The sequence below is a fragment of the Phascolarctos cinereus genome, unplaced genomic scaffold, assembly GCF_003287225.1.
Source record: "Phascolarctos cinereus isolate Bilbo 61053 unplaced genomic scaffold, phaCin_HiC Scaffold_4;HRSCAF=312, whole genome shotgun sequence".
Taxonomy (NCBI): Eukaryota; Metazoa; Chordata; class Mammalia; order Diprotodontia; family Phascolarctidae; genus Phascolarctos; species Phascolarctos cinereus.
In genome coordinates, this window is record NW_027555847.1 from 696,745,632 (window position 1) to 696,801,695 (window position 56,064).

Sequence of the window (56,064 nt, forward strand, 5' to 3'; positions counted from 1 at the left end):
ACAACTCCATCGTCGAGAAAAACATTAAATGTTTCGGAATGAGGATCAACAAGTAATAACCCAAGCGTCCAAATGAATGCCGAAACAACACTCATCTCCCGACAGGGAGTGGACTTAAAACGCAGACGTATCTCCGGGTATGGCCGACGTGGACATTTATTTTCTAGACCTATGCAGCTGTGATTTAAGAACTCTGTTTCTTGTATTTTTAAATTGGCTCAACAAGAGGGAGAGAGGAAGGAAAGTGAAAGGTCCAGATCAATGTTTTCAAAGGATATTTATACTGTGATACACACGTTTCAAGGTAATTGATGTACCATAGTGATGGACTGAATTAAATCTCAGGCACTGAACCACACAGATTTACTCTACACTCCGAGTCATTCACCTGTCAGGAGATGGGTAGCACAATCTCAGGTCCTTTAGAATCATAGCTGGTCATTGTGTTGATCAAAGTTCCTAATTCTAAGTTCTCTGTCTTTACCGTACTGTTGTCACTGTATAAATATTCCCTTACTTTTTTTTCACTTCACTTTGCATCAATTCATATGCCTTTCCATGATTCTCTGAAACCTCCACCATTTCTTGCAGCACAATATTACTCCATCACCTTTACATACCATAACTTGTCCAGCCATTCTCCAACTGATACTCCATCAGATGTCCTGTTCTTTGCCACCTCAAAAAGAGCTATATTTTTGTGCATCTTTATTTTGTTTAGGTCAGGACTAATCCCTCCTTTAATCTACCAACCTGCTACTTGTGCCTTCTCCCTTTCCATCCTATTTCCCTGATGAGATGTATTTTAGTATCCCATTGGGTGTATTCTTCAAGTGTCAGCTACTCTCCCCTACACTATCCCCCTCAAGGTGTCAACTTGCGTGCCCTAATTATGTGAGATAATTTTCCTTAACCTTCCTTTCCCTTCCCTCCCTGTGTATTTTTCTTCCCCTCTTTCCATTTTTTTTCCTTATGAAGATAAAGACATAATAGAAGCACTTCCAGGCTTCCTAATTATATTCCTTCTATGACCCCTGATGCTGATAAGATTCAGTAAGAGCACATGTATCTCCATAGTAGAAGGCGATTTATCCTTCAATTCTGTATCATTGTCCACGTTTACTCACCTTTCTTATATTTCTCTTAACTCTTGTATCTGAATCTCAGGATTTCTACACAGCTCAGATCTTTTCATCAGGAATACTTGAAAGTCTTCTATTTCATTAAAGATCCATTTCCCCCCCCCCCCGCAGGATTATATTCACCTCTGCTGGGTATATTATTCTTGCTTGTGAATCTATGTGCTTTGCCTTCTGGAATATGGTATTACAAGTCTCTATTCTTTTCAGGAGATGGCTGCTATATCATGTGTGATGTTGCTTGCCTCTTTTGTACTTGACTTTTTTTTTTCTGGCTGCTTACACCTTTTCTTTGACCTGGAAGACCTGAATTTTGGCTATGATGTGCCTCAAAGTTTTCATTTGTGGGTTTCTTTCAGAAAGTGATCAGTGGATCGTATTTTCACTTTGTCCCCTGAGTCTAAGAGTTCTGGCCAGATTTAAGAATTCCCGAAATGTGATATCTAGTCTCATTTTTTATCACAGCATGAAGGTAATCTGATCTTAATTTTTTTCTCCTCAGTCAACTTTCCAGATTAGTTGTTTATGCTGTGAAGATACCTCACATTTTCTTCTATTTTTTTTCTCAGTCTTTTGACTGTTTTATTCTTTCTTATTTTGTCATGGAGTCATTGGCTTCCATATGGTTCATTCGAATTTTCATGGAGTTTGTTGCTTGAGCAAGGTTTTATATCTCTTGTGCTAAACTGCTGATTCTTTTTCCAGTTCTTCCTTCCATAGTTCTCATTTCTTTTCCAATTTTTTTCCTCTTGTGATGTCACTGCATTGACAAAAGCTTTGAACTTTAAAAAAAAATTCTTATTCATCTAAGCATGTTAGTTGGATTTGTGCCTATGTTGTATTTTTCTTTGAGGCTTTGCTTGTATATGTTTCAGTCATTCCTGCTGGGTTTGTGTCTTGAGAATCCCTGTCACCATAATGCCTTTTGATTATGGGATCCTTTGTTTGCTCACTCTTCCAGCTTACTTCTTAACTTCAGACTTGATATTAGGACCAGGCTCTGTGTGTTTCCGTAGGAAAGATCTGAACTAGTCCTTTTGTTCCTTTTTTGGTTTACAAAATGTTATGTTGTTCCAGGAACTCAAAGAAAAATTGCTCAGGATGGGGACCTACAAGATTCTAATGATCTAGGGTAAAGTCTGATTGCTATCGCTCTAATTAGAGCTCTGCAAGTTCTTGACTGGGATTGGGTCTAACCTACAATAGAAGGATGCTGGAGTCTGTCACCATCAACCAGCTGGGTAGCTCTACTAGTTAGTGACAGAACTGCACTCTCCCCCTTGTTCAGGAATTCCCACCTTGTTATTTACAATCCAGGACCTGTGCTAGGGAGTAGTGGGTGTGGGACACATTCCCCATCTAAGTCTCACCTAGATCCGTGTCGTGACCCAGAGTTCTGGGCAACCAAGCTGCTATGTTGGTATCTGTCCCTGTTGTCCCCATGAAGACTATGAGACTCCCTCTTCCTCCTTTGCATGGCCACTCAAGCTGGAATACTCCCTACAGTAGTGGGTTCTATGAAGACCTTATCCCCAGAGTGCACAGACCTATTTTCCTATGTAAGCCTGGGTTGGAAAAATGACTTCTTGACTTTTGCCTGGGATTTCCCCAACAGTATTCTGTCTGGTGTGTTTTCTAGAACTCTTTGGAGGAGTTGAGGAGGGGTGGAGCTCACTATGCTGCTTCCTGCTCTTCCTAAGATGGCTTTCAACACCTCTCTCTTCTATGGGTGTGGAACCCATATATGCTATTTGACTGAGTTACTGCGTTTTGCTCCTCTTTTTTTCTTCATTCTTTTTAATAAGGTATGGTTCTCTGGAAGAGTAAGGGGGGGATGTATTGGTATATAAAGGTGATATAAAAACTAAACACAATAAAATTTTAAAATAAGCGTTTGTGTCCATCTCAAACAAAAAACAACAATAGGAATAAATACTGAACACGTAAACTTGCTTAACATATATTTACATTTAAATCGGGGGTTCTTAACTTGATTTGTGTCCCGAACCCTTCTGGCAGTCTCCTGAAGCCTATAAAATAAAATTAAATAAAATACATAGGACCACAAAGGAAATCAATTACATTTAAATGCAGCTATTAAAATGCTTTAAAAACAATTTTACCGTGCCCGATTTAAGAACCACCCCAACTTAAATTAATTGTTTAACCACTCCCTCCCCCAATGCCATTCCCTCTTAAGCCCTCCTGCAGCTCTACGCTCCAGTTCCGGGCGTTCAGAACTTTCTCCTTTTACATCACATTCCGTGAAGACTTCGCCTCCCAACTCGCGCCTGCGCACACCGCCTAGACTCCGAAATTTCCGAGCCACCAGAACCAATCCCGGTATGCAATGCGAACAATGGGCGCCCGGATTCCTTCCCACCTCGCCCTACCCCCCTGCATTGTATTAAACCACAAGTCCCGGCATGCCTGACGCCCGAACCGTCTCCGCTCTCGCATTCGGCAGACTGTTGCCTTCTGGGAATTGTAGTCCAGTCGGCTAGTTTAGACAGGCCGTCTCGAAGCTGGCCGTTCCGAGAAACCGTCTGCTCTTCCCCGTCGCCCCGCCCCTTCTCCTGTCTCTCCTAGAGCGCCAAGATGGCGGCCGAGGTGGACTTCGGCGACCGGGAGCTGTTCGAGGCTTTCGGCGGGGACGACGAGGCGCCTGGGGAGCCCGTTCACATCCGATTCGAGGCGGAGGAGGGCACGGCGGAGATGGCGGCGGATGAGGGGGAGGAGGACGAGACGCAGCAAGAGGAGGCGGCGGCGAACGGCGTCGAGGACGAGGAGCTGCGCGAGCGGCTGCGGCGGTCTGAGGAGACCATCGAGCAGCTCCGCGCCGAGAATATCCTTCCGTCCGCTCGTCCGTCCCGCCGAGCGGCTGGGCCCGGAATCGCGGCCCCGCGGGGGGCCGGGGAGCCCGCCTGGGGAGAGCTGGGGGACCCGGTGACGTCAGGCCCGCTTGCCCTTCCCGCCCGGGCGTCGGGGCTGGAGCCCGAGGGGCCCCGCCTGCCCTCCTCCTCGGGGGCCGGCCGCGGCGCGCGAGGGAGGTGCCCGGGAACGCCCCCGTGGGGTGCCAGCCCTTCTGCCTGCAAACCTTGATTAGGCGCCTGCTCCGTGCGCGCCCCGATACCGTTCCTGGCGCTCTAGCCCCTTAAGTTGTGCCTGCAGGGGAGACCACGTGAACGCGGATGAGTTATCAATTAATCAGCAGGCCTTTATTAAGCTCCTGCTGGGTTCCCGGCATTGGGGCTGCCCCTCCTGCCCCCCAGCTGCTCAAGTTGTGCCCGGAGGGGAGACCATGGGTAAGCAGATGAGTGATCATAATCAGCATGCCTCTGTCGAGCGCCTTCTGGGTGCCCCTCCTGCGCTGCAGCTGCTCAAGTCAGTTTCTAGAGAGAGAAAAGGAGTTAGCGGACAAGTATCAGTAGATCTTTTAGCAATTTATTTGGTGCCTACTCTGGGACCCCACAATGCTTCCCTCTCTTCTGCGCCCCTCCCCCGGCCGTCTAGCTAATTAAAAAAGTGGGAGGGAGAGAAAGAGAAAGTAAAAGAATTGAGTGCCCCGTAATCAGAGATTTATGAAGCCCTCTTGATTATTTCCAACTTGTCCCATCTGTAGTTTTTACCTACATAGCTGTCTGCGTGTTATCTGCTGGACCCCCCGCCCCCAATTCGATTGAGCTTCTGAAGGGCAGGAACTGTCTCTTGCCTTTCTTTGTATCCTCGGGGTTAGCCCGGTGCCTGGCACATAATGAATGTTTATTGACCGACTTAAGATGCCCTTGCCCAGGAACCTTGAGGGGAAGGGGAAGAGGAAGAAGGAGAAAATATTTAAGCAGATGAGTATTAGTTAATCAGCAATTTATTAAGCCCTGCTGTGTGCCAGCGCTGGAATATAGAGACAGTATCACCCCTTCCTTTCCAGTTCTACTGATGGGGAAACCATCTGTAGGTGTGAAGATGAGTAGATAATCAGTTATCAAGAATTTATTAAATCCTGGGGATACAGAGACCAGAATAGTCCCTGCCTTTCAGGAGCTTAATGTGCTTCTGGAGGATGGAAGGGGAGGAAAAAAAAGTGTATTGAAGTGGGTAAATAATGCCCCTGGTTCCCATGAACAAGACGCTCCCATTTCTCCAGGCATTTTCTCTGGCTATCTCCCATACTGGGAATTCTTTCCCTCCTCATCTCTGCCTACTGACTTCCTTGGGTTCCTTTAAGTCCTAGCTAAAATACTATCTTCTACAGGAAGCCTTTTCCAACTCTTCCCCTTAATTCTAGTGCCTTCTTTCTGATTATTTCCTATTTATCCTGTGTGTAGCTTGATTTGTGTATGTTTGCTTGCTGTCTCCCTGTTAGACTGTGAGCTTCCTTGAGGGTAGGGAATATCTTTTGCCTTTCTTCGTAACCCCAGTGCTTAGCGCAGTGACTGGCACGTAGTAGGTGCTTCATTTAATCAACAGACATTTAAGTGCCTGCCGCTGGGAATGCACAGACTGAAAAGAAACACTAGGTACACAAACGTAGATGCTAAAAATAGACATTATTTGTATGCTTGTTTTCATATTGTCTCCTCTCTCAATAGACTGTCTAGTTATTTGTGTGGGGTCACATGGTGGTTTTTCGCCCAGGCTGTAAGGTGCAGAAGGGCGGCACTGTGTCTGACAGAATCCAAGTGATAAGATAGTTTGGGGGGTTTTGTTTTTGTGTCCCCAGTGACTGGTATTTGATAGGCACCACAGTGTTCTGAACACACTGAGGTACATTTGGTTTTTTACTTGACTAGAAGCTTAATGAGGGCAGATAAGAGTCTATCTGAATATTATATTTTCTCTTGTAAGTAGTCAATTCAGTTCTGCATATGTATGTTTATTTAGTGCTTTCTATGTCGAGGATTATAAATACCAAACAGCATTTTATATTTGATCCTGGAAGTAATAGGGAACTGGAGGAGTTTATTAAATAGGCAGGGATCACATGGTTAGATCTGGGCTGTAAGAAAACCACTCTGGCAGCTTAGTGGGAGAATGGATTGAAGTGGGGGGAGACGAGGCAGGAGATCAATTGGAAGAGTTTTTGTCCTAGTACTGGTATGAAGTGATGAGGGTGTAAACTAGGGTGGTGGCTTTAGGAGTGTAGAGGAGAGGACGTGAGCAGGAAATGTTATGAAAGTAGGTATGAGAAGGTTTGGACATGATTGGCTGCATGGGAAGAGTGAGAGTGAGGAACCGAGATAACTAGGAGGGTAACGATGCCCCGGGTTTGAGGGGAAAAGATGAGTTCTGTTTTGGATATTCTGAGTTTCTGAGTTTTACAGCCAAAAGGTAAGTGGGTGATGTGGAATTGGAGCTTAGAACAAGAACCTTGGACTCTGGGAATCATCTTCATAGAGATGATACTTAAAGAGATCACCAAGGATGATAATATAGAAGAGTACTGGGACCAGGACAGAGTCTGTTGGGACACCTGTTGTTGCTGGGGTTGACTTGAATGAAATTCCAGCAAACAGTCCTGAGAAGGAGCAGTCAGGCTGGAGGAGAACCAGGAGAGAACGGAGAGGACAGTACACAAGAAAAGAGGGTCTGAGGCTGCAGAGAGGTCAACAAGGATGAGAGCTGAGAAATCAGTTGAGTGGTAAGGCAGGAAACCAGATTGTAGAGGGTCTAAAATGGAGAGGAGAACAGAGGAGATGAAGGCCCAGATTGCAGAAGGCCTTGGGCTTAGCTATAAAGAGGAGGGGAAATATGGGATGCTAAATAGTGGAGATGCACAGATGGAAGGAGGGTTTTTTCAGGTTGAGGGAGATATGAGTGTGTCTTGTTAGCCCTGCAAGCAGCCAGTAGAGAGGAAAAGATAGAAGAGTAAAGAAGGTAGGAAAGATAACAAGGGCAGTCTCCTGGAGAAGATGGGAAGGGGTGGTGTCAAGGTTGCATGTAGAAGGATTTGCCTTGACAAGGAGAAGGGCCACCTCTTCGTGTGAGACAGCAAATATGTCTGAATGGTGTGGAATAAGGGAGAAGGGAGATTCTCAACAAATGGTCTCAGTTTTTCCAGTTAAGTATGACATAAGGCCCTCAGCTGAGAGCATAGGGGAAAAGGGTTGTAACAGCTTCTGGTTAGTGGGATAGCAAATCCAATAGGGAAGGGTAGAAAGACAGCCTTGCTGTGGTGAGGGCCCAAGTGAAGTTAGGTAACAAATTTATAGTGGACCCAGTCAGCAGCTCCGTGATTTTCTCCAGCTGTGGTCAACAGTATGTGAATAGGAGTGAAGGTGGACTGTGGGTGGGAGTGATCCCAGGCTACAGTTAGGAGCTGACCCTGAGGGCTCAGGGAGTGGGCAGTGAGGAAGATGAGTCAGCCTTTATTAAGCTTCTGCTGTGGACTAGGTACCTGGACTAACCTCTAGGAAGATGGACGGGAAGGGTCTTCAAAGTTACCACCAACTTCCTCCTCCTTTTTGGCACCATGAAATACTTGATAAATCGGTGAATGATAAAACATTTTAAAAACACCATGTGTCAGGCACTGTGCTAGGCTTTGCGGATGCTAGTGCCAGACGGCAAGATGCCATCTGTGCCCTCAGTTTCTGAATGAAACACAAAAGGAGGCAGGGGCGGTTAGTACGGTGGACTTGGAAATGGCCAGGAAAAGCTCATTTATCGGAACCCTTGGCCGCAGAGAACAGTCAGGGGTTTGAGGAAGATGAGCAGAGTGGCAGGTGATACAGTCTGGAAATGACTTACTAGCCAGGGCATGGTGACCTCCTGCTTAATCACTGCACCAGCATGGGCTGACGAGCTGTCCCTGAGCAGAGATCACCTGTTACCTCTGCTGGCCTGGAGCTCACTGGGTGTCCGGCATTCCCACTAAGTGTGCCATTGTGTGGTGAGCCCCTGGGAGCAGGGGCCTGAGGAGGGGGGAAGCTGCCCAGGCTAAGCTGCCACTGCAATCAGAATGAGATCAGGCCCTTCCTCTTGTGGCCCCTGCACTTCCAGCCCTGGTGAGGTAGGAAGTCTAAAGAACCAGACTCCCCTCCCACCCTCTTCAGTCTTGTTACTAGGACATTCCTGTCTGGTCATCGTGTCCCTTCTCTTTTCCTCCGAGGCTTGGCTCAAGCTCTGCTCCTCTGGAAGTATTGTGAATCTTTCCTAGCCGCCAAGTTGACCTTGTGTTTACTTTGTATACCTTTTGGATCTACTTCTATGGATACGTTTCCCTCAGTAGCTTGTCATTTCCTTTTGGTCTTTGTTTCCCTGGTGCCCTTGCTCTTGCCCTTAATCAGCCCTTGTTGGTGCAGTGATTAAGTATGGAGCCAAGCTGGTGGTGATTTAGCAAACATGAGCTCACCTGCTGCTGAGTGCGCACTGTACCAAAAAAAAAAAAGCAGAAAGATAACTGGCCCTGTCCTCCAGGACCTTGTGCTCTGCGAGGACATTTGACAGTTGCACAGACTTAATGATAATATTCTTATGTTCCAAGGTCAAGTGTAGTAAAGCAAAGGGAGAGGTGCAAGGTGCTCTAGGACAATTCATGAGGAGAAGAACATTGTTTTTCATGAATGAGTTGGCCCCTACTCCTGAGCCTGGAAGGGAGAGTGAGATCATGACAGGCAGAGGTGAAGGACAGTACAGTTCGGGTCTGCTTCGTTTAAGGCACAGCCCCAAGAATGCACTTTACAACAGTTTGCGCAGAAGACAAAGGTAAGTTAGAGGCGTGGCCCAGGCAGACACTGAGCACCTGGAGGGATGGCATCTCAGGGACAGAGGGCAGGGGAGTTTGATGTTGAAGGGAGGGAAGGACTTCAAGAGACCTCAGTTTGCTCTGCAGTCTTTTAATTGACGTTCCTTTGTCTTTTTTTTTCTTTGCTGACAAGTTGTGAGAGTTTACCTGACCTGGAAGTAAACAGTGACCATAGGAAAATAACTTTGAGAGGCATCTTCCTAACCCATATCACCCCATGCTGCCTTTTCCATTCCCTCTTACATGTTGTCTGTCCTTTTTAGATGGTAAATTCTTCGAAGGCAGGGACGCTTTTGTTCACTTGTTTACTTTACCCCTTGAACTAGCCCTGTTCCTGATACAGAGTAGTAGCGGAAGGAAAGCTCACTCTTGCTGTCCATTTAAACTCTGATCAATGCAGTGATCAGCCTTGACTTGAGAGGCCTTATTGCGAAATCTCTCTCCTTTTAGCGGAGCAGTGGTGGTCTCCGGGTCCTGAATGAGGTATGTGTCATCACATCTGGCCAGTGTGTTGGTTTGTTTTGCTTTTTACAAGGGAGGGTTCTTAGAAGCAAAAGCTCATTGGTAAGTGACAGTGATGTAAAAAAAAAGAAAAGCATCAGTAAAAGTTTTTTTAAAAAAGAAATAATATAGAGTGAAGCATTCTTGCTGTGTTTTTATGTTTGTATGGGGAAGATGCCCAGTGTTTTTCACCTAAGGCCTTAATAAATCTTTATTGGAAGGCGATCATGGTCTCCTGAAATATTTTTAAGAGGACTGGGGGTTTCATTGTGACAAATTACAAAAAATAAACTCTTCGGATATATATGTGTGTGTATGTGTCTGTGTGTGTGTGTGTGTGTGTGTGTATGCACACATATATCACCTAAATAAGAGTAGAGATCAATTTTAAGGAGTTCTTATTTGGAAAAGATTGCTTACTCATGAAAGTGCATCTCCTGATTTCAGAAAATGCTGAAGTGAATGGAATTTTTCCTCCAGACTCTAATAAGATATTTCTTATTCCTCATGTGGTAGCTCTGTCTTCCTGGTCTGTGCCATCATTCTTTTGCAGCCGTTGTAAGGGCTGTGCTCTCTAAAGCGATTGATTTGGACTTGATTTCTGTTGAAAATAACCAGAGCTCTCCCATAGCACTCCAGGCTGTGCTTTACGTGTGACATCTCCCTCCCCAAACCTTGACCAAGCCCTTTCTGGGTGTGTGGGTGCACGCTTTCAGCCCATCGTCACCTCTTTGTGCCACTTGGTTCTGATTAGAGGTGTGACCTAGTGTATGGTGGAGGGGAATGTGTGTTTCTTAACCGTTCTGTCCAAGAAGTCAGTAGAGGGGAAGATGCCCAGGAGTGGTTTTTGACGAAGGGTTTTTGGGTTTAGTTTAACAGAATTCTTAGAGCGCTTTGCCCTTGCTATCTCCCATAGATTTTGATCCCTCCTTGAGGGCAGGGATCATTTTTCATCTTTTGCCCCAGTGCTTCGTGAAGTGACTGACTCGCTCTTAGTGTGTGCAGTTTGGTGGGGCAGGGAGGAGTGCCTGCTGTGTCAGACAGCTTCTGGTGCTCTGGCTAACGTGTGTGGATTTATGCTCCTGCTAGTCCTGTGGACTGCAAAGATTTCATTTATATTCCTTAACAAATAATTAACATCAAGAACTGAAAAGAAAACTCAGCGTTCTGTCTCGACCAAGGTACGGAAATCATGGACTCAACCTTAGTTTAATACGCTAACAAGAATGACTTCATAGAAATCAGCTTCTTTATTTTGTGCCTTTTTTTCCCAAACTTCCTAGAGTTGTAGGAGAATCAGTACAGTCTGAATTTGCCAGGTTTTTTAATTCTTTTACCTTTATGTGTATTCTTATTAATCTGTTGTAAGTGACTTTGGGAAGCAGTTGTTAAATCATGTCAAGAAAAAATGTGGCTAGGACAGACACGTTGTCAGGCAGCTTGTTGAGCAAAACTTGTTATCTGAGCTTCACATGTCACCCAGCACCTCCTCAGTCCTCAGCACTCAGGAAGTGCTTATTGATCTTCATTGCATTAAGTAGCCCACTATTTGGCTAATTTTAATTTACCTAACATATGTGCCCACCCCTTCTGAAAGGCATTCAAAGGCACACAGATGGAAACAGCTCAGGATAGCCATAGCACTGTGTAATAGAAAGTAAAGAAGCCATCTTGGGCAAATCACTTGAGCTCTGGGCCTCAGTTTCCTCATTCATAAAAGAGGATAATATGCACACTTAACCTACCTTCAAAGATTTGTAAAGGTTCACGAGATTTAGTGTAAAAGACTCCCAGCTACATGATTTAACTTACAGTGGCCTTCTTAATGAAATCTTATACTTAAAAGTAAAAACAAAAAACAACCCAACTTAAATTCTCAGAAGCATTTTATTTGATTCTGGTGTGGGATTTTTTTCTGTACAACTGTTGCATAGTTTTTCTAAGTTATTTTAAGAGACTAAAGGCCTAATTATAGTATGAATGCCAGATCTTAAACATTTTATCCTTCCCAAGAAGTTTAATAATAATACTTTTTTTTGTAATTTAAAAATAATTCAAGTTATAAGAGAGAGTGGTTGGTGAGGACTGATGTAGAAGAGTGGTGTGGCCTAATTTCCTTTCCCTCAGTTCTACCCCATTCCCAAGATAGGCCATATTTACTGGCTGCCAGTGATAAAGGATTTTGCCAAATTCAAAATAAACATTTTTGCTAGGTTTACAATTCCTACCAAGGAAACTACTAGTCTACGAGCAAATAACTATTGAATTGGGAGGTGAAAAGTTAATGGAATTTGGTTTGTTGATAGTTGTCTTGCCACTCAAAAGGTAATTGAAATAGTCATACTCTCTTGAATATTTTGGTTAACTCTGGTGAAACATTTTTTTTTTCAAACAGATAATATGAAATTATTTTCTGTGTTTTAAGCCAGTTTTATAATATCCTGGGGCTCAATTTTTCCCCAGTGTAATATACCTCTTATTTTATTTTGGAATTCAGTAGAAAAATTAGATTCATGTTACAACTAAATTTTCTAGCAGTTATTTGGTTTAAGCAAGGATGCCTCTATGCTAGCGAGATTTTTGCCAAAATGTAGGTTGTTGTTTCTTTAGGTATGTGGAGCTTGTTTGTATAAAATGAGGCCTTGAGACCTATAGTATTAAACTATGGTGAATTATATAAATACATTTTTATTATATATGTTAATAAATGGTACAGTATCAACTATAAAAGTGTGTTTTAACTTTTCTTTTAGTGGGATTTTGGTGAACAATTCTAAATTAGATGGACCCTTGCTACAAATTTTATTTATGAACAATGTTATTTCAAAGTAAGTAACTTTTAAAAACATGGTAAGTTCATGTGTTCATTAAAACTATTAGTTTGGCTTTGTAAATGTGCTGCTTTCATGATAAAGTATTTCTTTAATCACTAAAAATACTTTGGATGGAAAATTACTTAGGTTAAATTGTATACTTTTTTCTTTAACTAAGTTTTTCCCTCTTTGTGAAATAATTTGTAAAAACTATCTAAAATGGGATTATCCTGAACAAAAGTTGTTACCAATTCTTTAAGACATTAGTAATTTTGTAAATTTTCCAGATTTATATGTAGCTTTATGAAGATGAGTTGTTTGGAAAAACCTTTCTTTAAAGTGTTCGGAATATTATATTTTTATTAAATGTTTAGTCTTTGAAATATTGTATTTATGTAGTTTCTCCTCTTCTACAGGCAATATCATCAAGAAATCGAGGAATTTGTTTCTAATTTAGTAAAACGATATGAGGAGCAGAAGAAAGTGGATGTTGAGAGGACTGCCTTTAACGTGCTACCCCAGGTATATCCCATGTATGTGCCATGTCTGCCCCTTGTCCCAGAGGCTCTTTAAGTAGTGTGTTCTGGTGATTCCAAATCCAGTGTCCTTTCTATCATCCTTTGCTGTCCCCTAATCAGAGAGATTTAGCATCCAACTTTTTATCAGACTGTCATTTTACACATTAGGAAAATGGGGCCTAGAAAGGTGGAAAGGGGATCTGAGATCAAGGAGCTAGGAGGGGGAAGGGGGAACCTAGGAAGGACAGAGGGCATCTGAGATCAAGAAATGGAGAAAAACATCAAGATCAGGGTCTTCTAATTTCCAGACTCTTGCTTTTTTTTTTTCCCCCTCAATAACAGGGACATCTAAATGTGTGCAAGGTTGTACGAATTGAGCTGTTTGGTTTCGGTTACAATTGTATAAATGGAAAGATGCCTGGATTTGAAATTGAAAAGTTGATAGAATTTAACTTAGATTTCAGTTCTTGTTCTGTTACTCTCTATGTGATGTTCAGTGGTTGGATCTGTCCTCTCTGCCTCAGTTTCTCCATCTCAGTGTTTAATAGATGTTGACCCTGATGGTATCTCTAAGGCCTCTTCCACCTCTAAATCCTTTCATCCTTTTAATTGAGCCTAGACTGCCTAGTGTGACATCTGGCCACAGTAGAAACTGTGGATCAGGTCATAAATATAGTTTAGACTGGACAACTTAGAGAACACCCTTTACAACTCTCATTCTATGATCCTCTCAGCTGATGTTTTGATAACTAAACAACAGATCTCGTTCCTCTCCTACCCTCTATTTCAAAAAAAATGTATGCAGCACACACTGGAACTAGGTCTCCAGTCATCTCCTGGCTGGCTTTCAGAGTCCCCCTGAGGCCACCATGTGACTGACTTAGAGGACCCTCAGCTGTTCCTGCTGTGGCTACCGAGGCCAAGAATTAAGTTTGGGTTTTTGGGGTTTGTTTCATTTTGGTATTTTTGTCTCTTGCTTGTTATGATAGGACTGCAGCACAGTGCTAGCTACTTTTTTATTTTAAAAAAAGTGAGTAGCACTTAATACACTGCACACATAAAGTCATCTGATAAAATTTCCTGTTTTGAATGAGAGCGGTTTTAAATGTGGAGATCAAAATGACTCCAGTTTAAATTGTGCATTTAGCAGTTTGTTGAGTTATTTATCCTACCATACTGCTTTAAGAAACATCAGAGAATATGCTTAACACCAAAGCAGTAATGATTTAATGTTTCATTGAGTCAGAGTGCAGTTTATGATTTTCAGTGACGCCGGGTCGTTGGGAAAATTAGTTATTGTTGTATAGTACTTTGGGACAAATGTTAGAGTTATTTTCATTTTCTTATCTGATCTGTAGTAAATGTATTGTACGTGTTTGAACTTTTAGCCTCAGACTCTATCTGATCTACCCAAATCAGTCTCCAAATTACCACCCATTAAAATAGGATTAAGACTGTTGCACTTTATGGACCTGCTGTTTCCTTATTAACCCATTGATGCAATCTGTCCTTCTGCATCAACATTCCTCTCTATGGTAATGAATATAGCATGTCAGAATGTGATTGTACATATTGAGTTGTACTCAGGGGTATGTTCTGAATGTATAGTATAAGGACTATGTCTTCTAACACTTGCATCTTGGAATTTGGCATTCATTAAAGTCAGGCATCTTATCGTGAGGTTTATTTTTTCTCTCCATATTAGCCTTCCAGTATTGTGTTGGAAGAAGACCGTAAAGTGAAGAAATCCAAAGCAGTAAAAAAAATTAAGGAAGCTTTTAGTGTAAGTTCTTTTAGGTTTCTTATATTTTCTTTTGTTTGATTTTTCTGCAGATATGTTTTTCCTTTCTGTTAGTCATGTGGAATTTAATATAATAACATTTTTGAAAGTTATATGACTCAGACTTCATAAAATGATTTTAAAAGTATTTTCCAAAGTATAAAATCTTTTGAAAGAGAGACATGCTAGAAACCTAAGTAATTTTGTAGAACTATTAAGTATATCCTTTGGATAAGGGAGCTACCAATTATACTAGATTTTATTGTTGTATAGGTATCATTTAGAGGACTCAGCCCATTTTTGGTTAGGTTCATAACTTGATGAATACATATTAAAGTGTGCTTTTTGAAATTGAAGGTGACATGAAACTGAGTAAATTGATGCAGTGAAGATTGAGTAAGAGCTTGACAGACTAGTATGGCAGGCTAACACAGTGACATTTAATAAGGATAGATGTAACTAGCTCATTCAAATTGTTAAAAAGTTAACTGTACCAGTACAGACATAGGCCAGAGGGGGCTTAAGAACAGTTCATTCGAAAAGATCTGTTGGCTTTACTTGATTGGAAACAACATCAGAGCTTGCTTTGTCCAAGTGTGACATGATTACTTAAGAAAACCAGTGAGAGTCTAGTGTCCAGATCATAGGAAGTGACGGTGCCGTTGTATCTGCACTGTTCAGACTTGTATTCATTTCTCTGTGCCAAGTTTTGAGAATGGCATCAGCCAACCAAAACGGCATCTGGAGGCATACGAGGGGGCAGTGGGCATGGGAGTCCTGATGTGCCAATGGGAATAATTGGCGTTGTTTGTTTTGGAGAAGAGAAGAGTTGGTGATGGGACCTGGGGAAGGAGAGTGGCTATCTCCCAATATTTGAAAGACTTGTGTGTTCTAAGATACAGACATGATGTATGGCCCGTGAAAAGAGAAGTAGGACTTCAGGTGGAGGTTAGAGGGAGTCAGGACTCAGTCTCTTAAGGAAGAAAATGTTGTTACAGTAATAACCACCACAGTGGTAGGGCGGTCCAGAAGTAGAACGGGATGCTTCATGAAGTGGTGGTGAGATCAGTGTCACTGGACGAGTTCAGGAGAAGCTTGATGATTCCCTGTGAGTGGCCTAATCAAAGGGATTCCTGCAGTGATGGGAAATTATAGCAATCTGATTCTCTAAGATGATACTTCCCACCCTGCGATTCACTGCTTTTACTCATGAATACCCATAAGAAGAGCTCTGAAGTAGCACCTTCCCAGAAGGTGGGGAAATCTGGACATTAGCTTTTACTTACCTAGCAAGATCTGGTTCACTAAATAGGACATGAACTTCTGGGCCTGTTAGAGAAAATAAAATGCATTTTTAAAAGTTTGATTTAGTATTCCTATGTTGTTAATTCATCTACATACTTACTATTTCTATTTAAATAGCACTATTCTCTGACTTGTTTTTCCACAGGTTGTAGGAAGTGTCCTATATTTTACCAATTTTTGCCTTGATAAATTGGGGCAACCTCTACTAAACGAAAACCCTCAGCTTACTGAAGGATGGGAAATACCCAAGTATCCTACTCAGTGAAATGAAGGAAGGTTCATACAACTTGCATTACTTACTTCTGCTTTAAGTGCACCTTTGATTTAGAAATAAAAATTGTCACTGTATAACTGTTCCTTAATAAAATCCACTAAAGGTACCAGCAAGTCTTCAGCCAGATTGTTTCTCTAGAAGGGCAAGAAATACAAGTAAAGGCAAAAAGGTTTGTGCTGAGAGCTGTTCTTAGTTTTTGTTGTGTATTGAACCCACACAATCCCTTAGCTTGCAAAGTGTGTATCATCCTTGGCACTCGTTATTGGGTAACAAGCAGTTGATTGAGTCTTATTGAGGAAGCAGATGCTAGGGGGACCGAAGGTGGTGTGAATGCTGCTCTCGATAGTTAATACACAGAATGATGTGTTGATTGTTGAGACAGTTTCATGCCTAATTACCTGGGAGGGAGGGCTTAAGGCTTCTTCATATCATCTTATTACTTTAAATAATAGAAACCATCTGCTATTTGCCCTGCTTCTTTCTGTGTTGCTTAAACTGAATTTGGGAGAGAAGACCTTGTATATTCTTTTGTGGATCACTGTTGCAGTGATCTTGTCCAGCCTTTCCAAGGCCTGAGATAGGAAGCAGGGAAGGAGCACTTGAATTCATAGTTGTGAGGCCATTGCAAAACGCGGGGCATATTAACATACATTGGAAGCTTGGCATCACCTCGCGTGATCACGGACAAATCCCTTTGCCCTTTGGGCCTGTTTCCTTGAAATCTGTAACGTGAGGCGGCTGGCCTAGATGCTCTCCACGGGCCATTCCAGCTCTCATGTCTTATGTTGTGCTCATCCTGGTAGGTTCTCCTTTCCGTGCTGCACAGGCATTGTTTACAGCACTGTACGACTGATGGTGCTTTTTTGTTGCGTCACTTACGTGATGGCTTGTCTTTCCTTTCTGAACCTGTAGACCCAAGGCTCACTGCTTCAATTGTGGTTCTGAAGAGCACCAAATGAAAGACTGTCCGATGGTAAGTTTCCTGTGTGCGACGCCTCTTTGGCCGTCCCGTTTGTTCAGTATTTTTATAGCAGCTGAGCAGCGCTCAATTACATTTCAAGAAGTCAGAGTTTTAGCCAGTACGTGTTTCAGTGTCTCAGGCGAGCGAAATGTTGTTTAAGAATTAAAAACAGTCTTTAAGGAATTTGACAGTTTTATGATAAAGTGATACTGCAGTTACAGAAGAGCAAATTCACCCTCTTCCCTCTCTTCTCCTTCTTTTTTCATTCTGTGCCTTAAAAATCTGCACAAGATTTTGTCCAGAGAAGACATTTGTTTGTCCAGCCCAGGTCAATGTGATCATTGTTTCGCTGTAATTTCTGTCTATTTAAACCATATAACTTTATTCTTTTCAAATATATTCTCTCATAGCCGCGGAATGTTGCTCGTATAAATGAGAAGAGGAAAGAATTTATGGAAGCCTGCGGAGAGGCAAACAGCCAAAATTATCAGCAACGGTACCATGCAGAGGAAGTCGAAGAAAGATTTGGAAGATTCAAACCAGGAATTATTAGGTATATCTTAATTACTCTACTTTTTATAGAGTAGTTTATTCTTTTTCCTCACAGTATTATCTTCAGAATAATTGAAATGCTGTATACAAATGTTATCTAGTCACTGAGTTCATATATAGAAATGCCCAAAAAAAAACCCCACCATGCCTTTAAATCATTTTCCTTATCTTTTTTTTTTTTCCATAGTGAGGAACTTCAGGATGCACTTGGGGTAACTGACAAGACCCTTCCACCATTCATATATCGAATGCGGCAGTTGGGTTATCCACCAGGTTGGCTCAAAGAGGCTGAATTGGAGAATTCAGGACTTGCTCTCTATGATGGAAAAGGTAGGAATTTTTTTTTTAAGTTTGAAGAGTGTCACGGTTATGTTCTTTACCATCTAAATGACTATGGTACCAGTGGGTTCAGGTTGGTGAGAAATCCTTGTGATTCAGTAGCTGGCAAGTGGCCTCATACTACAAGAACCAAATAGAACCCAGAGCAGTGATTTTAATGAAGCATCCACTTGTGTCCGCCTCTGTTCTGTGCACGTGGCCTTTGGCGACTTTGGTATCAGTCTGCTGGTAGCCAGTAAACCAGATATCTGCACCGACATATGTAGCCATACCTTCGGTTAGTTGCAGAGTGCTCATTTCAGTAGTGCTCCTATTATCACCCAGATCTTTCACCAGTGTTGATGAAATCAGTCGTCTTTCTGATGACTTTTTTAGAGGAGATGGTTACCTTTTTGTCAGTCAGTCAATAAGCATTTATTAAGTGCCTACTCTGTGCGTTGCACCAACCCAGCAGTGGGGATACTACTGGTACAAACAGAATTAGCCTGCCCTCCAAGTAAGGATGTAGCGTTTGGGTAGTCTTCATTGTGCTCATGTAATCCTCCCCACACTGATGAAATTATCTTCTCTAAGAGGCTGTTGATTTGAAGGCCACAGCCTGCCTTTGTTGGCCTGAAGGTGTGAGGTAGTAAGATACAGTGGAAAGTTCTAGAAGTCTGGGGAGGTCGCTTACCCATAGAAAGCCACAGTTAAGTCATTGGCAAAGAGGAGCATTGGACTAGATAGTTTCCAGGGTGTCTTTCCATTTCAGAACTTTGTGAATAGATGGAATCACAGTGTTTGTTTCTTATTTGCCTGTGTGTATGGGTTATCCACAACAAATCACAGCTTCCAGCCCAATAACAAGAATGACCATTTTCTTGGCTTGGGACCACGGGCCATCTTCCATGATTTATGGATGAGGCCTTTCAAAGGGCAGTGTTTATGGATGAGGCCTGGTATGAGAAGTGAACTTGCTCACAAGGGTAACCTGGTACACACAGCAGAGCTGAACCTGGTTTGTTCCACTGCACTGTGCTGCCTTCCCCTAGCATGGTCAGGGTTAATCAGGGCTCTCCTTACAACGAGCCTACAATGAGGTAGGTACTCCACATGCTAGATTTATCCCCATTTTACAGATAAGGAAAACGAGGCTCAGAGAGGGGCATCCCCTGTTAGAGCTGTGCATCAAACCCATGTCTTCTGATGCTGATGGTACTCGGGGCTTTTCTTCCTATGTCTGGCTGCTTTCCATTATCGCTACCAGTTTTGGGCTTCTTTTCCCCTAGCAACATTTATCTGTGTTGACTAAGGGAATAGAAGGAAGATGCCTGCCACATTGCACTAGTCAGTTGAGACCAGACCCCTGGTTTCCCCTGGCTTCTCAGGAGGTTCCTTACCTGGGTCTCCTCGCAGGAGGAGGGAGGACTTAACATTTCCATTAAAATTCTGGTCATACTCCTCCAGGACAGCCAGGTGCTCAGATTTGCTTGAGGAGAAGGGGTTTCAGGAATGCACACCTGCACCCCATCTTTAAGTCTTTGGAGGGTCCTTGTTTAGAAGAGGAGTAAGCTTACCCTCTTTGGCTCTGGAGGGCATCACCAGGACGAGCTGCCAATAGACCAGTTGAGGTCGGACGTCAGGGAGAGCCTGCCGACCAGAATGGCGCAGGCTGCCTCTGGCAGCAGTGGCCCTCCTCTTCCTCGGAAGTGTCTGAGCGGAAACCAGGCGTCCTTTTCAAGTGGAGTCTGAGACCCAGCCCTGCTCTTGAGACTGATGCTCGAGGGGCTATTGAAGAGACTTGTGGCTTTATCCCAGATCAGTGGCAGAGGGCGGGGAAGCTCAACAGGGTCAGGCTGTTTTCTTTATTTCCTTGGCCCATAGAACCAAGCAGATGAGCAAGAATTTGTGGCCCTGAGGCCCGGTAAGAGTCTTAATTGATAGATTCAAGTATCCCGACTGCAGAGAGGCAGTGTTAGCGACGACTGCTGCATGAATCATCAGATGAGAAGCGAGTCTGAAGGGGCCTTCATTGGCGGCTGTCTAGGCTATAGGAGTGAGAGAGCCTTGGAGTGAGGAAGGCCCGGGTTTGAGTCACACGTGCCTCTGACCCAGTCTGTCTGTTTGGGTCTGGGCAGGTTACTTAACTAGAGGTAACTTTCTGAGACTGTCAGTTACACATGAGTTGCTACACTGAAAGGGAGGGAGTTTCCAAATCAGGAGTTACCTAGACTGAGTATATATACTAAGTTAGGAAAAAGCATCAGCATATGTAGTTAGAATTATTTCAGTGGAATAAAGTAAAAAAAAAACTTCACTTAGCTGGGGGAAAAAAACCTATTAATGAGGGTACTCTATTCTGCAGACATTCTAGGTAATCCATTTTTAATGTATTTAGTAAATTTTAAATGTCTTTCAGGCCTATATGGAACAACAGGATTCATGCCTATTAATAATAATGCTTTTAACATCTCATGAGCCTCAAGAACCCAAGCTTCCCGTTTATTTTTAAGCTGGTTGTCCTGTGTAGATGATCCTTCACTCTCTCGTGTTCTCTGCCTTATACATCAATGTGAAATCTTTGTAAGAAAAGCCAAGAAATAGGAAGTACTTATCTTAGGCACTAGAAGGTAGGAAACCCAAGTCCATTCGGGCTGTGTTGCTCTTTTCATTGTTATCTCTACCAAGCTGGTGGCAGAACTATTCTAGAACCATTCTAGCCATAACCTGGTGAGCCTGTCGGCTTCATCTACACAGTGGTGTCCATCAGCAGAGATCTGGAAATACTAGCAATTGTAATGCCGTATACAAAGGAGCCCACTGAGTAGTTTGACCTAACATTACGGTCAGAATAATTCTCAGAACAGTTTTGTTGTCCCAAGGGCAGGCATATTCTGTGTCTACTCAGTATGTGGATGACTAGGTTCGTTGCTGGCTTCTAACAACACCTTGTGTGGTTTCTAATAGATACGGCTGATGGTGAAACCGAAGCAGGAGAGCTGCAGAATAAATGTGTCACTTACGATCTCTCTAAATTGGTCAATTATCCTGGCTTTAATATATCTACTCCCAAAGGAATTTCCGACGTAAGTGTGTTTCTTCTTCTGTCTTGTATGACAGTATTCTGTTTAAATTTGATGTTAAAATATTTGTTTAATGCATTTGTTAATTTTGTATAAAAAAATAGTCTGTTTTTCAAAGGCAGCCAAAAAAACAAAACAAAAACAAAGTTACTGATATAGCTTAAATGTCTTAGAACATAAGCTGTATGCCAAAAAAAAAAAAGTTGAATTCGTGAGATTGGTGATAAATATGAAATTGATCTTAGAACAATACTTACAAAGAGGCAGCATGGGCCAGACAGGTGGGTGGGTGTCCTCAGTCATGGCTGCTGGATCACTCGGGGCGGCTATGTTCAAACGCAAGCCATCAGGTGTTTGCACTAATTCCCACCCCAGTATTGCGATCTCTGGGGCTCAGTGGGCCTCCAGGTTAAAGCTTCCATACCAGTCAGGGATCGGGATGGAGTTCCCAATTGGCTAAAGAAGAAGGAAGCAGGACGACTAGCCTTACTCAGATGCAGGTTGCATATTTGGAGGTTGGTACGGTCAAATTGTGTAGGTCCTTGAAAGCCAGAGGAGAGGAGTTTGAATTTGAAGCAGAAGGAAATAGATCCATTTCTGAGCATGAGAAAAGCAATGTTTAGGGCACATTCACCTGTTCACAGTAGTATGTGAGATACGTTGAAGGGAGGAGATGCTGAAGCCAGTCCACTTGAGAGGCTTTTGCAGGAAGTCAGGGGTGAAATGAGGAAGGCCTGGATTTTCCCTGTGTCCACAGACCTCTTTTTGCCAGAGGAGAATGTCAAGCATTTCCTGGTGTATAAGCACGGTTTGTTGGTGGGATTAATTCCATAAGCACCACTGGTCTACATCCCTGCTCAGTCGTGGGAGGATTGACACATGGCGAAGTCTGATCATCTGAGTCTCAGGTTTGCTTCCTGATGCCGTGACGTCAGCCACCTTGACGTGCTCACCAAATACAGGTTTCTGTTTTCCCTTATTCAGGACTGGAGGATATTCGGCTCTATACCGATGCAGGCGTCGCAGCAGAAGGACGTTTTTGCCAGTTACCTGTCTTCTAATTTCCAAGCAGTGAGTAGATTGGGTGTCTTGGATGTGCTGCATTCTGTGTTTTTTCTGGGTTCCCGTGCCTTCACTCAGTTGCCTCCCAGAGGGGCCCCTCTACTGGACGAGGAGGAGAGAGGGTGCTCCCCACTCTCCTCAGGGTTAGATGGTCCTGGTCTGGCTTCAGTCCTGGCTCACTCCAGGGACTTTCTCTGAGCTGGTTTCTGTCTTCATAAAAGATGGATTTGTGATACTAAGGTATGATCACAAGGTTGTAAATTTATAAACATTAAAGTGCCATGAGTTATTGATTATCATAGGATATTTAGCTAGTATTAGAAATTCTCCACTCACGTCACACTCGGATGCTGCCTTCTCGTATGGGGGTGACCTGAGGGTGTCTAAGACCCTGCTGGCAGAGTGCTGGCTTTCACAGGCCTAGTGTGGGGGCCAGGGACAGGCTCTGGCTCTCTTGTCTCCCACCAGTGGGTCAGCTGCACTTGAGTTGAGAGACTGCTGCCAAGGGCTGGTCTGGCAGGGGACATGCTGTGCACAGGAGGATCATCACCTAGACAAGTAGTGCCTGTGGTGCAATCCCAGCTCACTGAACTTTAGTTATTCAAGTTCTGGAAACCTGTGGCCTTTTCTTGTGATATCTATAAAGCAGTCAGTGTTTTTCTTTTGGTGTATGTGATATATTCAAGAAGAAACAACAGAAAAATCCACTCTAGCTGAAGCCTAGCCCTAGACCAAAGGTTCCCAAAGTGGGCAACACCGGCCCCTGAGGGGCGCTGAAACGATGGAGGGTGGTGAATGAAAATAAAGGGGCAGTGGAAGCATAAGGAAAGAAAAGAAAAGCTTGTCGCGTATTTTGGGAAAGTCCAGTATGCATGGTGCTTACGTGTGGCTGCATGACGCAATATTGTGTCATCAAAATTTCAATGCAGGAAAAACTCCCACAAATTTACAAAAAATTATTAAATTTAAGATGCATCATTTTAAAAAATATATTTTTTATATATTTATATGTACATTTTATATATTTTCTTAAATGATAACTTTCAAAAAAATTAAAATGTTAAAAGAATTGAAGAAAGTAGATTTCCAGGGGGGTGGTGCTGAGGAGTTTTTTTTTTAAGGGGGTGGTAGGCCAAATGAGTCTGGGAACCTTCTGGCCTAGACTCAGTAACCAGACCAGCACACTTTCAAGCATGTTTGGCTTGGTGCTAGCCTCATTCATTTACTGAATGTTGTTTATGTGACTGAGAGGTCAAGTCCAGCTTTTGTAAGCAAAGGGGCTGGGGTTGAAGGGCTCGTTTGTGTCACACTGTTCTAATAACTGGCTTCTGTCACAACTTCAGATGAGTCCCCAGTCTGGCAGCAAAAGGGCCGCATCTCACTCTAGTCCTTGTAGCCCTAAGAAGCAGAGAAGGGGGAGCAGCACGACGACGTCCTCGGCCACAGACATGGACCTCGACTCGGGTGAGCCTCATTTCATTCCAACGTAGCAGAAGAAATGAAGCTGGAGCCATGGGGAAGTGCCCCAGGAGATGTCGGGCTGCAACACTGCCCACTCCCCCAGCCTGAAAAGGGGCCTAAACCCCTTACGGTGTTGTTATTAGCCAAGAAAGATCTGTTGTTCCTCAGTGACCTGAGTGCCATGTGACGAAACGTGTGTGAAGTGTGGGTGAGGGTATGATGTATCAAATTCCGTGATCAAAAAGCCATTCTTTTTCCTTCTTTCCCTCCCCAACTTTTCAGGTTTGGGTTGGACTAAAGAGCTGCTGAGATCCTTCCCAACTCATGATACTTTGTGATTCTGCGCAGTTCTTCTATTAATGGGTCACTATTATTATTTAGTATCATGGGCAGATGGGAACATTAATTAATCTGTTTGTTGGTTTTTAAAAACTTATATATTGGTGATGCTTGTTTTATGTCGTCTTCCAAATAAAACAATTTCCTTCTCTCTATCCATTAAGCCCTTCCTTATAACAAAAATTTTAAGGTAGGGAGACAATTCAGCAAACCATTGATCTAGTCTTCAAAACCCAATCTCTCTCTCTCTCTCTCTCTCTCTCTCTCTCTCTCTCTCTCTCTCTCTCTCTCTCTCGCACACACATTCTCTCACTCACACACACACACACACACACACACACACACACACACACACACACAGAATTTATTGGCTCTCTAAGGAAAAGGAAACTAGTGCTCTCGTGCAGTGATTGAAATTCCTTTCTAGCTTGGTCAGTGTAAAGTGTCCAGTGAGTTTTCAATGTTCTCCAGTGGCTCTGAGAGCAGGGCTGCTGTGGTGGTGACTGGATCTCATAGGACATATTTGAAACTTTCAAAACTAAGAAGTGGTCATGGCTTTTCCAAAGAGAGTCACTTTTTATTAATAAAAAACCTGGCAAACTTTGAAGCTGCCATTTAGAACCAGACATCGTCATCATTGTGATTAGCATGGGGGACCCCACAGTGAAAGAGGACTGTGAGTCTGCCCCTGGGTCACCTTGGGACAGCTACTTCACCCATTTGGGCCTCAGTTTCCTTCAACTGTAAAATGAGGTGTAGAGATTAAATGACTTCTGCAGTCCCTTCTGGCTGGAGGGTGATGATCCTTGGTTTGTAATATGGAAGGTGCTGATGCTGCAGAAGCCACTGAGCCTCTGGCAGAGGAGAGGCTCACCTAACTAGTGCTGGATAGCCATGTTTGATGACTTAAGACAGTATTATGTTTAGCCTTTGTTTTGAGATCAGGACTAAACCTAAATATATATGCGTTAAGTTGAACAAGACAGTTAACGCAATTGCTTTATTCCCCTTCTGTGCTTTTTTCTTCTCTACATGAATTTTTAAACATCTGTTGCTAGCCACCAACCACCAGCTTTCTCTTCTAATACAGATATGTAGTTAAGCAAAACAGAGGCCTTCTTCTGGAACATTGTCACCTCTCTGCCCAAAAGGACAGAGTGGTTTTGTTGTCATCAGTTTCTTGGAATTCTAACTGGTCACTGCCTTGGGCAGAGTTCTCAGGTCTTTCTGAGTTGTTTGCCCCCACCTGATTATTGTGATTGTCACTTAAATTATTTTTCTGGTTCTCTTCTTTTCACTCCGCAACTGCTAACCAAACTTGCTGGACTTTTCTGCACCTCTCACATTCATCTTATTCAGCCACTCCCCGAGTTATGGGACATATTATATTTCTGTTCTCTGCCTTGACAGAAAGTGCCACTGTCAATATTCATATACATGTGGATCTTTTCCCTTGGTCCTTGACCTAGCAGAAGTACTTTTTAGGAAGCAAATTCCTTAATTTAGTGACAGTTCCACATATGTGTTGTTTCTTTTGATGGCATCACCCTCTTCACCCAAGCTCCAGATCTGCTGTCTTTGGATTCGATATCTTGAATACGCCCATTCCCACCATAATTCAAGCTCTCCTTTACCCATCTCCTTTTCTTCTTAGCTTGCAGTCGTCTCCCACCTGGTCTTTCTTCTTCCGGCCGTGCCCACCCCCGTCTAAGCCATCCTGCACCACAAGCAGCAGACTGATGTTCCTGATGTGTGCCTCTGGCAGTGTCCCTGCCCTGCTGAAAATCCTCTGGTGACTCCCAGTTGCCCGTCCAATAAGAACCAGCCTAAGGAGTTGAGAATTCGTTGCCTTCTGCACTCTGGCTTCAGCCTCTTTTTCAGTCTCCCTTCACGCTCCTCCCTTTATCTGCTTCTTTGTGGCAGTCCGACTTGAGTACTCATCGATGCCCACAATTCATCCCACTACACCAAAATCACTTTCCACCTTCTGAAAGCCTTCCAGGTTGAACTTAGGCCCCTTCCTCCTTGAAACCTTCGGTGATCTCCCAACCCTGTGCCCCTCAACTACAAGTCCTTCCTTGGATCCCTCGGAATACTGTGTGTCCACATCTGCTGTGCATTTATCACATGACTTTATATATGTTCATATATTTTGCGTGTGTGTGTTTTTCCTCCCCTCTTGATGCAATACATTAATCCCTGTTAAGTGCAAAGGCCCAGGCACAGACTTGGCATCAGAACACAGAGGGCTCAGCTTTTTGGCCACAACTGTTGTCGGCGACTGAGTTGTGGAGGGGTGACAATCTGCATTAGCAGAGGGGAGACCCAACACTGGTGAAACCACAGGTCTTTGTAGCGTGTTCAGTTGGATCCCTAGAATACCAACCCAGTTTTGATTGACTAATGAATATATCCCTAAATCATATTACAACTATTAGTCACATGTGAATTATAAATTCTGAAAGAGCCTCTTTTATTTTTTAGATATGGAGATACCACATGGTCCTCATCCTGATGAAGGATTTCAGTTTCAACCCCCATTGCCTCCTGGATCTCCCTTGATTAGAACTCCTCCTCCATTGCCCCAGGGGACTCCTCCGTGTACCCCCCCCAGCTTTACACCTCCTCTCCCCAGGGGTACCCCTCCTCCCACTCCCAGTGACTCGGCTCAGCCCAGGAGTGGCACTGCATCCATGGATGAAGATACTTTGACCTTGGAAGAGCTCGAGGAGCAGCAGAGGCTGATCTGGGCTGCCCTGGAGCAAGCTGACAGCGCCAACAGTGATTCTGACCTCCCTGTCGACACACCTTTGACTGGAAATTCTGTTTCTTCATCCCCCTGCCGGAACGAGCCAGAAACCTCTGCTACAGAAGGAAAAATGCCTGAAAAGCAGACGGCAGCTGAACTTGGCATATCAGACTCTTGTGTGCAGGTCTGTGACCCTGAGCATTCCAAACCAAGCCCGAGCTCTGAGGAGGGGATGCTTTGTGAAGAGGGCAAGAAGGAGGAGCCTGCCCAGGCAGACTCCGAGGGTGGCCTGGACAATGGCACTGTGGACTTGGACTGTGAGGGCAGCGAGGGCAGCAGGCACGAGCCCCCCCAGGTGGTGGCCAGCACAGCAGCGTCTGCCAAGACCAGCAGCCCCATCCCAGACATGAGCAAGTTTGCAGCAGGAATAACCCCGTTTGAGTTTGAGAACATGGCCGAATCGACCGGCGTTTATCTCCGAATACGAAGTTTGTTAAAGAACTCGCCCCGGAACCAGCAAAAAAACAAAAAACCTTAAGAGTAGCTGCTGGGTTAACCCAAGTGACCCTGAACTTCAGCCTTACTTTGTGTTCTCTGTGGCTTGGAGATCAACAATGTGGGCGATTTTTTGTTCTGTTCTTTTCCTCAGTGTTTAAAAAAGAGCTACCCAAAGCTGGATGGCACTGTGAGCCAGCCCTGGCCTAGCCAAAAGGCAGGGTCCCCCTAAAGAAGGGAAAGACGGTGGACTTGCTCATTGAGCTTTTCATTTTCTGAGATAAAAGAAATGGGAAGAAAAAAATGATGTCCGAGTTCACTTAATTGAGAAGGTTTATACCTTTTTTTGACTTGGAGTTTGAGGAGTGGTAGTTTTTAAATTTGTCCTTTGTACATTGTTTTCTCTTTCTACATTTTGCTAATTGTCCTTGTAGATAAATTTAACAATAATATAAATTTTTTAAAGCTCTGACCGTTTTAAATTTCTCATATTTCAATGTCGGCAGTCAATTGAGAATCAGGAATTACTAGCTTTGACACCATTTTGGGTATTTTTATATGTGATTTTCCTGGGTCAATTTTTAATATCACTTTTACTTTTTGTAACCTCATTCTTCATGTAAACTCGCTGCACAGATGTGTTCATTCTTCTGTACAGAGGTTTAATAAATTAGTTTTTATATAAATATTCTTAAGCTTCTAGTACACATAAGTGCATCGTGGCTACTGCAAGGCGGGCCAAATTTTGAAGTAAATGTCCTGCTCTTTAATTAGGTTCCTATCCTCTGTGCTCAGGAGAGTGCTCTTGTGTTACAGGAACTGGCACAGGAAGGGAGCTTCAAGGTGGAGGGGTTCTCACAGTCACTGTAGTGAAAGCAAGAGCCTTTGAATTGACCAGTTAAAAAAATAAATAAATAAAGGATCCAGCAGACCCAAGCCAGTATACAACAAGGAGGGTTGTGCAGATTTGAACCATTTCTTTGGTTGAAACATGCAAATATAAACCAAAGGAAAATGGGATACTTTAAAAAGCTTGTATCCACCCTTGTTAAGTGAAATTGAAAACTATGCTAACTTTGTTATTCTCTGGGAAACGTCTTTGAATGTCAAAGACCATTTCTATTCTATGACCAGAAAGTCATGGATGTTCTTTTTTCCCTTGGGAAAAGCTCTGTAGAGCTGTGTGATAATTCCATTTCCCAAAGGCCATAGGAATTGCATAAGTCTTAGGGAAAGGTTGAGTTAGCCTTAGAAAGATTTAGGTCTTCTTAAGTGTCATTGTGCTGCTATGCCAGCAGAGGGGGTAGAATTTACCATTTTGAGAGATTCATTTTTTTCCCCAATTACATGTAAAAAAAATTTTAAACATTTGGTTTTAAAAATTTTGAGTTCCAAATTCTCTCCCTCCCCTACCCTTGAGAAAGCAAGCAGTTTGATATAGATTATGCATGTGAAAACATTTCCATACTAGTCATGTTGCAAAAGAAAACACAGGCCAAAAAAAAAACCCAAAACAAACAAGAAAAAGAAAGTAAAAAAGTATGCTTTGATGTGCATTCAGACTCCTGTCGGTTCTTTCTCTGGAGGTAGATAGCATTCTTCATCAGAAGTCCTGATTCAGAATTGTCTTGGATCTTCGTATTGCTCAGAATGGCTGAGTCATTGACAGTTGATCATTGTACAGAGTTGCTGTTGTGTGCGGTGTTTTGGTTCTGCCTGCTTCACTTCGCATCAGTTCATATAAGTCTTCCCAGGTTTTCTGAACCATTCTGATTGTCATTTCTTATAGCATAATAGTATTCCATCACAATCATAGACCACAGTTTGTTCAGCCATTCTCCAATTGATGGGCATCCCTTTTGAGGGATTCACTGTGAGAGTCACAGGAATAACCAAGTGTTTTCCTTTGTAAATGTTAAAGCAAAATTCATTTTGCTTGGGGGAAAGGAACTTGCACAGGGGCAGATTTAATGGCTTTCAGAGGAGGCTATAGCCTCTGTTTTTAGAGGTACCACTAGGTGGCGCCATAGTGCACAAAGCCTTGGGCCTGGAGTCAGAAAGACTCACCTTTCTGAATTCAGACATGGCCTCAGGCACTTAGTAGCTGTGTGACCCTGGGCAAGTCACCCAACGCTGTTTGTCTCAGTTTTCTCATCTGTAAAATGAGCTGGAGAAGGAAATGGCAAACCACTCTAGTATCTTTGCCAAGAAAACCCCAAATGGGATTACAGAGAATCAACCACAACTGAAATAACTAAACTGTGCCTAACGGTGCCTAGCTAGCATAGCATCTGGGTTTCTGACTCTGTGCCAGGTGCTAGGGATTCAAAGATAAAAAACTGAGTAGGTGTAAAGCAAGGTGAGAGAGAACACCGAGAACTAAAGGGATCAGGAAGGCTTTCCTGGAGGAGGCATCCCTAAGCTGAGCTTTAAAGGGAGAAAGGTTCTAAACAGTGGAGGTGAGAAGGCTTGGTATTCTAGATGTGGAGATAGAACAAAGGAGATGGACTGCTAGGTTTGGAGAAAAAGTGGGGCTGGGGTCACCATCTCTAAAGGTCTTGCGCCGTGATGTTTAAGAACAATGAAATGGTCCCGTGGAAGCCAACCTAATTTATGAGAGAGAAGAAGCTGTCCTCAATTTTTACAGCCGTTGTGGACGTCACCAGGGGTGTGGGGTGTCTTGTGGGTGGAACAATACGTGGCTGTTCAAACTTGTCTGTGTGACCATTGGTTGCTAGGCGTAAGAAGTAATGGGTAGTAACCAAGGGAGGACTTTTCGAATCATGGAAGAGTTTGAAACAGGTGGAGATTTGTTCCTAATCTTTGCCTTGGGTCAAAAGGAAGGTAACTTAGAATACAGGTTATTCAAACAGAGAGCATTTTGTCATTTACCTGCACACATGTGTAGGCAGTAAGACAGGCAGTCACTCCCCTGTGGGAATACAAAGTAATCTTGAGTTTCCTTAAATTGTACAACGTCTATGCTCTTTTTTACTTTCTCAACCAGAGGCTTCTTGACTGATGAAGAGGTTAGAAGGCAACAGCTGACAGTTCTCTAGGCTTTAAGATTTGTGAACTACTACATACACTTTATATCCCAGTTGATTCTGCCAAGAACCTTAGGAACTCAGTGCCTCCATTTTATCAAGAAGGGAACTGAGACGTGAGAAAGAACCCAAGTGACTTGCCTTTGATCACACAGCTAGTAAGTGTTGGAGGTGAGATTTGAACCCAGGCCTTTTGGATTCCAAGGCCAGTGTTGTATCCACTACATTCTTCCATTTCCTTCATAGAATCTGCCCTTTTGTCTGATAATTGCTGACGTGAACCTACAGTGCATTAGCAAATACGGAATATTGAAGTGCTTTGTGAAGCTGGAGTCACTCAGGTTTCCAAAAACTCAGTGTGTCTATGCTAACCAATTTATCTTGACGATACAAAAGTCTTTTCTCCTTCTCCTCTTTCCCCTCCAACTCTCCCAAGCTCCCTACCAAACCCTAACATGTTTGGTGGTTGAATTTCAAGTGAAATAAGTTCACAGCAGAACAACTAACTTTCTTGGGCCCCCAACTCAGGTCCTCTTGCAGCAGCCCGGACCACCCAGTGCTTTCTCAGACCCATGCCACTCCTAGAATAGAGGGAGCACTGACCACCTCCCACTACAGCAGGACCCTTCTCCAAGACCACCTCCAGCTTGGGGCTGCCCTGTAACATAAGATTTCTTCATTCTTTTGGACCCCAAGACTTCCCAAATAAGCCAAGGAACTAGCTTCCTGACTGGGTTCCGTACCTGTCTCTGCTCCCTGTGCTTCACAGAACATCTTATTTGCCAGGAGGCTGGCTCTCAAGGAAGGACTTCTGTCTAATCTTGTGCTTTCCTCAAAGACCTTTTTCTCCAACCTGTAATATTCTGCCTGGACTCTGCTCAGTGGTTAGCATACTCCCATCCCTTTATTCTCCCCCCATCCTAGTGATCCTGAACCCTTAATGAACAATGTATAAAACCCACTTGCATCTTTGTCTCATCACTCCCTCAGGCCTCTCTACCTCAACCCTTTCCCCCTACCCATTTCCCACTATAGATCTGTCTGCCCCTTCTACTCTGCCCTCTGGAAAGACTGCTCTATAATTTAAAAACTTTCATCTTAAACCTTTTTCTTCCTCACTCCTTCCATCTTCTAGCCCCCACTTGAGACATGGCTCTCTCCTGATGATGCTACTTTTCAGCACTGGCTACACTTTGTTCCATACCTCCTAATTCACCGGTCATGGCGGGGTGATTGAAATGCTTCTTGCTCCCCGTGACCCTCCCCTGATCTCTTCTTAGATTCCAAATTTATCACAGAATCCTCATTCTAGTGGGAGTTATTTATAGACACCTCCCCTCCTCCCCAGGACATGCTCTTTTCTTCAGTGAGTTCAGAGCATGCTGACTTACCTAGCCTTTAATCACTGAATGGGTGTTGCCTCAAACAAACTAAGACCTGGGAAAGACCTTAGCTTAAAAAGGTCAAGGTCTCCCACTGCATCCGGGACCATCGCCAGTCATCCCGACCTATGTCTTGCCACTGGACTCCAAATGACTCTGGAGGAGAGAGTGAGACCGATTGCTTTGCACAGCCCTGCCTCACTTAAATCCAATTTACTTTGCAAGTCAAGACCTCCCCCTCCTGATGTCACTGGTCCTCTTCTAGGATGAAGGACGAACAACAATCTGTGCATGCCTCACAATAGTTCTTTCCTCCTCATCTCTTACTGTCATCCTAGGGAACTTCAACCTACATATTGATACCCCTCCCTCAAATATCTTGACTTCCTTGTTCCTCAATCTACTTAAGTCCTACGACCCACTCTCAATTCAGAAGTGGTCATACCCTTGACTTTGGTATCACCTGCAACTATTCCATGTTGGTGAACTCCAAAATTCCTTTATCTGATCATAATCTTTTATCATCTGAGCATTCCTTGTGCCTTTTGACCTGTGACCCTATCCTTCATGACCACTGTTGCCTCCACTCCTCAGATCTTTTCCAGGCTGGCATCCTTGCATTGGTTACACTCTCCTCCTTTTTCTGTCTTGACTCATTGATGAACCATTTCAACTCCACCATCTTTCCTGGCCTCCCTGTCCCATTGCCAGTCAATCCTCGTCAAGCCACAGTCCACCAGCTACCTCCTTCACTTCTATTCAGATGCTGGAGGAAGTTAATCTCAAGTGGGCAAACATTCTCTTTTCTCTGGTGTGCTACCTCGTTCTCCACAGTGGCTATTCCTTATCTTCTCAAACTTCAAGCCTACCATGGTTCCCTCTCTCTCCCTCTCAGCTAAGGACTCTGCCTCATACTCCACTCAAAAAATATGAGATTATTCACTGAGAATCCTCCCTTCTGGCCCTATCTCACATCACTCCGATGTCTTCTGCACTATCTTCACTTTAGTCTCAGATGAAAAGGTAGCCTCTACACTCGCCTCAATCCCATCTCATCCTGACTTCTCCAACAAATTTCCCTCCCTATCATAACCACGCTCTCCAGTCTCTCCCTATCTACTGGCTCCTTCCTTCCAACCAGCAAACATTCCCACATCTCCTTCATCCTTAAAAAAAAAAATCTCACTTGATCCATCCATCTCCACTGGATACATCTCTTCTCCCTTTTATATCAAAACTCCTTGATAAAGCCATCTACACTAAGTGCCTGAACTTTCTGTTTCATTCATTTCTAAAGCCTGTGAAATCTGGCTTCTGGCTTCATCACTCCACGGAAATTTCTCTCTCCAAAGTTACCAGTGATCCCCTAAGTGTCAGATCTAATGGCCTTTTCTCAGTCCTGAGACTCCTTGACCACTACAGCATTTGTGCTGGTGATCACCATCCCCTTTTTTTGCTCTGTGCTCTCTCACTGATTTCATCAGCTTCCACGGGTTCAATGATCATTTCTATGAAAAAAATTCCCATATCTACCTCTTGATAGATAGATATATAGATAGATGATAGATAGATAGATAGATAGGTAGACAGACAGATAGATGTATAGATAGGTAGATTGATAGATAGACAGACAGACAGACAGACAGCCCTAACACTCTCCAGACCTCCAGTCTTAACACTCTCCAGACCTCCAGTCTTGAATCACCAATTGCCTTTTGGACATCTCAAACTAGATGACTCATAGGCATCTCAAACTCAACATGTCAAAAAACAACTCATCTTTCCCCTCTAATTCTACCCCCTTCTGCTGTGCAGGGCACCAACATCCTCCCAGTCACCTAGGCTTACAACTTCCATGTCATTCTCAGTTCCTCACTGCTAGTCACTTGGCATAACTAATCAGTTGCTAAGACTTGATGTTTCTACCCTTCAAACATCTGTCCCCTACTCTCTATTTATACAGCCACAACCTTGGCACAGGACCTCCTGCCCTCTTACCTAGACTAATACCTTCTGACTGGCCTCCCTGCTCCAAATCTCTCCCCCCTCCATACTTCACTCAAATGCCAACGCAATTTTTCCAAGGGGTTTCCTATCACCTCCAGGATCAAATATGAAGTCTTCTTGTTTGGCATTTGAAGTTCTTTATAACCTGACCCCTATCAAGCCACCAAAAAAAAAAAATCATTTATTAAGCACCTACTATGTGCCAGGCACTGTACTAAGTAAGCACCGAGGATACAGAAAGAGGCAAAAGACGTTCCTGCCCTCAAGGAGCTTACAGTCTAATGGGGGAGACAACATGCAAACAAATATATACAAAGCAAGCTATAGACAGGATAAACAGGAAATAATTGATAGAGGGAAGGCACTGGCATTAGGAGGGCTTGGGGAAGGCTTCCTGTAGCAGATGTGATCTTAGGTGGGACTTGAAGGAAGCTAGGGAGGTCAGTTGGCAGAGAGGAGGAGAGAAAGCTTTCCAGATATGGGGGACGGCCAGAGGAAATGCTGGGAACTGAAAGATAGAGGGTCGTGTTTGTGGAACAGCCACAAGACCAGTGTCACTGCATCAAAGGATGCGTGTCAGGGAGTAAGGTGTAAAAAGACTGGAAACATAGGAGGGGACTAGGTTATGAAAGGCTTTGAATGCCAAATAGAGCATTTTATATTTGCTCCTGGGGGTAATAAAAAGCCACTGGAGTTTACCAAGGTTTTGTTTGTTTGTTTGTTTGTTTTGGAGGGGGTGATATGGTCTGACCTGTGTTTTAGGAAAATCATGTTAGTGGCTAAATGAAAAAATGGACTGGAGTGTGGAGAGACTTGAGGCAGGCAGACCCAGCAGTAGCTACTGCGAAAGTCCAGGTGTGAGCTGATAAGGGGTGGCTGTGTAAAAGCAGAAAAGGGGTCGTATTTGAGGGATGCTGCAGAGGTGGAGTCGACAGGCCTTGCAACAGCTTGGATGTGGGGGCAGAGTATGGGTATAGGGTGAAAAATAGTGAGGAGTCCAAGATGACTCCAAGATTGGGAGCCTGAAGGACCAGGGAGGATGGTGCTGCCCTCTACAGCTGTAGGGTAAGTAGGAGTGGAGAGAATTTACAGGGTAAGATAATGAGTTCTGTTTTAGACATACTGAGTTTAAGATGTCTACTGGACATCCAGCTCAAGATGTCTGAGAGCTAGTTGGAGAGGTGGAGAGTTTGGGGCAGGAAAGGCAGATTTTGAGAATCATCAGCAGAGAGATTGTTCTTAAATCAACAGAAGCTTATGAGATCACCAAATGGTGATAGAGGAGAAGAGAAGAGGGTCCAGGACAGAAGCCTGAGGGACACCTACAGTTAGAAGGTGTGATCTGGAAGAGGATCCAGCAAAGGAATGGTCACATAGGTCAGAGGAGAACCAGGAGAGAGCCGTGTTCCAAAACTTAGAGAGAAGAGAGTCGGCAGCCTTCTTATACTTTACTCTCCTCCAGGGTTGGACTTTCTAGCAATATTAGTCAAATATGACACCCCATTTCTCATCTCTGTGCTTTTGCACTAGCTGTGCCTCATGCCTGGACTGCTCTGCCTCCTTATCTCTACCTCCTAGTTTTGCTGGCTTCCTTGGAAGTTTGGCTCAAATCCTACTTTCTGTAAGACACTTTCCCCAGCCTCCCCAGCTGCTAATATGTGGATTACCTTCAACTACTCTGTGTGTGTGTGTGTGTGTGTGTGTGTGTGTGTGTGTGTGTGTGTGTGTATGTGGGGGGGTGGGGAGGGTGGGGGGGAGAGAGAGAGAGAGAGTTTTAACTCATTTGGATCCTGAGGGTTTTAGTTTATTTTTTTAACCTTTCTTTCTATCCCTAATGTTAGACACAATGCCTGGCACATAGTAAGTGCTAAATTAAGTCTTGTTGACTAGCCGAGAGTATTTAATTATATGAAAAAGAAAAGTATATAAAAATAGAACTCTAAACACAGAGCTCTCTGTGTGTATATGCATGCTCTTAGTAATTTAGAACTCTGTTTTAAAAAATGAGATAGGGCATGTTTTATAAATGTATTTAAATCTGATCAGAATTTTCCAGGTAAAGAAAAACAAAACTTGCAGTTCTGATCTAGAAAATTTTGTATCTACTTAAAATTTATTTATATATAAAATAACATATTTCTGCAAAAAAAAAAAGGAACTAAATTTTAATCTAAGAGATCGTGATTGAATTGGTTATCCTATATTAAACTAAAAGGAGATTCCCCCCCATCCACCTCACCCCATTCAAGCACTTTCCATCAGCATTTGGATATGGAAATTATTAATTCTGTAGTGAATATCCTAGAGTTTTCTTAGACACAAAAGTTTCACTTCCATAGGATCATGGTTTTAGGGCTGAAGTAACCTTGTGTTTGTTCAGCCATGTCTGACTCTCCATGAGAGGCTTTTGGGGTTTTCTTGGCAAAGATACTGGAGTGATTTGCCATTTCCTTCTCCAGCTCATTTTATAGATGAGGAAACTGAGGCAAACAGGGTTAAGTGACTTGCCCAGGTTCACACAGCTAGTCAGTATGTGAGGCCAAAGTTGAACTCAGGAAGATGATTCTTCCTAACCCAGGGTCCAGGGCTCTATCTATGGTACTATCTAATTGTCTTAGAGATCATCTATTCCCACCCCGAAAGTGACTTGCCCAAGGTCACACAGATCGTAAATGTTAGAGCCAAGATTTGGACCCAGGTCCTCTGACTCTGCTTCCAAGACTCTCTCCATTGCATCCTGCTGGCTCCCCTTTCATTCACGCTCACCGTCCACAAACAGGCTGGGCTTGCAGTTTCAGGAATGAGCCAGGTATTTGAAAAATTGTTCATTTCCAAGTAGTCACAGAGAAAGTACAATGGCTGTGACCTATATTCAACCTTGTATCATTCTTTGCTGCTGAGCTTTCTTCTTTCAGTTCGTGACATCATAGCAGAAGGTTGTTTTTTCATGTTTCCAAGGTGGAGAGGTTAGGTCATTAGTCATAAAGGCGACTCCTACTGCTGAATGAAGACAAGCCCCATGCAGATTTCCCACAGGTTTGTGTGAAATACAGCACACTTGCCCCACCCAAGCCTAGCGCTCTCAACACTGTCAGAATTATGGCATTGTTTGGTACATGGGTGGATCTGAGGCCAGTGATTATAAGCATATAGGTAAGCAGAAAAAAACTATGTTTCTGCTATGATTGTCTGCAAGCTTATTTTAAGCTCTGCTTCAATCTGAAGTCAATTCATTTCATCAAGAATTTTATAAATGCCTACTGGTAGTGTGTTAGGTTTTGGGGATATGAAAAAAAAATAAAAAGGAGAAAGTCTTTTCACTCAAAGAGCTTACATTCCACCCAATCTTAGCCTGATTCCTCTTCTTGCTCCTTCCTCTGTAAACTGCTTTATTTCTATCATTCTGAGCCTACTGTGATGGCCACCCAACTCATCAAGAGTCACTGGATATATATTGGTATAAAATACACGTTTGAGGGGCAGCTAGGTGACACAGTCACCTGACTGCAGTCAGGAGGACCTGAATTCAAATCTGGCCTCAGACACTCACTAGCTGTGTGACCCAGGGCAAGTCATTCAAGCCTGATTTTGCCTACAAAAAAAATCACAAGTAAAATAAACAAAAACACACCAAAAAAGTACATGTTTGGGGAGAAGGGGATACAAGCCAGACATAGTTCCTACCAGAGCTACACCATCTCCCCAGGCCCTTAGGCTCCCAACCTAGAAGTCATCCTGGACTCCAGACTGTATCTCTCAATGCCCAATCCAAGCCATTACCAAGACCTGTCAATTTCACCTTTACAACATCTCTTGTCCCTTTCACTTTTGCAACTCTTTTGTTGATTTCACCTCTGCAGCTTTTCTCATCAATTTCACCCCCACTCCCCTTCCCTTCTCTCCTGTCATTGCCACCCCTCTGGTGCAGACCCTCATCCAGTCACACCTGGACTATCACAATAGCTGCTGCAGGGGTCTGCCTGCCTCAGGTCTCTCCCCACCGCAGTCCATCCTCCCTTCAGCTGCTAAAATGATTTTCCTAAGGTGAAGGTCTGACCATGATACCGCCCTGCTCAGTAAACTCTGGTGGCTTGTTACTGTCTCCAGGATCAAATGCAAAATACTCTGTTTACAGGGCCACTAGTTGATGCAGTAAATAGAGTTCTGGCCTTGGAGTCAGGAGGACCTGAGTTCAAATCCAGCCTCAGACACTTAATCACTTACTAGTTGTGTGACCCTGGGTAAGTCACTTAACCTCGATTGCCTCACCAAAAAGCAAAAAAAAAGCTCTGTTTGGCATTCAAAACCTTCCATGATGCAGCCCCCTCCTATCTTTCCATCTTCTTTTTTTTTTTTTTGGCTAGGCAATAGGGTTAAGTGACTTGCCCAGGGTCTCACAGCTAGTAAGTGTTATGTGTCTAAGGTGGGATTTGAACTCAGGTCCTCCTGAATCCAGGGCCAGTGCTCTATCCATCACACTACCTAGCTGCCCCCTACCTTTTCATCTTCTTGCACCCGTCTCCCTGCCTTGTCTTCTGATCCAGTGACACTGGCCTGCTGATTGTTCCACGAACAAGATGCTCGATCTCTCAGCTCTGGGCGTTCTCTCTGGCTGTCCCCCATGCTTGGAACACTCTCCCTCCTTATCTCTGCCTATTGGCTTCCTTCAAGTCCCAACTAAAATCCCACCTTCCATAGGAAGTCTTCTCCAACCCCTCTTAATGCCTTTTCTCTTGTAATTACTTCCTATTCATCCTGTATGTAGTTTGCTTTGTATATGGTTTCCCTCTTTTGATTGTAAACTCCTTGAGTTTAAGCAGGGACTGGCTTATAATAGTTGCTTAATAAATGTTTGTTGACTGAGATTGGTAACTAGCAATTCTGCCCAAGCCATACAGAAACTCCCTCAAATTAACTTCTAAGATATCCATTTGTGGACAAAGAAAGTCCCGTTGGTACATAAGACTCTGTGGGGAAGAATTCCTAAGATAGTGGAGATATTGGAAACTGAGTCCTGGGGAGACAGCCACAGTGGGAGGAAACAGGAGCTGGGCTGGGCTGGAGAGGAGTTCACCTCTGCTGTGGCCATGGGCAGGAGAGAGTCTGAGAGCTTCCCATTCGGATTCATTCTCCTCCCTACATCTGAAGTCAAGTTTTCTCTGCTTTCTGCAGGCATCCAGGAGCTGTCAGGGCTGTCTAAATTTCAGATCCAGTCCCTGGGGCAGAGCTCCAAGCACCCTGCCCTAATTGTAGCCCTGAAGGAAAGAGGAGCCAGAAAAATGTGGTTTTAAAGGACAAAAATAAACACTAATATTATAGGTGAGTATATAGAAAGGGAGGCACTGATCACAGAGGGCCCCGGCTTACACTAAGATCAGGTCATGCCTATCTAAGGGGTGCAGTGGATAGAGCACCACACCTGGTGTCAAGAAGACCTGAGCTCAAATCTGATCTCAGATACTTACGAGCTGTTTGACCCTGGGTAAGTCACTTAACCCTGCTTGCCTCAGTTTTACTCATCTGTAAAATGAGCTGGGGAAGGGAAAAACCATTCCAGTATCTCTGTCAAGAAAACCCCAAATGGGGTCATGAAGAGTCAGACACTACTGAAATGACTCAGCAACATGCTAGTTTAACCTCATTTTCCTTTTTTATGAAAGTTACTAGACTAACAAGTCAGAAGACTATGATAAGGGGTAGTTTACCTCGAGTTCAGCTACACTTTTGACATAATATCTTATGATATTATGAACAAGATGGAGGCAGGGGATAGTACAGTTAGTTGGATTTGGAACTGCTTGAATAATGTCAAACATGCCATCTGTCCTTTTTCCTGTTCTTTAAATGTTGAAATATTCATAGAAATATTCAGAGATCTAGAGCTAGAGACCGTCTATTTCAACCCCTTTATTTAGCAAATGAGGAAACTGAGGCCCAAAGTCTAAGGTCATATAAGTAATAATAGGAAGAATAGCTAACATTTATATAGTACCTACTATGTGCTAAGAGTTTTACAAATATCAACTCACTTGATCCTCACAATGACCCTGGAAGGTTGGTACTATTACGATCCCCATTTTATACATGAAGAAGCTGAGGAGGGGCAGCTAGGTGGTGCAGAGGACAGAGCACCGGCCCTTGAAGTCAGGGGTACCTGAGTTCAAATCCGGCCTCAGACCAAACACTTGATACTTACTAGCTGTGTGACCCTGGGCAAGTCACTTAACCCCAATTGCCTTAAAAAAAAAAAAAGGGAAGAAGAAGCTGAGGAGACAGAGATTAAGTGACCTGCCCAGGGTCACACAGCTAGTAAGTATCTGAGGCCAGATTTGAACTTAGGACTTCCTGACTCCAGGCCCAGCGTTCTATCCATTGTACCAGTAGTAAATGGTAGAGGTAGAATTTGAATTCCAAAGCCATATTTGATGATCTTAAAGTTTGTAATTAAAAAAAGAAAGAAAATTTGTATTTTAAAAAATGATTTGATGTTATCTTGGAAAGAAGTGTCTGTGCTTGTCCCCATGCTGAAATTTTTATCAATGGTATGGGTAAGTAGGCCTGCTTTGCAGGTAAAGCTAAAAGGGACAGCAAATGCCCTGGATGACAGCATGAGGATCTAGGCTAGAAAATGGGGCTGAATCTCAGAAGAGAATATGAAATAGGGACAAGTATTAATGTCTTACACTTGGGTTCAGAAAATCACCCTCAGATATATGACAAGGGAGAGGCTTGGTTAGATAGCAGTTTGTCTGAAAAAGATCTGGGCATCTTAGTGGTCTGCAAGCTCAATATCAGTCAAGGTGTAATAGGGTAGTCAAGAAAGCTAAGGCGATTGCTGATGGCGCTGGAGGTGGCTCTAATAACAGCATCCTCTTAGCTCAGGTTTGACCTTGAGCTGAAATGAGGAACTTGCAAGGCATTGGACAGTTAACCAAGGGAGGTTTATTTTGTCCTAACACAGAACAGATATGCAACAAGGAATAAGTGGCTCCAGGCCCTCTTTGTCTCCCTGCAGGAAGCTGTGTCTGGTCAGGGGCAGGATGTGGTAACTTTCATAGTCTTTGGAAATCTATCAAGTCTGAACCCTTCCCTTCCCTGCCTTTCCTGCCCTCTCCTGCCCTCCCGTCCTCTCCTCTCCCCTCAGTCCATGCAAGGTATCACACCCTTACCTGTGGCTACTCTGCCCAAAGGAATGTAAATTTTGATGCTGAAACCGCACAGGATATCTTGGGGTTTACAGGCTAATTTCTTTCTTAAGGACCAGGTCTCAAACCCAAATCACTTTGGCTGTCCTTGATTGGCCAACAATAGGTCCCAGGCCAAGCCCCACATTATGGTGGTCATTATTTGGGCCCTGATTGGCTCAAAGTGAATGTATATAGCGATTGTTTCTGTTTTGGCCAGAAATCCTGAGGGTCTTCCCTTCCCAGACTGATTTTTTCTTTTTTTGACTAGGTAAAACAGGCCATTCATTCTCTGCCTAATTTCTTACCTAGCCTTAATTACTAAATGGGTGCTGCCTCAGTCAAACTGAGACCTGTTAAAGACCTTAGCTTAAAAAGGCCAAGGTCTCTCCCTGTGTCCTGGACCATCTCTAGTCCTCCTGATCTATTTCTTGCCACTGGACCCAGATGGCTCTGGAGGACAGAGCAAGGCTGGTGACCCTGCCTCACTTAAATCCAATTCACTTGCATGTCATGGCATCGCCTCCCTGATGGCATGGTTCTCTTTGAGAATAAAGGACAAACAGCAGTAGGTCACAGCCAGAAGGTGGCTCACCAAGCAGAGTGTTGGACTGAAACCAAGCAGGGAATATTGTACATGCTCTGAACTGGGGCTTAGGGATTCCTTAACACACATGCTTCAAAATAAGCCCACCCCAAGCTTCCCTTTACTTGTCCTACGGCCAGCTGAGCATCCCCCAAGGCAGGGGTAGGGCACAAAGAGATGTTACATTTTGAGTAAGTATGCTCATCCAGAGCTAGGGTCTAGTTATAGGTAATAGCTAAGAGGCCAAATTTGCCTCCTTGTAATAGAACCTATCATTCTTTTTTCTATGTTACCTGCAAAACCACATTATATGGGGAAAAAGGGGGAACTCCTGGACAGTACCAGCCTCATGCTTGCTTCTTCTCTAGCAATCTCAAATTCAAGAGTTTAGGGATTCAGCCTCCTAGAGAAAGGGGAGTAGGTATTCTGGGTAGCATCAACATCATGGTTCCCTCTCTAATAACTCCAGGTTCAAGAATCTGGGGATCCAATCTTCTAGAGAGAAAAGGGAGCTTCATGGGTAATGACAAATTCCTGGAGAAATCAGTGGGGGCCCAGCCTTTCAGATAGAAAATGGGAGTTTTCTTGGGCAACATCAGCCTTAGGATTCCTTTCTCATAATCCAAAGGTCAAGAGTTCCAACACTCTCTCTTCTAAAGACAGAAGGTAGAATTCCAAGGCATGGCTGGACTTTTTGGAGGGTAAAGAGCAGGAAAAAATATTCACACTTGGTCCCTCTATAGCTGGGGGGGGGGAAGCAAGAAACAGAACCTCAACAACGTGAGTGAAAAAGACCTAAACTTTTTTCTCCTCTATTGCTGAGAGTTATCCAGACAATGAAGGGCTTATGGGAAGAGCTGTCTCAGCGATCCCAAGTATGTTTTCCTTTTGGCAGGGAGTTCAAGACCTTAAATGGTACCATAAGCTGGAGTCCTGCATAGGTTTCTAAACAAAGGGATTCACTGTAATGTTGAAATATGCCATCCTTGTAACCCCGGATTCATTTTCCTTCTAAGGAGCCCTTCAGCCCCACAGAGGAGTAGCATTAGGCTGGAGGCTTATATGCAGCTCTGGGCTGATAGTGCAACTTAACAGATTGTCAGGGCATTGCTTTTTTTTTTTTAATTTAAAAAATTTAGTTTTTTTTTCAGTTTTAAATTCTCTTCCTCCCTTGAGAAATCAAGAAATTCGAAACTTATTCCACATATGAAGTCAGGATATCCCAAAATTTGATTCCCTTCAAAGAAAATTGTAAACCATGCTAACCCTATTAATCTGGAAAACTATATAGGTCCAGGAGATAAGACGGGATGGGACTCACCAGAGAAGGGAAAGAGTTATATTGATTGTTTGCAGGGGCATCCGTGGCCTTGAGGCCACATGTGGCCCTCTAGGTCCTCAAATGCAGCCCTTTGACTGAATCCAAACTTCATAGAACAAATTCCCTTAATAAAAGGATTTGTTCTGTAAAAACCTGGACTCAGTCAAAAGGCCCCACCCCAGGACCTAGAAGGCCACATGTAGTCTCGAGGCCACAGGTCCCCTACCCCTGGTTTCTGGGGTACAGTGAATCCTTTGTGCTTTCTCCAATCACTGTGGATTGAAATAAAAGTTGTTCTGTACCTGATTTAGACAGAGTTATCTTGAGTACTTGTATGGGGGCCAAGGACCCTTTTCCCCTATATTACTTTAGACTTAGAAACAAACTTTGGTCCAGCTATTTTCTTAAAGAGATTTCCCAGAGTAAACTCTAGGTGAGGGAAGGGGGCATGAACCCAAGTTATGTCTTTGGGAATGGCTCTAAAGATTGTTTTCCAAGGATGTATATGCCTAAGACATAACAGAGAACCTCCCAAGGCTTATCCAAGCAGGTGACTACTCTCTACTAGTAAGGATTCATGGAGGGTGGGACACAAAGGCACTGCTCTGTGCAGTACCTTCATCTGTAAAATTAGGACTGCTGGACTTCTTTCCCACTCCAAATCTATGAAGGAACCAAAAAAGTATTTCCAACAATTACAGAGTCTTGTGTATCTCTGAAATGCCAGTTTGGTGAAGCAGGGGACCTTCTTCTCAACGGCTGAGAACATTGATTGGTCGGCTGGTTGTTGTCCATCATTCTCAAAGAGACCAAAAATGGCATCACTACGTTGGACTCAAGGTACAGTGCGTTCAACTGTGGCTGATCAGACCAGTGTGAGCTAGGAAGGCTCTTCCACAGATTGGGCACAGGCAGTCCACATGGACATTCGGAATGGAAATGTCTCTAAATTTGCACGTCTCACATTTCTTTTGAGCTACTGCAATTCTGCTTTGCTCATAAAGTTCAGCACTTTCTTTGATACAGGTGTGCCATGCTAGGTGGTCCTTTGCCAGTGTCTCCCATGTCATACAATTGATTTCAAAGTTCTTCAGAGAGACTTTGAGAGTGGCCTTGTATTGCTTTTTCTGACTTCTATGTGAGCACTTGCCTTGTGTGAGTTCTCCATAAAACAGTCTTTTTGAGAAGTGTCTCTGGCATTTGAACAACGTGGCTAGCTCATCAGAGGTCCACTCTCTGCAGTAGAGTTTGAATGTTCTTCAGTTCAAGAAAGGACCTCAGTGTCCAGTACCTTATCCTGACAGGGGATCTTCAGAATCTTCCTAAGATAATACAAAAGGAAGTTATTCAGTTTCCTGGCATGGCGCTGGTATACTGTGCAGGTTTCACAGGCATGCAACAGTGAGATCAGCACAGTGCTTCTGTAGACCTTCAGTTTAGTAGTCAGTCTAATATGTCTTCTCTTCCACACTTTCCTTCAGAGCCTCCCAAACACTGAACTAGCTCTGCCAATGTGTGCATCTACCTCATTATCAATGTGTACATTCCTGGAAAGTATATTGCCAAGGTAAGTAAACTTATCCACAGTACTCAAAACTTCTCCATTTGCTGTAACTGATGGTCCCACATATGGATGGTGTGGTACTAGCTGATGGAGCACCTGTGTTTCTTGGTGTTAATTGCCAGGCTAAAATTTAGTGCGAGTGGCAGTGAATCAATCCATACTTTGTTGAATCTCCAAAAAGTGGTGTACTTACCCTCATTGCCTAGCCCCCCCCCAAAAAAGTGGTCTAACAACTCCCCACTTTAGTCTTGGCTTGTAGCCTTTTCTTTATTTTTCTTTTTTAAATTTTTTTGGCAATTGGGATTAAGTGACTTGCCCAGGGTCACACAGCTAGTAAGTGTCAAGTGTTTGGTCTGAGGCCGGATTTGAACTCAGGCACTCCTGACTTCAGGTCCAGTGCTCTACCCACTGCGCCGCCTAGCTGCCCCAGCTTGTAGCCTTTTCAAGTTAAATAATTTGCCATTGATGCGGCAGCTGACCTCGATGCCATGTTTGTCCTCATTAAAGGCACCAGACATTGCTGAAAACATCATGCTAAAAAGCAGGGGAGCAAGCACTGAGCCTTGCTTCACTCCATTGTTTCGTGGGCAGGTGCTGGAGCATTGTCCATTATCCACAACCTGTATAAGTATGCTGTCATGAAACTGATGAGCTTTTCAGGCAACCAAATTTTGCCATGATCTTCCACAAGCCCTCACGCAGATTGATGGATGTTGTGTACAGACCTCTGCTCTGCTCCTGGCATTTCTACTGGAGCTGTTGGGCAGTGAACACCACATTGCCTATTCCTTGGCCCTTTCTGAAGCCACACTGGCCCTCAGGTAGATGACCGTTTTCTAGGTGAAGATCAGTCTATGAAGGAGGACTCTAGCAAGAATCTTGCCAGCAATGACTAAGAAAGAGACCCCCACCCCTTTACCCCTTCTGTGTGATTGTCACAGGACAATCTATTTCCTTTTCCTTTATAGAGATGGACAATGGAGGTATCCTTTAACTTCTAGGGGATAACCTCCTGTTGCCATACAACCCAGATGATTTCAGTCAGCTTTTATATGAGCAGTGGACCCCCCCCACCTTGCAAATCTCAGCTGGAATAGAATCAGCACCAGGCACTTTGCCACTCAAGAAGAGCCTAATGGCATTTAAAACCTCTTCTTCAGTTAAAAGTTCTTCTAGAGAGAGATTGACTTCAGTCTGAAGTCACGGTCACTGGCTTCAGCACTGATTTTTTTTTTAAAGCCAACAAAAGAAACCATTTTATTTCATGAATATACTAGTGACTCTTGCAAACAAGGCAAAAAAGAAAAGATTCGTTTCATATAAAAGGTTTGGAGTAAACATCCCAATATTTCTAGACTAAACCAGAAATAAATTATAGTGTACAACTCAGTGTAGAACAATCTTAAAACACACCTCAGGGATGGGTGACCAAAATGAACTAATTCCTATTTTATGTGCATCAGTGTGTTTTACTTAATTATCTAGCTGTTTAAGCTACTTCACATTTCCTCAATTTCCAAAGGCTAAATTTAGATCATTGATATAGTACTGATAATGTGAGAATAAGGAATTAAATTTAGTTCTAGACCCTTCTAGTTCCTTTTGCTATGTTAGAGATGATAAATTAACTGTCAGATTTTTGTGCTAGCTAGTAGGCTAACCGGAATGAAGCAGGATATTTTCACCTCATCAAACTATATTGTCTATAGAATCAGGAACACTACATAAAAATGTTCCTTTGCCAAACCAACTCTCTCGTGTAAACTTAGGTTTACTCGTTAATAGATAGTATTTAACTAAAAAGAACCTGGCAACAGGCATTTCATCAGATTCACAGTTAAGCAGCCTGGTTGAAACTGAAATGTCTAGTGATGCAGTTTCAAGATTTCAGTGTCCAAATGATTTTCAGAAGCATACTTCAGAAGTCATACAAAGAAATGTTAGCCCTGATGTCATTTCCAGGACTCTTTAAGCACTGCCCTGATACACACTGTGGGACACATAGTGTTACAAGTGGTAAAACAATATCAAATCTAAACTCCAACCTTGTTCCGTTCCCTAAAACAAGAAAACACACACAAAAGAAGGAAGGGTGTTCACTAAAATCTTTTTTTCAGCATTGATTGATGACCGTCTGTTGAGAATGCTATGGAAGCGTTCAACCCATCTCTCCAGAATCATGTCCATATCACTAATCAATGTGGCTCCATCACTTCTGAGTAGTTGAGATGCATCACAGATAGCTTTCAGGGCATCATAAAAGTGCTTTGGCTGAGAACATATGCACAGCCCTTCCATTTATCCTTCCCCCAATGCAGCTATTAGAGGTTCCTGGGGAAGGGTCAGGGTGTACTTGGACTTTTTCCACCTCCTTCCTCCTTTCCCCTCACAAACATACATGGATCCCCTCTGCTCTTAGCTCTGGTCTGTCCTCTAAAAAGGGGGAGCTGACCCCCTTTTTATAGGCTAGCACAAAGGGGAGGGTCCCCCCAATAGTTCCAAATAATTTATACCAAATTTGACGCAATCAGATTTAGGCAGTTAGGTGGATAGTGGGTAGAGCTTTGAGTTAGGAAGACTTGCGTCCCAATCCTGCCTCAGACACTGACTGACAGGGTCACCCTTGGCAACCTACTTAAGTTCTCTCAGACTCAGTTTCCCCATCTTTAAAGTGAGGATAATAGTACCTACCTCATAGTGTTATTGTAAGAATCTAATGAGATGTTATAGATAGATATAGATGTAAGTTATATAGTTATATATGCATATACACACATACATATATACACATATGTGTATTGTATACACACATGTATCCATACATAGACATATATATATAGGCATATATATATGTGTGTGTGTATATATATATATATATATATATATATATATATATATATATATATATATACATGAATGTCACAGCAAACCTTTAAGTGCTATATAAATGTTAGTGATGAGGATGAGGATGATGGTGATGCAGTGGACAGAGCACTGGTCTTGGAGTCGGGAAGGCCTGAGTTCAAATCCAGCTTCAGACACTTAATTTGTTATGTGACTCTGGACAGTCACTTAACCTTTGTCTGCCTCAGCTTTCTCATCTGTAAAAAGGAGAATCATAAGAGTACCCACTTCCCAGGGTATCAAATTAGATAATATCAAGATCAAATTAGATAATATTTCTAAAGTGCTTCACAAATCCTAAAGTGTTATACCAATGCTAGCTGTTATTGTCGTTGTTGAGGTCCCAACCAAAGGCGTTCCACCCTGTACGTTCATCAGACCCTTCAAGGGAACTCCCCTGATGGAGCCCACTACATATGCAATGAGTGGTTGCACTTATTGGCCTCTAAGTTTCCTTCCAATGTTAAGTCCCGGCCGGAAAAGCTTGGCAAGACAAGGGGGAGGGGCTATTATTTTCCTTTTCCAGAATAGCTTGCCTTTCGTGCATGCACCAGCCAGATTCTGGGCAGGTTCCATCCAGAGAGCACTTAACAAACTGGAAAAACTTCTTTTTCATCATAGGCTGGCATCACTGTTCTCAGTAAAAGCTTATTTCAGTCAAACCCTGCCTTTGATAATCCTGTTCTGCTCAAGATTAGTCTGTACTAGTCCGGAGTGCTACCAAAGACCCTAAGAGCTGGAGGCCACCTTACATCTACTCCTGCACCAACCTGTTAGAGCAACTAGGTAGTGAAATGGATAGAGCAGTGGGTCTGCAGTCAGGAAGACTCATCTCCCCGAGTTGAAATCTGGCCTCAGATACTCACAAGCTGTGTGACTCTGGGCAAATCGCTTCACCCTGTTCACCTCAGTTTCCTCATCTGTAAAATGATCCAGAGAAGGAGATGGCCAATCACTCCAGGATGTCTGCCAAGAAAACTCTAAATAAGAAGTCCAAATAAGAAATTCCGTGAAGAGCTGGACATGACCGAAGAGATTGAACAATAGCAATTACACTTGTTGGGGCAGCTAGATGACTCAGTGGATAGAGCATTGGGCCTGGAGTCGGGAAGACCTGGGTTCAAATCCTGGCTTCTGACACTCACTAGCTGTGTGACTCTGGGCACTTTCACTTGACTTCTGTTTGCCTTATTCCACTGGAGAAGGAACTGGCAAAGTACTCCACTATCTTTGCCGAGAAAACCCCATATGGGGTCACAAAAAGTCAGACACGGCTGAACAACAATTACACACGCTAACTCGTTTGACCCTCACAACTGAGTCAGATGCTATTATGATACCCATCTTTACAGATAAAGAAACTGAGGCACAGTATGGTTAAATGACTTGCCAAGAGTCACACGGCCAGTGTCTAAGGACAGATTTAGAGCTGAAAGAGACCTTAACTCTCATCTAGCCCAACCCCTCCCTCCCTCATTTTGCAGAGGGGGGAAACTGAAACCACGACCAATTAAATATACCTTGCCTATGGTCACATGGGTTGTTAGTGGGAGAACTGGGATTCAAACCCACATCTTCTGATCCCAAATCCAGTAATCTTTCTCCTATTACTGTTCTGCAAATATGCAAGCTATAATTATAAGAATTTTTCTCACTTTTCCTTTGAATCCCAACTTGATAAATATTCATTGACTTGACTTGACTAAATCCCAGGCTTGGAGAGAAGGAAACAAACATAAGCGACATTTATGTGCCAGCTATCTGCCAGGTACTGCTGCGCTAGCACCGAGGTCCTGGCCTCAGGGAGCTTACGCTCTCCTAGGGGCTATACCAAGTACTCAGATAAATGAATACAAGATAATTTGGGAAGAGACAGAGCATGAACTACTAGGTCCCAGAGAAAGGTACTGTGACCCAAACCAGAAGTCAAACATGGACGTTATATGAGAGGAAGAGCCTGGCATAGATCCTTGAAATCAGGCAATTTCTGAAAGGAGGAAATAGAGGAATCTGCTGATGAAGGAGGCAACACAGAATGGCCCTTTGAAGATTCTGACAGAGCTGTTTTAACTAGGAGTAAAGGGAGAGTTACATTGCAGAAAATAAAAAGGGAGGGAGTTTTTAAGGGAACCACCCTGTTGAATTAGACAACTAGCTGCATTAATTTTTGTTTGTACTGACCCCATGATTTCTTGGGCATAGGGATGTCCTGGTGTGAAATCTCTCTCCACTGGTGCAGATCAGCAACTCTTTTGTAACTTAATCTTAGATAGTTACCTGGGCAACTAAGGGAGCTAGGTGGTACTACTGTGCATAGAGTCAGGAAGACCTGAGTTCAAATTTAGCCTCAGACACTTATTAGCTATGTGACCCTGGGCAAATCACATCACCAATGTCTGTCTCAATTTCCCCAACTGTTAAATTAGGATAATAATATCACCCACCTCCCCGTGTTGTTGTGAGAATCAAGTGAAATAATATTCATAAAGTATTTAGCACATTGCCTGGCATACAGTAGGTGCTTAATAAATGATTCCTTGCTGGTATACCCAGGTTACATAGCTAAGTAAGCATCAAAGAAAAGACTTGAACATAGGTCTTCTTGTCACCAAGGCCAGGAGCTATCCACTATATCACCCTGCTTCTTAATTGTACCAGTTAAATGTCATTTTCTATTTAAAGGGCGTACATACTGGTCAGTCTTGGGATATGAGTAGACAATAGAAAAATAATAATAACTCACATTTAAAAGGTAGCAGTGGACAGAAAACTGACCTCATAGTCAGGAAGACCCATCTCTGCCACTTCTTGGCCACGTGACCCTGGGCAGCTCATGTAATCTCTCCCAGCCCCAGGTGACTCTCTAATGCTATATAGATTGTAGGGGCAGGTGCTACCTGCATAGGTGGAGGGAGTCCCCTCATGGGAGGTCTCTATATCAATGAAATTATAAGTCTAGTAAAAAAAAAATCAACACTTATATAACACTTTAAGGTTTTTAAGGCACTTTGCATACATTGTTTCATTTGAAGCTCAGATAACCTTGGGCTATTCTTACTCCCATTTTACAGATGAAGAAACTGAGGCTTAGAGAGGTAATATGCCTTACCCACGTTCACATAATTGGCTAGCATCAGGGTCAGGAATTCCAAGTCCAGAGCTCTAGCCACTATCACATTCTGCCTCCATAATATCATTTTAAAAATTTGCCCATTCATTGTAGCGCCTGAATATTTTAAAGGCATTTCTACACTGGCTCCCATTACATGGTAGGGAATAGCTGTAAGGAACAAGGAATATGAAAAATTCAGAGAAACATGGGAAGCCTTGTGTGAAGTGATGTAGAGAAAAGACGGCTGGGCCAAAAGACCGGTAGACACAATGACTGCAAGCATGAAATGAAGACAACACTAGCCGGCCACTGTTGTTGTTGTTATTGTCTGTCCTTCCTTCTGAAAGAAGACCATGACATCAGGGAGGTGATGCCATGACATGCAAGTGAATTGGATTTAAGGGAAGGAGGGCTGTGCAAAGTCACCAGCCTCACTTTCTCCTCCAGAGCCATCTGGGTCCAGTGGCCAGATGTAGATCAGGAGGACTGGAGATGAGTGGGAGACATCGGCCTTTTTAAGCTAAGGTCTTTAACAGGCCTCAGTTTGATTGAGGCAGCACCCATTTAGTGATTAAGGCTAGGTAAGAAATGCGGCAAAGAATGGTCTCTTTTACTTAGTTAAAAAAAAAAAATCAATCTGGAAGGAGAGGACCCTCAGGGTTTCTGGCCAAAACAGAAACAATTGCTATATACATTCACTCTGAGCCAATCAGGGCCCAAACGATGACCAAGGGGCTTGGCCTGGGACCTATTGTTGGCTAAGCAGTGAGAGCCTAAGTGATTTCCTCCTTAAGGAAAAAAAAAGCTTTTAGCTTACCAGCCATAAAATTCAATCCAATGGGCAATGTTAGTGTCCAATTAATTCAAGTTAAGGCACACAGCCTTCCTTTCTGTGACCTGGAAGTGAATGACAGTGAGGAAAGAGTACTGGCTTGATTCAGAGAATCTGGATTCAAATCCTGTGCTTACACGTAGTAGGCACTCTAATCCTCCCTGTGAGATCTTGGGAAAATTCTTTAGACTCCCTGGGACTCAGTTTCCTCAAATGTAAAATGAAGGGTTAAACTCACTAGTCTTGAATGTTCCTTCCATCTCTAAAGTTGTGATTTTATGGAAAAAGTGGAAAGTGACATGTTATGTCATAGGATCATAAGGGCATAGATTGAGAACTGGAAAGGAGAACATCAAGTCCAAGTGCTTCATTTTACAGCTGAGGAAACTGAGGACCAGAGAAGCTAAGTGGATTGTTCAGGGTTGTTGTGCACAACTAGGTCACTTGGCTATAGCGCCTACCTAGGGCCTAGGATTTCCCAATCACCTGATGAATCAAGACCAGCTTGATTTTCTATCTCGAATGCGCATTGATGAGGAGGGAGGCAGGATGGAAGCAACTCCGTTTATTTTTAGCAAAGCACTTACTTTTATAGTAAAATAACAGGAACTCTTTCTCCAGTTACAATGACTATAGCCCATGCTGTGCTCAAGGACAGTGCATGCAGTCCTATGCACTTATCTGACTCCAATCCCAGAATAGACTGCTAATGACCATACAATAACTAGGGGAGTTAAAGATTGTTACAGATCCATACAATGGAGCACCAAACCAGGCGACCTTTGCTCAAAGATCAGCACTGGAGAGGGGCCTCCGCCCATCAGTGAGACCTCTTGAACAGCCTGTGGCCCTCTACATCCTTATAGATCCCTAACACAGGGTCACACAAATAAGAAGAATTGACATCTATGTAAAGCTTTAAGGTTTATAAAGCACTTTACATACATTGTCTCATTTGAGATTCATGATTACCCTGGCTATTATTATCCACATTTTCCAGATGAAGAAACCAGGGCTGAGAGAGAGTGCTTTGTCCATAGTCACACAGGACTACATCAGAGTTAGGAACCCAGATCTCTGCTGACTTCAAGTCCATTGCTCAGTCTGCTATCACATTCTGCTTCCGTAATATCGTGTTCAAAAATTAGATTGTGAGCTCTTCGAGGGCAGGGACTGTCTTTTTGCTTTGTTTGTATCCTTAATAATAGATGTTTATTGACTGACTACTGACTACCTATATAATGGGAGGGAAGGATACTGGCCCATGAAAGCCCAGTCCCTAGAGCTTTGCAATGTTCCCTGTTGCCAATCCATATGGAAGATTGGTGACCTTGCATCTGAAAATGTGGGATGGACAAGCCTGTTTCCTTCCCAAATCAGTGCATGTGTAGGTATTCTCTGGCCATTTTCTGTTGGGGTTAACAGGCTAGATTTCTTTCTTAAGGACCAGGCCTTAAACCCAAATCACTCAGGCTCTTACTGATCAGTCAACAATAGGTCCCAGGCCAAGCCCCACTTGGTCGTTGTTTGGACCCTGACTGGCTCAGAGTGAATGTATATAGCAATTGTTTCTGTTTTGGCCAGAAACCTTGAGGGTCTTCTCCTCCCAAATTGATTTTTTCTTTTTTTGACTAGGTAAAAGAGGCCATTCATTCTCTGCCTCATTTCTTTCCTAGCCTTAATCACTAAATGGGTATTGCCTCAGTCAGCTTGAGACCTGTTAAAGACCTTAGCTTAAAAAGGCCAATGTCTCCCACTGCATCCTGGGCCATCTCCAGTCATCCTGATCTATATCCTGCCACTGGATGCAGATGGCTCTGGAGGAGAAAGTGAGGCTGGTGACTTTGCACAGCCCTCCCTCACTTAAATCCAATTCATCTGCATGTCATGGCATCACCTTCTTGACGTCATGGTCCTTTTTGAGAGGAAAGCACAAACAACAACCTATTGACTCACTGTGCAGCGACAAAAAGCCTTTTAACTGGCTGCTGAGCCAGAACTGAGTATGCATAGCAAAGATTTGATTGGAAGAACTCTCTCTCTCTTTCTCCCTCTCCCTCCCCCCCTTTCTCTCTCTCTCTCTCTCTCTCTCTCTCTCTCTCTCTCTCTCTCTCTCTCTCTCTCTCTCTCTCTCTTTCTCTCTCTTCCTCCCTCTCCCTCTCTCTCTCAATCTCCCTTTCCCCCCCTTTTCCCCCTCTCTCTCCCCCTCCCTCTTTCCTTCTCTCTCTTCCTCCCTCTCCCTTCCCCCATTCCCTCTCTCCCTCTCTCTCCTCATAACTTTCCAGTGAGGAGGGGAAAAGTGCTATGGACCTTACCTCTAGGTAGAACATGCTATTTGGTAAGCTATGCAGTGGCTGCCTTATCTCCCCACCCACCTACCATATGGCTGTAAATGTATGGCAACTTTCTTTTTCTTTTTTATTCTTTCCTGATCTTAGGTGAATAAATAGTAGAGATGGAACAGATCAGGTTACAACACTGAGCTTTGGAAGGCTGGAAGAGCCAGTTTAGAAACTACAGGCCATAGTAGAGTCTACTGGTAGCCATGGAATCTGAGTCTAGTGAGAAGCCCCCTGCTTGACCCAGCTCAGTAGTAAATAGCCATGGCAGCCAATTAATTATGTCTTGCAAACAAGGAAGCTACTCATCCATCAGCTATGTCACACCCAGAAATCAAAGTGCTGGGGAGGGGTGGGGAGGGAGGATACTTTGTCCTACCACTTCAAGTTTGAGCCCAGTCTCAGGGACCAACTGGGTATGTAGAGAGATGAATGTACCCTTGATCAGGGGAGATGTGGTACCTTTGGTGCCTGATATACCTTCTGAATAAATGTTCTTTTGTAAAAGCTATGTAATCTGGGTTTGAAGACTGGGTAGGCTATTTGCATGAGGTTCTCAGTGGTGAGGAGAATGATTCAATGCTGTATGAGGAGTGGGATTGTTGAGGAAGCTTTGGAGAAGATAGATAGTCTTCATTCCCACTTTAAGAGAAAACACACAAGATTCTAGACTCTCTTTGGGACTGAGTCCAGTGAAAGAGAGAAAAGACTTTGGGGAAGCAACAGGCTTGAAATATGCTCAGTGTCATATCATGTCCCAGAGTTCCAGTTTGTCTCCCTAAAGACTTCAGGGAATTTCCCCTGGAGTGAGATCAGGAGCTCTTTCTTTGTTGAGCTATCTCAACTTGCAGTGGGAGAGCTCATTCACTCTGTGTTTTCTGGTATATTCTGGTTTCTAGAACGCCTCCAATTTATGTTTGATCTCTGCTTGGATAAGTGGCTTTATTTCCTATTCATTACTTGTCATGGTCTTTTGTGTAACTAGCATTTGGTGAAAAAGAATTAAGTCTGTGAGGGTAAGTTTACTCCTTTAAATGTTAGTAACCAAGAAAGCAGCTTGAACCTAAAAAACAATCATTCCCCTGGATCAGCAATATTTAGGGGAGGCAGATAACTTTAACTCTATTCCAATACATCTCTCTCTCTCTTTCTCTCTCTCTCTCTCTCAGAAGAACAGAGCAGCTTAACCTGATAGCCCCTTCTCCTGCCCTTCACCAGGTAAAATCAGTCTCCTCTGGATAGGTATGGGCAATATTCCAGAGAGATCTCTCATTGCCTCCCTTCAGGTCTCATTTAGCCAACCCATGTCAACATATATAACCTTTGTGGGCAGCCCGTATATCCTGCAGCTAATTGGTGTTAACTGGTCAATTGATATTGGGAAGATATCAATTGGCTGTTGATATTGGGGTAAACACACTGGCTGGGGGCTTGTGAATGACAGAACTAGAACACACCTAATTTCCCAGGGTTGCCTCTAGAACCTACAGAGGAGAAGTAGTAGCCTTGCTCTGTGGACACAAACATCTAGTGTTAGTGAAGATTGGGAGAATGAGCCCAGAGGCTCTGAACTACACCTATGTTACCTCATTTAATCATCCCAAAAGCCCTGTGAGGTAATTGCTACAGTTTTATTACCCCCATTTTATAGATGAGGAAACTGAGGCAGAGAGATGATAAGTGACTTGCTCAGAGTCACACAATTGGTAAATGTCTGAGTTAGGATTTAAATGGAGGTCTCTTCCAGACTCTCGACTCAGCTTTATATTGACACCATACTGTTTTTACATCCCAGGCACTTTTTGAAGTGGTTTTACGTGTGTGTGTGTGTGTGTGTGTGTGTGTGTGTGTGTGTGTGTGCACGCGCGTGTAGTGGGATTGCTTCTTGGAACTTGGCTGCTGTGTCAAACAAAATGTTAAAAAGCATCAATTTTAAAAAAGCAGAAGCACAGATTATTTCTACACAGCTTTGAATACATAGGAGACCTAGTAGTACAGAAAAAAATTGTACAGCTAAGTGCTTTTATTCTGGAGAAATTAAAAGGATAGGAGGCAGCATGATATAGTAGGAAGGATGCAGGAGTTTTAGTCCAAGGACTGGGTTCAAATCCTGAGTATCACTTACTATTTGAATAACCTTGGGCAAGGGAGCTCAGTTTCCTCACCTATGAAATGGGGGGGGGTCAGACTAGAAGATCTCTAAGGTCCCTTCCAGTTCTAAATCTGTGACCCTGTGACCCTGTGATCTTGGACAAGGCATTTAACCTTCCTGGGACTCAGTTTCCCTATCTGTAAAATGAGGGGTTGAACTAGATGTCTTCTAAGGTCCTTTCTGGCTCTCATGCCTTCTTTCTCTCAGCAGAAAGGTGGACATGGACCATCAGACTAGTTGCTGTGGCTTTACCTAAATACTGTTTTTGTTTCAAACAAAGCTTCAATTTTAGAGGACAGTGGTAGAGGGGAAATGAATATTTATCAAAAGAAAAGGCAACATTAAGACCATTTTTCAAAAACACAACAAATTAGGAGTCATGCACCTGTAGTACAAAGGAACAAATAAACTATTTTTTTTTGAAAGCTACTTGTAACAATATAGGCCTATGAATGAGAAACTATTAAATTGAGATCTTGCTTCAACAACTGACTCACTCTGTAGCCTCAGGCATTTAATTTGCCTGACTTCTCAGTTCCT

The 56,064-nt window shown here is 43.3% G+C and overlaps 1 protein-coding gene across 2 annotated transcripts; it reads left to right on the forward strand.

Moving 5' to 3' along the window:
• Nucleotides 1–3,456: 3,456 nt before the first annotated feature.
• On the forward strand, nucleotides 3,457–27,780 carry ZCCHC8 (zinc finger CCHC-type containing 8). Of its 2 annotated transcripts, XM_020970206.2 has the most exons (14): nucleotides 3,457–3,984; nucleotides 10,523–10,565; nucleotides 12,138–12,212; nucleotides 12,614–12,719; nucleotides 14,421–14,498; nucleotides 15,946–16,049; nucleotides 16,178–16,243; nucleotides 16,987–17,047; nucleotides 17,446–17,588; nucleotides 17,775–17,917; nucleotides 20,873–20,991; nucleotides 21,973–22,059; nucleotides 23,394–23,514; nucleotides 26,335–27,780. In XM_020970206.2, exons 1-14 carry the CDS (start codon nucleotides 3,738–3,740, stop codon nucleotides 27,135–27,137), a joined length of 2,196 nt encoding a protein of 731 aa, XP_020825865.1. In that variant the 5' UTR covers nucleotides 3,457–3,737; the 3' UTR covers nucleotides 27,138–27,780. The 2 variants fall into 2 exon arrangements, with proteins under 2 accessions (XP_020825865.1, XP_020825866.1); XM_020970207.2 differs by lacking the exons at nucleotides 3,457–3,984; nucleotides 10,523–10,565 and adding an exon at nucleotides 4,276–4,444.
• The last annotated feature ends 28,284 nt before the right edge of the window (nucleotides 27,781–56,064 follow it).

Bases quoted from the DNA above. Each gene is read 5' to 3' on its own strand.
- ZCCHC8 (XM_020970206.2), top strand. From the start codon at position 3,738: ATGGCGGCCGAGGTGGACTTCGGCGACCGGGAGCTGTTCGAGGCTTTC. The intron at 3,985-10,522 runs ATATCCTTCCGT...CAAATAATTAAC, and splicing joins CGAGCAGCTCCGCGCCGAGA to ATCAAGAACTGAAAAGAAAA. The intron at 17,918-20,872 runs GTAGGAATTTTT...GGTTTCTAATAG, and splicing joins TGCTCTCTATGATGGAAAAG to ATACGGCTGATGGTGAAACC.